This window comes from Epinephelus moara, chromosome 5 (assembly GCF_006386435.1).
Source record: "Epinephelus moara isolate mb chromosome 5, YSFRI_EMoa_1.0, whole genome shotgun sequence".
In the NCBI taxonomy this organism is placed as follows: domain Eukaryota; kingdom Metazoa; phylum Chordata; class Actinopteri; order Perciformes; family Serranidae; genus Epinephelus; species Epinephelus moara.
The window spans coordinates 29,771,276-29,843,364 of NC_065510.1; the positions used below are offsets into that span (position 1 = coordinate 29,771,276).

Sequence of the window (72,089 nt, forward strand, 5' to 3'; positions counted from 1 at the left end):
CAAGAGGGGAAATGTAAAAAAATAGACCTTGATAATGATGTCAGTGACTGATAGTCTATTTTTATTTGTGTCTCAATGGTATAATTTCACATCGCAGCAATACCACTCCGAGAAAAGAAGCAGAGAACTCTCCCTCGGTCTGATGGGTGTGGTCTGAATAACTTTGACGGTATGCTCACTCATTGTCTCTGTAATGAAATCTCTCAGTATAATTATGACATACTATATCTGTACCAACCTCTAACAAGGAACACTTTCTTAAGGCTTAAACTAATACATGTGTTATTGCTGCTTTTAAATCAGTAACACAATTGGGGTTGCCGGGTTGTGAAAAATTCCTTTGTCTGGTGTTTTTTCTTTTCTAGTATTACGTCCTCTGTCTTTGTAGCTTCTCTTTTCTGATGGCGTATCAGAAAAATACACACAAAACCTTAGTTAATGACATTCTAACACAACTGCAGACTTAATTGTTTAGTAATAACTTTTTGACTTATGAGTTCTTGCACCTTAAAACAAGTATCAATGTCACTAAGACATTAATAAAAGGATTCCTCCACTACAATAACACATACAAGTCTGCAATTGTGAATGTAATAAATGATTTATAAACAGATTTTGGTTCCAGTTGAATTCTCTAATCCTCAGGGATTAAAGCTGCCCTAAGTAATAGCCGCATTTAGTGTTTTTCAAAACAGTCTGCGTGTATCCCTGAGGTCTAGGAGACATGCTGAACGTGTTTCCTTACTCATAAATCACTCACAACACTAATTTTAACAATATTTTTAATTGTGAAATGTTTATGTTTTGTAAGAACTGGATACCTTACAGCACAACTCATTCTCACCTGCAATTTGTCAAATACAGATACTAGGTCATTGGCCCTACACGTCAAACTATGACACTATTGGTAGTTATAATAATTATTATAATAATAATTAGAATTTATTTATTTGTTATTATTATTATTATTATCATTATAGTAAAGATAATACACTTTGGTAATAATAACACACTTTATTTATATAGCAAATTTCAAAACACAGTTACAAAGTGCTGTGCAATAAAAATATTTCAAACACAAGGAGAATTAAACAAATAACATGTCATAAAATGTCACCAGTAAAAGATAACATAGGGAAGGCCTAAAACAAAATCAAGATAATAAATGGGAAATAAAATCACTAAGACAGACAAACGGACAGCTCAGACAAACTCAGGATATGCTTTTCGATAGAAGTACGTTATAAGGAGAGACTTATTTGAAGCCAGTGACTCAGACAACCTTATCTCCTCAGGCAGGTCATTCCAGAGCCTCGGGGCCCTGATTGCAAAAGCTCTGTCCCCTTTAGTCTTCAGCCTTGACTCTGGAACAAGCAGAAGACCTCTGCCCGAGGACCTCAAACTACGCATAGGTTCATAAAGGACTAACAGGTCTGACACGTAATCTGGAGCCAGGCCATGAGGAGCCTTAAAAGTAATCAATAAGATTTTAAAGTCAGTCCGAAAACAAACAGGGAGTCAATGTAAAGCGGCTAAAACTGGTGTGATGTGGTCGTATCACATGTGGTTCCCCTCCAGGGTCAGTTTTGGATGCTCAGGGGCTCTGTGTCAGTTTACGATTGTTACATGCAATTTTCCAAATAAACTCAGAATTTTTAGGCTTTAGGTTGACTTCCTTCGGTGTAGGCAACAAAAGCATGTGGTTAGGTTTAGAAAAAAACATTATGGTCTGGCATAAATAAGTGTGTTTGTTTGTCATATAATGTAACTTCAAGTGTCATGACATACGTAACATGAAGTATGTCATTAGTGTAGTGACATTACCTTGTCATTAAAATAAGTCAATTGACTTTTGGTTTCACACAGGACATGAACAGTGGTTTCCTGGGTGAAAGTCCTGAGTTTCTTGCTCTTTATACTACAGCAGATGCTTGGAGTATTAAAAAGATTACCATCGTCCAGTGCATCTCAAACCTCTGCTAAAAGGTGCCTCAGTGCATTGACGCCGAGTGCCACTGACCGAGCGTTGGTTTTTGACGATAAGAAAGTTAGACTTTGTTGTACTGTAAGACAACACCCTGCTATTTGAAGTAAAATCACTGAGCCAAGTACATGTGCTTTAGTGTTTTTGCTTCTGGCCCTGCCCGCGTTGCCCCACTTGCCCTGTAAACCTTTAATAGGCTCAAAATTTTTATTTTATCTCCATGATTTTAAAATCACAACAGAGTAATGATCAATCTTATTCACTGTTTAAGGTGTCCTGTAAACGTTTTAACAGACATCTCTTTTGCAATGCTTTTTTGGCTACTGGAGAACAAAAACATTGCTCCATAGCACGACTAGTGGTCAAGAAATCAAGTTAGAGCGAGACTGACACCATTCAAAGAGGTCTTTCACAACCTACGCAACCCAAGTGGTGCTAATAAGGCAGAACACTCACTGCAGACTAATGTGCCACAAAAAAAATAAATAAAGGAAAAAAGGAATGAATTCCCTTTGCCTTGTGCTCAACTTTAATTTGGCTTCTGCTGTTACAGCTGTGGATTTGTCCGGAGGGCTGAGGATCATCCTGGTGGGCAAGACTGGATCGGGCAAGAGTGCGTCAGGAAACACCATCCTTGGGAGAGCTGCCTTTAAAGAGGACCCGAGCCCCGTGTCTGTGACCAAACACTGTGAGACACAGAGCGGGGAAGTGGATGGGACTATAGTCCAGGTGATTGACACTCCAGGTCTGTTTGATACAGGCATCACAGAGGAAGAATTAAAAACCAGGATAGAGGAGTGTGTCAAGATGTCTGTGCCCGGCCCTCACGCCTTCCTACTGGTGATCAGGCTCGGAGTCAGGTTCACCGAAGAGGAGAGAAATGCTGTGAAGTGGATCCAGGATAACTTTGGAGACGATGCCTCCATGTACACTATCATGCTGTTTACATGCAAAGATCAGGCCAAAGCTGACAATGCTCTGAAGGAGTGCAAGGAGCTGCGGAGACTCTCTATTACATTTGGTCGCAGGTACCATTCCTTCAACAACAACGACGCAGACGACCAAGTACAGGTCAAAGAGCTGATCACCATGATAAAGGAAATGGTACAGGACAACGGGGGGAAACACTACACCAATGAGATGTATGAGAAAGCCCAGAGCAAGCTGAGAGAGGAGGAGGATCGGAAAAAACAAGAGGAGGAAGAGAAGAAAGAAGAGGAGAGGAAAATATGGGATGCAGAGAGGGAGAAGCAAGAGAAGGAGAGAGAAAAGGAGAAAAGGGTTAAAAGAAAGAATATACGAGTTGCCTCGGCTATTGCTATTGTGTTGGTGTTAGCAGGGGTGGTTATAGCAGTGGGAGCCAACACCCCAGTGGCTTTGGCACTAGGAGCTCCTGCGCTTGTCCTGGGGGTGTTATGTGGTGTAGCTGCCTTTTGCATATGGAAGGGCATTAGATGCAAAGGCAAAGCAAATGTTCCAGTATAACTAGGTGGAGGCTAGTGACAAGGATGTGTTGATCCATCTGCAGTATGTGACACTGAATATATAGTCATAGTACTACACACATTACTATTTACTGTTTAGAACTACTCAGTGAATGATGTTGTTTTGGCCTTTTCTGCATTCTGTCTCCAAACTTTTTAAGTTTTGACACAACACTGCAATAACAGCTGTGAATTTAATGCTGACAGTAAACAAACGGTATGAAATGCAATACTTTTCTACTTGGAGAGATACAGTTTGAATCCCCATAAAAAACAAAACCATTGCCAGAAAGAAAAGTTGGCACTGTACATTTTCTGCAAACAACAGGTGTGTTACATTTGCACGTTTTCATGAAGCGGATACGTTGAAACTTAACATAATGCGTGGTAAGGTATAGGCACAAAAAGCACTTGGTTAGTGTTAGGAAAATATCATGTTTGGGTTTAAGATAACCACTTTGGATGGCACAAATAAGGCCAGAGAGGGAGCAATGTCTCGGTAAAAAACAACTGCTTTTTGTGGCACTGTCCTGGCAGGAGAAGAAAAATGGCCGCTTTATGTATCACCATTCCAGCAGGAAAAGCAGTGATGTCTCGATAAAAAAAACAACCACTTTTCATGCCTAAGAAGCTGCTGGGAACACAGTAATGAAATCACAACCTTTTTTTGTTGTTGTTTGTTTGTTGGTCTCTAGCAGTGGTCTGCAGCTTGGCAGGCGTCTCGCCCAGGCATCACGCAACCCACCATCCCCTCCACCCCCAAATGATAAATTCAACAATGTGACGTCATTTTAGAAATGGTAATATGATATGAATGAAGTGTGCAAATGTAACATATTCATGGTTTGCAGACACATACAATGCCAACATTTTCTTCTGGTGACTGGGCTGTAAATAATGTTTGAATGTATTGACATATTGTGCTTCTTGTTTACACAATTTATACTCTCATAACTTATGCAATAACTGCTCAGATAAAATGTTCATGCAGGTTCATCACTGTGACGTGCAGTTTCCCTCGCTTTATTCTTAGCAACATTATGAGCTCACTTCCCTAAAGGAAATGAAAGACAATGGTAAACGTCCGGCTGCTGATCACATTTCACTAAGGAAGCATTCTTAACAGAGCAACCCCCTCACTATACTGCCGCCACATCCCTGCCGGAGCATTTCATCTACGGCAAAATGACCAAGAAAGGCCTAAAAATTGTGAACTGTGGGCCAGTCTGTGTCAGCCACATGTTGACTGGAGCAAGGGCACTGTAGCTTTTAAATGTAGCGATGAAGCTGAATCCTGTTTCCTCACAAACTGTTTGTACAATGAAAAAGCGATCACAGAGTTCCATTAGCTGCAGTAAAGTAGTCCAAACACTGATCCACTGATACTTCTGGGAGTATGAAATGGTTGTAAAGTGACATGTGGGTGTAGTTATCTCTGTTTCAGACATTTTGCAGGTCTGTCACATTAAGGCTTTATACACAAATGGAAAGAACAAATAAATTAATAAAAATGAATTCTTCTGAAGATTTACAGTTTCCACATAATTTCAAACTTTCCATTTTTGCTAGCCTCTTAACGCAGTGTATTTTCATTACATATGGAAAAGTAATTCTGATTTTTATCTTCTATATCTATTTCTTTGTCCAGTAGAAGAAAGCTTTGCGTGGTGTTTTTAATGACTCACTATCTGAATAAAATATTCAACACTGGCATTTCCTCTTCATATTAAAAAAATGTAACATTTAAATTATGTGACAGGCCATATTTCCCATTTGATGGCTTGATATTTATGTTTTATATTGGTTAGCACTGTCGCCTTACAGCAAGAGGGTTCCTGGTTTGCATGTTCTCCCCGTGTCAGCGTGGGTTTACTCCAGGTACTCCGGCTTCCTCCAACAGTCCACAGATATGCAGGTTAATTGGTGACCCTCCGTAGGTGTGAATGTGAGCATGAATGGTTGTCTGTCTCTATGTGTCAGCCCTGTGATAGTCTGGTGACCTGTCCAGGGTGTACCCTGCCTCTCGCCCAATGTCAGATGGGATAGGCTCCAGCAACAAATGCATCTCAAGGATTAATGCTGATCTTTGTTGTCATAATGCATCTCAAGGATTAATGCTGATCTTTGTTGTCATTCTACTGTTTTTTTGTTAGATTATTTTTTGTTTTGCCTTTAATTGATAGGACAGTTGAGTGTGAAGGGGGGGGAGAGAGAGGGAGTGCCACGCAGCAGGCTGGAGCGAACCTGGGCAACTGCAGCAAGGATGAAACTTTTGCACATGGGGCGCTCTATCCACTAAGCCGCCGACGCCCCATCATTGTACAAATTAGTAAGTGAACAAAATGCAAAGGCTAGATATATGAACTATTACAATTGCTCAAAAAAAAGTAAAGTCCTTTGTGAGTTCAGACAAAAAGCTGGGCTGGAGCCTATCCCAGCTGACATTGGACAAGTTGCCAGACTATCACAGGGCTAACACAGAAACAGACAACCATTCACACTCACATTCACACCTACGGACAATTTAGAGTCACCAATTAACCTGCATGTCTTTGGACTGTGGGAGGAAGCTGGAGTAGAAAACCCATGTTGACACAGGGAGATCATACAAGCTCTAACTTGGAATTTCATGTGATAAAAATTTTGGCACAACAACACAAGACTCTTTTTGAAGTTGTTGTCACATTGTTTCATTTTATTCTTAAAAATCAAACAGAACAATTACACAATTGTTTTGTTCTCCACACAAAACGATATTCAGGACCAGAGTGTGCAGCATCAGCATTTTAAAGATTTCTCACAAAAGGTTAATTTTGGCAAGCTGTGATTAATATATATGAATGTACATGAATGACATAAAGAAATACAATAAAGTTTTCACAAAAAACATTCAGTTCTGAATTTACACTCATGTATGAAAGCTTGTTACATTATTATTCATTATATTATATAGAGTGTGGACTGGTAGCTGGAAACTGCAAGGTGCTTCTGAGCAAGGCACCAAACCACCCGTCCATATATGGACAGGCCCCTTGCTTTGACATCTCTCCATTTAATGCATGTATAGGTTCTATGTGCATACACAGGCCCATGTGTGAAGAAAAAAAATTCCCTTGGGGATTGATAGTACTTCCTCATCACAAGCTTGCCTAAAGGATCGTGGATTGACATGACTCAGCTGTCTGTTGTCGGTTTCATCCATCGACTGATGGCTTTAGAAATTCCTGCACCTGCGACCATTAAAACTGGTCTTATGGATGTAGCTGCAGCAGCAGCAGCACCAGCTACAGGGGCATTAACTACAGCTGTGACTACTGCTGCCACAAACAACTGATTACCCACAGTGTTCATATAGCCTCCAAACCTGCTCCACAGTTCCTTTGAATTCTTCTTTCTCTGGGCCTCTTCGTACATGCTTCTGGTGTAATAGTTACCATTTAACTGCACTATCTCGTCTATCAGTTCAAACAGATCAGCCACCTGAGTGCGATTTTCCATGCATGTGTTGTCAAATACATGGTACCCAGCTGTACAGTCATCGATGAACTCCCTGAGTTCAGAACTTTGGTCTACATAATCCTGGATGGATTTCCCCTTGAGCTCATCTCCCCTAGTGAAAAGCACCAGCGTATATTTGGAGGCTTCCTCACCGAAGTTGTTCTTGATCCACTTTATTGCATTCTTCTCCTCTTCTGTGAACTGTACATCCAGTCTGATCACCAGCAGGAATATATGGGGTCCTGGGTCAGACAGCACGATACATGTCTCTATTTCACCTTTCAGCAGGCCATCCTTTATCGATGTGTCAAACACACCGGGGGTGTCGACCGCACTGACAGTTCTGTTATCAAAGTGGCCAGTTTCTTTCTCACATGTCTCTGTCACAGAAGACGGAGAAATCTCTGAGGTGAAAGCTTGTCGTCCCAGGATGGTGTTCCCTGTTGCGCTCTTTCCTGATCCAGTCTTCCCCAGCAGGACAATCCTCAGGTTGTTGACAACTGGAGAGCTGTGTGAGTCTGTGGACAAAAACACAAAGAGACAGTTCATTTGAACTCATGAGTTTTTGGCCAGCTCACATCACTAGCGTGAAAGTCCTGCATATATGCACACACAAGTAAAGACACTCACCTTCAGTTGAACTTAAACCCATGTTGTTGCAGAAAAAGAAATATCAGGAAACACTTGTCAAACCTGTCTTTGAACCACAAAATCTGTCTGTGTTTCTCAACACTTTCTTCCAGATCACAGTACATCCGTCCATCTGTGTGCTAGTTACTACCCCCGCCCCCCTTCCCTCCCTCTGTCTCTCTCTCTTTCTCAACCTCAGTGGTTTCCTGGAAAGTGAAACTACAACTTGCAGAAGGCCTACATGGAAACTTTGCTCATGCCAAAGGAGGTGACACCCTTATCTCAGCTTTGGCACACACTCTAAAAGGAGACTTGGCATCATAACTCATTTGCATTGCCGTTTTGTAGACAGAAACATTCCTCCCTCTCTCTCTCACTCCAACTTAGTGTTTCCAGTGAAGTGAAACTCTCCCTCCCTCTCTCTCTCTCTCTCTACCAACGGTTTCCTGGAAAGTGAAACTACATCTTTCAGAAAGCTGTTGACATGAGGCTCAAACCATTATTAAAATAATTCAGATGGACATTTCTTGCATGCTAAAGCAGGCAACCCCCAAACTTCAGCTTTGGCACAAACTCTTAAAGGAGTGTTGACATCATCTCTTTGTAGACAGAAAATAGAGATCTAGTTGAATAACTTCTCTATGGATATGCCACTTTATTCAATGATCAAGGTTCAAGGTTTATCTGTATTTGCATTACACAACACAGAACTGCACAATGAAATACAGCTGTTGCCGCTCCATGTTGCACACTGGGAAGTTGTATAAATTAAATTAAAATATGAAAAATAAGTAAAAAAAAAAAACAGAGGAAGGTAGAATAAAGACATAAGAAACACAACACAAGCTATTCTTCATCCATCAAGTATGCACACTTATATTTGTTTAGCCTCTTTTAGTGTCCTTGATTTGCATCTCTTTGTAGCCAGAATGCATCTTTTTTGTGGTTTTGAGTCTTTTTGAGGTAACTGTTGTAGTTATTTTGTGTGTCTGCAGTTCCTTTGAATTTCTTTGTGTTGATTTTTAATCTCTTCCTGATCAGCACGTGTTAATTTGAGTGACATTTCAAGTTCAACATTGAGCCCCTGTGCCCAGTATACCCGTTCAGTATTCCTGCCTTGATAGGGAAATGTGCCACGAAAACAATAAGTAATTATAACAGAACAACACAATGCAGATTCACAGATGCAATGTCTGTATGTTTATACATACTGCACCCTGTATTGAGTAGAAATAGACAATTAAACAATTGAAGAGCATTTTGGTGTCCTGTTTTTGTGTCTAATCATCATGTGCTGTCAGAAGTTTCCATTGAAATGTCTTACTACTGAAGAAATAGTCTGTACGAAAAGAGTAAAGTGTGAAGTCTTCTGATTATACTGACACTATGAACGTTAGACAGTGGTTGACAGGAAGGGACTTTTCTGAAGTGATGCTTGCCCTCCTGCAGAACCAGTTTTCCTGGTCACTTTGACATCTTTCAATAAGGTTGTGCTTCCGCTCTCTCTTTGTTGCACCTCTCTCGTTAAATGTCTTCATATACCAAGTACATTGAATGTAGGTGTTGTGGTTACCAGGATCAACTGCGATCAGTATGTTCTTTTCGCTTGAACCAAACTACAAATCATCATAAAGGCATTTTGGCAGCTTTAATATTTTCCATTGTGCAGAGAGCACCATGATGTTCAGGAAACTGTATGACCTTTTGTGTAAAACAAACCTGGTATTACAAGCATACTTGCTATGCTGTGTGAGTGTTGTTATATGACACTATAATATCTGCGTTCAAAGGCGTAGATTTCAGGAGGGAGGTGAAGCACATTTCCCCCTCAGTGTTTAGAACATGGGCATTTGCCCAGCCCACAGAGGTTAGCATTGTCATCTCACAGCAAGAGGGTTCCTGGTTTGACCCTGGGTATGGGGGAGCCCTTCTGTGCAGAGTTTGCATGTTCTCCCCATTACCCTTAGGTTTGAATGCGAAAATGAATGGTTGTTCATGTCTGAGTCAGCCCTGTGACAGTCTAGCAACCCATCCAGGATATACCCCCCCCCCCCCCCCCCCCCCTGCCCTTTCATTCATGTACTATACATGTACAATGACCTAAGACACTTTTTGAAGTTGTTGTCATATTTCTTTATTTTATTCTTACAAATCCAACACACAATATGATGTTCAGGATAAGAGTGTGCAGCATCAACATTTAAACATTTGTCATAAAAGGTTAATTTATGGTTCAAAGCAGACAAGCTGTGATTAATATGTAGGCTATGAATGTACATACATTTTTCATTAAATATTTACAAAAGGGCAAATATGAATGTAATGTGTGAAAAGGAAATCAATGGAATGACTTTACACAAAGTATCATGGTTTGACATGACTCAGCTGTCTGTTTTAGGTTTCACCCACCACCCCATGACCTTAGAGATTCCTCCACTTGCAGCCACTGAAATCACTCTCATGGATGTAGCTGCTGTAAACAAAGCACCAGCTACAGGGGCTGCTTCCTCTGCCATTACAGCTGCACCAGCTGCAGGGACAGCTGTGGCTGCTGCTGCCACAAACAACTGATTACCCACAGTGTTCATATAGCCTCCCACCCTTTTCCACCATTCCTTTGAATTCTTCTTTCTCTGGGCCTCTTCGTACATGCTTCTGGTGTAATAGTTACCATTTAACTGCACTATCTCGTCTATCAGTTCAAACAGATCAGCCACCTGAGTGCGATTTTCCATGCATGTGTTGTCAAATACATGGTACCCAGCTGTACAGTCATCGATGAACTCCCTGAGTTCAGAACTTTGGTCTATATAATCCTGGATGGATTTCCCCTTGAGCTCATCTCCCCTAGTGAAAAGCACCAGCGTATAATTGGAGGCTTCCTCACCGAAGTTGTTCTTGATCCACTTTATTGCATTCTTCTCCTCTTCTGTGAACCGTACATCCAGTCTGATCACCAGCAGGAATATATGGGGTCCTGGGTCAGACAGCACGATACATGTCTCTACTTCACCTTTCAGCTGGTCTTCATTTATCGATGTGTCAAACACACCGGGGGTGTCGACCACACTGACAGTTCTGTTATCAAAGTGGCCAGTTTCTTTTTTACACGTCACTGTCACAGAAGACGGAGAAATCTCTGAGGTAAAAGCTTCTCTTCCCAAGATGGTGTTCCCTGTTGCACTCTTTCCTGATCCAGTCCTGTCTTTGAACCACAAAATCTGTGTGTGTTTCTCAACCCTTTCTTCCAGATTACAGTACCTCTGTCCTTCTGTGTGCTAGTTATTCCTCCCTCCCCTCCTCCCTCTCTCTATATACCTCAGCGGTTTCCTGTAAAGTGAAACTACAACTTGCAGAAGGCCTGCATGTGAACTTCCCACATGCTAAAGGCGGTGACATTCGGCACGCTCTTAAAGGAGACTTGGCATCATAACTCATTGGCATTGCCTTGTTGCAGACAGAAACCAGAGATCTGAACTTTTCTATTGAACATGACTCGAGCATTGATAATTAAGTTTAATGTTCAGGGGTGCACAATGAAATGCAGTTGTGGCCACTTTCATGCTGCACACTGAGAATTGTATAAATGAGACACAGGCATTATATTACCATACAATTAAACCTGCATCAAATGATTTTCTGGACTCTTGGAGGGCACGGGAAACAAACATGGAATGCAAAAAATGTCAAGAGGTTTGGCCTTTCAGCCTGCATTGCAGCAATCAAAGCCAGATGCACTTTGATTCCAAACTTTCCTGCCAGGCCTCTTTCTGCAACAAATAATGAGCACGCTTTGCTCAAGCACCCGGAAGAGAGGATGTTGAAGCCCAGTAGGAGAATGGTGGCTGTCTAATGCCATCTAGTGGCTATGCAGAGCAACTTCACCCAGCATGCCATCAAAATGTCCAAAAATAGTCACTAAATTCAATATATTTTCATGCCTCTGTGCTGGCGATAGCTGTGCCAGTGCCATTATATTTTCAAGTTGTTCGTCCGTCCATCTGTAAGTCTGTATAGCCGTCCGTCCATCCCATCCTTGTGAACACGATATCTCAAGAAAGCCTCAAGGGAATTTTTTTCAAAGTAGGCACAAACGTTAACTTAGACTCAAGGATGAATTTATTAGATTTTGGTGGTCAAAGGTCAAGGTCACTGTGACCTTGCACCCATCTCATTCTTCTGAATGCAAAATCTCAAGAACAGCTTGAGGGAATTCCTTCAAATTTGGCTTAAATGTTCACTTGTACTCAACAATGAACTGAATGGATTTCAGTGGTCAAAGGTCAAGGTCAATGCGACCTTGCGTCTGTCTCATTGTCATGAATGCTATGTCCTAAGAACACCTTAAGAACATTTCTTTAAATTTGACTCAAAGATCCACTTGGACTGAAGAATAACCTGATTGCAATTTTGTGGTTGAAGGTCAAAGGTCAAGGTCAGTGTGACCTTGCAAAATATGTTTTTGGCCATAACTCAAGAATTCATGTACTAATTATGACATAACTTCACACAGATGTCTGATAAGATAAAATGATGATGTGATGACAGTTAATATCAAAAAGATCAAAGGTCAGGTTTGCTGTGACATCATAATATTCTGCATAAAACACTTTTCTGGCCATTATTCAACATTATATCTCAGGAACAGAAGGGGAGACATTTGGTCAGATGTTTAAGTGGTAACACTCATCTTGGGTGATTATGTGTTGCTGGGGGGAAGATTTGTGTGAAGCCTCCATGTTTCACAGACATGGATGTAAACTGTAACTGCAACTTGAGAGGAGCGCAGAGGCATAAAATCGCAGGGTGGTAATTCTTTTTTTTATCTTTTTCACCAAAAAAAGTTACAGCCTAAGAGACAATTTCCACTAGTTTTGGTAGATTTGCACTCCAGTATGACATAGAGGTTGTTTCATGCTGCGCTTGTCAGGTCTCCAGTCAGCTCTCTCCTCCTCGGCTCCATCCATTGCCTCATTATGGCCGCCCTAACTTCAAGAAATGACAACATGGTAGCAATCAACAACGTCTATAACAAAGTGTCCTTGTGCTGTCATTTTTTGCAAAACTAGCTATGTGTGTGTGTGTATTTAGTATGCAGTATTACACACTGCTGCCCTCCCACACCCCTGTGTATGAGTTTCAGAGAGACAAGCCGGCCAGTCATAACAGAAGAAAGACACCAACTACTCACATCACACGACTATACTGCCAAGAAACTCACTAAGGATCATCAACACGCCGTCTGTGGACATCTGGTTCTTTGATTACTAATTGAAAGGTGAGTTTTATTTTGCTGGGACTGTGAAAGTGAATGGATAGCTTGAACCAAAGAAAACATGTCCAGATGGAGTGAGTTTAATGCTCTCATTCTTGCTTACTTTACTATTATACTGCACAATTTCTGTATATGTTTTACTAATATTAAGTTCATTTAAATGTGCCTCTATAAAGTTACACTATCATCTTAACAGCGTTAAACAAGAAAGGATACCGAGGAGAAGAGGGGACTCCTCTCAGCAACTCAATCACTGGACTGAATGTCTGAGAATATACTCTGGGCAGCACTGGCTTTCATCTACTGAGTGCTCACTATCCTCCTCAGGAGAAAGACAAGGCAAAAACTGAGGTTTATCTGAGAGACATTTTTGTTGACCTTAAAGTTTCCTCAGCAACAATGGCATCAACTGGTCTTCAGCTGCTGGGCTTGGTCTTGGCTGTGCTGGGTTGGGTGTGCGGGGCGCTGGTGTGCGCGGCTCCTCTGTGGCGTGTGTCGGCCTTCGTGGGTGGAGAGCTGGTGATTGCTCAGGTGCTGTGGGAGGGACTGTGGATGAACTGCCTGTCTCAGACCACAGGCCAGATCCAGTGCAAGACCTATGACTCAACCCTGGCCCTGCCCATGTCTGCCCAAGCCGCCCGGGGCCTCACTGTTCTCTCCCTGCTCCTCTGCCTTCTGGCCCTCATGCTTGGGGTGGCCGGGGCCAAGTGCACTCACTGCATGGGTGACGGTAACCAGGCCTCCAAAGCTCGGCTGGCGAGGATAGCAGGGGTGCTCTTCCTCGTAGCTGGCTTGGCCTACATGATACCCATCTGTTGGACTGCCCATGCAATCATCAGGGACTTCTATGACCCGAACGTTGCGGCGCCTTTAAAGAGAGAGCTGGGGCCAGCGCTGTACCTGGGCTGGGGGGCCAGCTTGCTGCTCCTGGTGGGTGGCTCCCTCCTGCACGCAGGCTCCTCTCCACCAGGTGGAAGAACGCTGCCTATTTTGGGAGGAGCAGCCAAAGACAACCCACATACAGGGGCAGCAGGAGAGGTGAAGCAACAGGAAAAATCTTTTGTATGAGATGATTTTATTGGACATGTGAGGTACAAACAAGCACAGAGGTCACAATCTCATCAGAAAACCTTCTGGAAACTACAAAGTCACCATCGATTAGAGGATATTCAGCAGATATTGTGTTTTATATCTTTCAGACTTTGTATCTTTGTATATGCTTCTTCAAGTAATAATATGGATTTAATTACACTTTAATAATTTTTTTTTTAGATTTATTAATACATTTACATGATAAACTACATAGCAAAGGGTTTCTAATATAATTTATATCATTATCAGATTTCGAGCAGAGTGGGAGTTGACATGAACTGTGGGAGGATTTAAATGTTTAGAGGTTTAGTAATGTGTGTGACTTACATTTCTTAAATTCCACTCTGCCTCTGCTTCTGTTTGTGTGTGTGGGTGGTCTGTGTACAGAAGACCAGTGTGCATAGTATATCTTTGTGTGCTGGTGTGTTCACTGAAAACGCGTGGGCAGTCGGAGCGACGCTTGTTTATTTACTTTTTACAAATGTTTCTGAGTATTTGGGTTTTTTAGCAAATTTACTCTACATTTTATTTTTCCATTTGGATTTATTTATTCTTCTTCCTCTTGTTTATATTTATTTTTACTCTGCAATATGTATTTCTACTGTACCCTTTTATTGACATCAGCTCAAACACCCCTGTCCAAGTTTTAGAGCTTGTTTCTTTTGCCTAAATTATGAATTATGACTAATGTTTATGTAATATTATCATTTCTAGCATGAGTAGTTTTGTTATTTAATTTAACGACAACCATTTGTTGCTGATCTAAATAAAACTGCTTTAATTTTTGACCTATATGTTCTTTATGTGTGTAGTTTACACATTTTCAACATCACTGTATATTAACTGTGTGTCTTACATTACCTTGACATGTAGCAAGTCTTATGTTTTATCTAGCTTTTGCCACACTTGACTTAATAACACCATACAGCAGTGATACTCAACTTATGGCCCCTCATAGGGTGCAGGGTGTCACTGGGGAGATTAAATGATTCGCACTGGGATTTTTTTTGTGTACTTTTAATATACAATAAGCTGCCTTTACACCGCTGTACAGCAACCATCCTGGCAACCGCCTACCCACAAGAGCGTTTCCCCCCAAAACATAAGTGTTCTTAAAAGCAGCTGCTGCACTACAATCCAGGGCTGTGCTGACGAGGTGGTGCTTCAGTGAATGGCACCGACAGAAGTAGCATGGCGCCATGATTTCTACATATATGGACAATTTGCCAGCCATCTGAAGTTCGATGGAAGTGTTATTGCAAGCCCAGTTTTTCTTCTGGTTGTTCTTATAAGTTGCTAGTGCTGTGTTGTACAATGCCGCATATTCAGACACCATTATCAGCCCCTCCATCTTGTCATCTTCCTGCTTCTGTAACACTGGGCTCCTTCTATTTGATAGTCCAGAACTAAGTGTCTACTGCCAGAACTTTAACATGGTGAACTCTGCGTGGCACAGCAAAATCTATGCGCAGTCATGTCGGTGGCAACTGCTTCAAACCCCGAAACCCCCATGTTCGAAATCGCTTCCCCTCTGCTACCTTCCTCTCATTGAAATGACGAGGCTGAGAGTTACCGCAAGACTGTTAGAGCAGCTTAAGGTGCCAGAGTGCATAAAAAAGCATCAAAATAGAGCTTGTTCATGAAAAAAAGTGGCCATTGGACTATGCAGGTTGAGCATCCCTGTTGTATACATTAGTGTGACACGTGGCATCACATTTTCCACCTATAATCTTTTCTATTGTCTGACTTTTAACCACAATATGCACAATAAACATGTGTTTTCATTCCCCGACAACTGTTCTTCATTATTAGAAGTATGACCCATGTGCTGGGATGGGTCATGAGTTTATGTGCAGAATAAACACTGTGTCCCGTGTTACGTCTTTCACTTTACTCCAGTCTTTTTTCAGGACACTTCATGGTCACAGAGGAATGAGTCAGGAACAATAAATGAGCGTAATTATACACAGGTCAGTTGTGGGAGCAAGGCTACTGGATATCAGCAATGACTGTGCACTTACTTCACTTCATATCAGTGTTGGATCCCAAACCGTTAATTCTAACCACTATGAGTGGTGGCAGCAGAGATAGTACACTTGGGGGCAGTAAACACTCAGTAACTGATGCACTCTCTAGCATGAACTGTCACATGGCCCTGTGGCAAGGCTCTGTACAAGTAGCCTAAACATCTGTCTCTGACATGCCACACCAGCTGAAAAAAAACAGCCAAATTATTTCTTACCTTTCCTCAGTAGAGTTGCAGCCTCCTTATTATCTGGTCCAGTCCCTTAGAGAGACAGATCACTATAAATCAGCTTTGTAGCTTGTTGCAATCTACTCAATCTAATGAGTATGTGTTTGTATGTGTGTGTTTGTGTGTCTGTTACTGGTCGACCAGTTTCTCTTGCTCCTGGGTGTATTTGTGGTGTATTTGGCTTCCGGCATAACTCTTCTGCAAATATGACCTCGGGCTGCGGTAATTGCTCTGTAAACCTGGCCTGCTGGCTGGTGGTAAATGTGTATGGCAGGCTAATGTTTTATGGTGATGTTATATCTGTAACTAACATTACCATAAATGCACTCAGTCAATCTCTTCCTCTGCTGTTCGTTCCCTCTGTTGCTGAGTAGACTGCATATGTGTGTGCAGTGGCGTAAGGAAGCTACGACCGCCCCCAGTGCACACTATCATGACAGGCCCTGGTGCACGCTATCGTGCATATATTGTCTTGACACTAAGGGAGACTTGCAGCATCAACATACATATTACCCAGCAATCATCAATGCATATCTGACAAAGATATCAAAGTAAGAAATTAGTCATTTTAATTGAATAGTTGTTACAGTATATTATAGATTTTATAGTTGATGTAGAAAAAGCATATGATTTTGTGTTGTATAGCTACTGATAATTTAAAAAATAAAAACCATGACGCAAATCGGTTTGCCTTTTTGAGGACAATGTGTGGCAAATGGCAGGCTTCTAGAATTATTATTATTATTTTTTTTAAAGATATTTTTTGGGCATTTTTAAGCCTTGAATCAACAGGACAGATGAGCGCGAAGGGGGAGAGAGAGAGGGAGCGACATGCAGCAAAGGGCCACAGGCCGAAGCCGAACCCGGGCCGCCGCGGCAACAGCCCCGCACATGGGGCGCCCGCTCCACCACCAAGCCACCGACGCCCCGAATTATTATTTTTTCATCATTTCACTTTAAATATAAGTATATTTCCGGCGTGGCAATCTGAGTCACTTGCAAGTGCCCACTCTCTCTACGACCCCTCCAGCCCAGGGGCCCCAGTGCAATCACACAGCCTGCACTGTCTGTATTTACACCCCTGTGTGTGTGCATGAGAGTTTAGACATTGAAATAGAATCCTGTTGGCGCTACTGTTATGTTTTACACTGGACGTTCGTTCACTGAGAAGTCAAAACCTTTTGTTTATGCTGCAATGGCCCGAACGTCGTGCACTAAGTGCCTCATTCTGCACTGCTCCCTCAATCTCAAAACAGCCTCCCATGTAGGAGATAAAATCACGTAGGTAGGAGATAAACTCTGTTTCGCCTCGCTTCTCAGGGCTTCTGTCGGAATGACATCTGCCTTAGACACAATCATAAAACAACCGGTGTAATAAATCTGTTTTATTCTTAAACAAGACAAAATACTCAAAAATGGAATATCCTATTCTGGATTTACTTGACCTTATACTTCATTCTACTTAACTTCGACCTATTGTCCTCATTTGTGGACACTTTTCTGTGCCATCTAGTGGTTGTAAAAGCACAATACACTAATCCATGTAAAAACAAGATGGCAGCCATCTCTGCCAAGTCAGTCTGCAGCCGATCCCGACACAAATGTGGACAAGGTACAAAACCTGATCACATTTTAGGGTTGAAAGTGGTTTATTTTACTGTTGTCCCGCTAGAGGACATTGGGACTTAATTATTGTTAACAAGATTTCGTTTTTTTTAATAATTATCGGGTCCTACTGATCCCACATAGTTAGGAGCTTGGTCTGTTTTACACCTCTTTTATTTTGTCTCGTGTTTTATCTCCTCTTTGATCATCATTTCCAAGTGACACAGTTGTTTGATCAGATACAAAAACCTTGGTGTCCCATGTTTGTTGATTGCCTTACAGACTTGATTATCCTCAACCATTTCTACACTCACTTTAAAAAAAAAAAAATAAAAATGCTTTAGGGCTCGTGGATGGCACTGAACTGAGCTCCATCACATGTAGACACATGTTACAAATAATCTCACCAGCACAGGGGATTTTGGACTATAGTCTCTGCTTGTCTGAGGATGACAGCTAACGTTACTCCACGAGTCCTCTTAAAGAGACAGAGTGTATTTCCACTGCGTACAGCTGCAGAAAGGATGCGTACCACTTTAAAGCCCGCATGACAGTCTGTAAGGGGTGAAAGTGGGCTGTGAGTGTGTGAGTCGGTGCAGTTCGGGGTTTTAGCATTCTCATACCCCGCAGTCGACCTTTGGATTTCGGACCCCGGGGCGAGTAGGCAGCTCCGCCGTTCACGGTGCCAATTGGCTGCTCTCCTCTCCGTAGCTGCTTCCTCCTCCTGCATGTTGTGGCCCTACACAGCCCCACGCGCACGTTATGTGGCACGAGTGTGCGCGATGCTGCTGGAGCCCAAAGTCCCCTCGGTCCGTAGCGCAGTCACTTATCGGAATGTTTGAAGATTAACGAGGTTATCCGTGTCCTGTAGACCACAAGCTACTGCCAGCTGCAGGCGAGGAAGCCGACAGAGCAGAGAGGGCGGGCAGCGTGTCGAAGGCGGACCGACAGGACGGAAGTCACCGCGGTAGCTGCATCAGACAACGGCACATCACGGGACCATGACCGAGAAACGGATGTCGCGGTGGTATTTCGGTGGGCTGGCGTCATGCGGTGCTGCCTGCTGCACGCATCCTCTGGACCTGCTGAAGGTGAGCGGAAGGGGAGCTGGACAGTGTGTAACCCTCCGCCTGTGTGCAGAGGAGAGCAGGCCTGAACACCAGGCTACAGCTGTTTCCAGCAGCAGTCCCCCAAAACAAGCATGGTTACTGTTATTCGCTGACATCTCGGCATTAGGCAACCCCTCTGCGTGCTGTGGCTGCAGTTAGCTTTTAGTGGGCATGCCATGCCATGCTCTGAGGTATCACATGTCTGCTATGGCATCACTGCAATGTCTGTTAGGATGTGCAAGGCTGTTGAAATATAGGGCACAGGTTAGGACGAGTTAAAGCTGGTCAACTGCTTATGATGAAGGAAAAATAACTGAAAATAGTTGCTGGAGTCATTGCAGAATAAACAGAATGACCCAATGTAGCTTTAACTCTACATTTAATTATGTTTTTTTTTAATTTTTTTGAGAGTATGGTAACTGTAAGATCACACTGACTATAGGGAATATATGCTTTCCCCAGCCTGTCATCGCCTGACAGCAGATGTGAGTCTGCCAGTGGGGTCATGCATGTTCACTCTTGTAAATGTTTGCCTGGCTGTGCTGCACAGAAGAGTAAACCAATATTACATCTCTACCTGATGTCAAAATCCTTCCTCGCCTTACTTGCACCTCTCTTATGTTTGCACTGAAGACAGCAGCACATGACCTTGAGAACACTAAGTTGCAGTCATGGGGTGTGTAATTATGTAGGCAAAGCCAGTAATCAGGAGTGCTTCATTTGGGCCCTACCTTGCTTGGTAGCTGGTGATGCCATATAAAATTATAGACCTGGTAGTGGAAAACTAAGGAATTCAACTTTGAATCCTGTGATTCTTTTGCTTCAATTCTCTTAAAGTCCTTAAAGTAATTCAACTTTTCCATTTTCTACAGACATTATTTTGTCTACACGTGTAGTAATACTGCTGTACTTGTACTATTGAGAATATCCTTACTGATAAAACTGGATCCCAGCCTGGCCATAGAGACCAGCAGACATGGGCAGACCCGGTGGCCTCTAGAAGACTGGTTTTATCAGCTGTGTCCTCAGAGGCAGATGGAGACAGAGCAACATTTCCTGCTACAATTTGGCATGTATAACGACAGCAGAACAAAGTTATTTACAAGATTTTAATTCACTCTTAGATCAGATTAAAATGCAGCATCTACTTGGTGAACTTAGTGTCAGCGCCACAGATGCAGCAAAATGTGTCAGTGCATGTCACCAACACATCAGCATGTACAGACAGATCACACTCTGCCTTTTTATTTACTTATTCACCTAATATTTTTTCTTTAAAATGTATGCCTGTGATTTTGTATCAGTACATTGTTTTTAATTGTTTCTATAATGATTTAATTACCTATTATATTCCAACACAGTTCATAGAATTCACTGTCTTAAATTGTAGTTGTGCTGTGGCAACACATGAAATGTCAAAGAAGCTTACTGAATTGAACTGACATGTTTTCACATATGACCTCTGCCAAAAAACATACAAACTAGGGCCGTAACGGTACATGTATTTGTGTCGAACCGTTCGGTACGCGACTTTCGGTTCGGCGCGACTTTCGGTTCGGCACGACCATGTACCGAATTATTGGGCGCAGGATATTATTTTATTTTATTTTGTTTTATTTTAATCTGGTGCAAACTACGATATCGTCGTCGTTTAAAAAGAAAGAGCGTTTCCCTGACCATCGCGCTAAAGAAATAACCAACACCATTGGAGTTGAGTAAAATTGTTTAAGCTGCACTTTAGATATTGAAGAATGTTTTGTTTACTGCACTTTAACAAAGTGGGAAAGCTAAGTAAGTTCCTAGTAAAACTGAATCTGAGCAGGCTTTAAAGCTGACCAGCTGCACTATACTTTTTATTTTAATTGAGTAAAACTGTTAAAACAGAAATGTATATTTATATTTTTCATTCAAAAAATGTGTTAAAAAAAACAGCAGGATTTTATTTTTCACTTTTATATTTCTATTTTCATTCAAACAATGTGAAAAAGCAGGATTTTACATATATATTTATTTCATTCAAAAATTGTGTAAAAAGAGTTAACTGCTGTGGTGGTTTGTTTTAATAAGGTTACCAATAAGTAAAAGATATTTAATAGTTGTCTATTTTTTTCATTACTGTACCCAAAAAAAACCGAACCATGACTTGTGTACCGAGGTACGTACCGAACCGAGATTTTTGTGTACCGTTACACCCCTAATACAAACTATGAAAAAGAAAAACTAATCTCATGTACAACGCAGTTAACAAAAGTGTGTTTCTGTATATGTATGTCAGTATTCAAAGAGGAAGAGAGGCCTGTTTTGTGACTGTTAGGAATATTAATTTCACCAAGACTTATTTTCAAAGTCAATTTTCATCTTCAGTGTTTTTGCTTTGTCAGGACTAAAACTAAAGTGAGGTTAACCATCAAAAGACCTAATGACCCAACATGTTCTCATTGGTTTAGGACTAGATTGAGTGCACATGATGTGGGTCAACATGTGAGAGTTCTTTAAAAGTCTAGTTGTTTTTCATGGGAAACCTTAGAGTGAATGTGAGACTCGTCATTAATCTACAAAACCACAAAATGTGATACTCTCTGCCAGTCCCAGACACAGTAGATGTGTACTTGCTGGAGTTTTGATCAAATCTATTGAAACAAAACAAGCAGAATCTCTTGGGGAGATATCAGCATGAAGGCATGCCTCACTGAGAACTTCATAAATACTGGTGTTGTGAACTTGTCTGAGGACATTCCCATCACCTGATATTAGGGCTGGGACGATATGCTTTTCTCCCGATTCGATTCTTTCACGATTTTTTGGGTGCCGATTCGATTTAAATTGTGATTCTTCGATATTGCAGATTTTTGCGATTTTTAGTTTGCTTTTTTAACACCAGACCATGGAAAAAAGTTGAATGATGATGATGACGTCTACAGACTATATCATGGACCATATTTCCCCAAAAAATGCACATCACATGCGAGTCAGATTTTAAGATTTATTCAGCAGCAACATATTTGAACCATTTTAAGGTAGACTGCTACATTCAGCTGTTTGAACTTAAACTCTCTTTTCAAAAGCCTCGATGCATATAAAAGAGGAAATAGTATAGAAAAAATAGATACTTTTGTGAAGGTTATAATTTCCACATCTGAAACCTTTCTAACAGAATGAATGAAAAATATAGACTTTCTGAAGTAAACTGTTACATTTATCTGCATATAACACAAATATGAGCCTTTCAATTAACATATTAAAGTGAACTTAAACTTTCTTTTCAAAGCCTGGACTGCATGTAAAAGAGGTAAACAAATGTATAATATAAAAAGAATACTTTGAGTATTTATTTAGCTGCATATTTGAACCATTTTAAGGTAGACTGCTACATTTAGCTGTTTGGACTTCAACTCTCTTTTCAAAAGCCTCAATGCATATAAAAGAGGAAATAGTATAGAAAAAATATATACTGTCTGAAGGTTATACTTTCCACATCTGAAACCTTTCTAACAGAATGAATGAAAAATGTAGATTTTCTGAAGTAAACTCTGCATGTAAAGGGGTAAACATAAACAAATGTACAATATAAAAAAGAATACTTTAAGTATTTATTTAGCTTATTTAGCTGTTCCTGCTCAGTGCTACAAGAAAACAAATGTCAGGCCAAAATAAATAGAGCCCCTGAAAACTCAAATGTGAGCCTTTAACTTAAATTTAAATCCTGGACTTCAGAAGTAGTAAATAAAATGTACAATAAAATGAACAAAAATATATACTTTTTCAAGTACCCTGGGAACTGCTACATTTAGCTATCCTCTTCATCAAGCTAGTGCTTGGGAATGTCAAGATTCTTGTGCAAAAACAAGAGCTGGTCAACGTGCTCTGTGGTGAGGCTGCTCCTCTGAGCGGTGACAATGTCCCCAGCTGTAGAGAAGACACGTTCAGCACAGACGCTTGTCCCTGGTACACATAAGTACCGCTTGGCTAGTTTGGCCAAGAGAGGGTACTCACGATGATGGTCTTTCCACCAGTCTAACGGGCTTTCAGACAGTGGCAAAGGAGCAGCTCTATTGTACTCTTTCACCTCCTCCGCAGCTGAAGCTAGATTAAGTGTGGCCTTCTCCACTTCGGACGTGTACCTCTTACTAAGGTCTTGGTGAACGGCTTCTTTCAGGTCTCTGACAAACGGAGAATCTCCGAGGGTTTCTTGGGTGGCTTGCAGGAGCTGCGCGTGGAGTGGGGCTATGACAGAGACTGTCGGGTTTTTCTCATCTGACATAACACATGTAGCCACCTTCATGGGCTTCAGGGCCTGGATGAACTCCTCCGCATTAGATATGTCCGACTCAGTGAATGTGCTGATGTCTTTCTCTCTTTTTCTCACATCGGGGGAAAGCAGTGCAGCTGTGACTGCTGGCTGTTGCTCCAGAAAACGCTCAACCATATCATACGCACTGTTCCATCTAGTTGATACGTCAGTTATCAGTTTGTGCGCGGGGAGCTCCAGCAACTTCTGGCTTTGCTCCAAAACATGAAGTGATGTGGCACTTCTATGGAAAAATCCAGTCACACGCCGTTACATGGAGAAAGCCGGCTAACTGTGCGGCAACAACCATATTAGCCGCATTATCTGTGACTAAAGCAGGGTCTTTCTCTGTGATGCCCCATTCAGTCGCCACATTACTTAGCAGCTCTGCTACATTTGAGCCAGTATGACACTCATGCATGACCCTGGTCTGGAGGACGTGGGAGGACAGAGACCAATCTTCAGCGATGTGATGCGCTGTAATGGTGACATAGGACTGGGTTGCCCGTGAAGTCCATGCGTCGCAGGTGAGAGCAACACGCTCTGCTCTGCTGAGTTTTTCTTTTACCTTCTCCTTAATCTCCTCGTAAATCTGAGGCACTGCTGTTTCGGAGAAATACTTTCTGGAAGGTATAACGTACCTCGGCTCCAGCGTGTACAGCATGTTCCTGAATTCCGTATTCTCCACAACACTATAAGGCAGCAGGTCTTTGCAAATAAAGTCAGTAATTGACCTACTTATGCGCTTTGCTTTTTCAGAACAATGTTGCTTTAAGTGTCTGCTGGCTTGCTGCTGTGGGTCGTTTGGCTAATAACTCTAAATTTACCTCAGGGTGGTGTCTTGTGAGGTGGGCGGTAACGTTAGTCGTGTTTCCGCAGTACGCGACTTGTGCATTGCAGAGTTTACAAATAGCTTTCGACATGTCCAGCTCTGCTTTTCCCCTCGAAGCAAGAAATCCAAAATGTGTCCACACTTTTGATTTAAAATGTGATGGTAAAGGTCGTAACTCCGGGCATTTTTGTACGTTGTCCGCCATTTTCCGCTTTCTGTTTCTGCTGTTCCCCGCAAACGGATATGACACGTTACTAGATAGTCGAAGAAAAACAATTCGCTCTCTGCTGGAGAAGAGTGGTAACTTTTTTCCAACTCGGCTTATAAACATAGACTAAAATGAAGCATTTTAATTAGGAAAATATCGATTTTTTTAATAAAAAAATCGATTTAAAAATCGTAAAACAAAATTTTTAATAAAAAAATCGATTTAAAAATCGTAAAACAAAAAATTGCGATACTGACGTGAACCGATTTTTTTCTCCCACCCCTACCTGATATACAGTAACAAATGCCACCCCAATGTCAGCAGCCTGATGGAGTGACCTTGCTGTTTTCCTTCAGTCATTGGATCTTGATTTCAACTAGTCAGTTTGTCTCTGCTGAATAGGGACAGAGGATTGAATAAACCAGTGTCATTATGGATCCTGCTTATTGGTCTGATTCTTTATCTATTCACTTATTCATTTTGTGTGTGGGAAAAAGTTTACCTACAGGTTTTTAGGGTAAAAGCAACTGTTACATTTTCCCCCTAGGCTACACACAGTGTAGACAAACAGCATCCAGTGACTCGGGTGTGCAAAAGAGCCAGTGTTTATTGGCTGTTTAATTTGGAACCAGTTTTCAGCTGTAACTGGTCAAAAATCTGCTAAGCTTGCCTGCGAGGCACTAATGTTAGTGTAACATAAGCTATTTACCCTCGGTAATGGACGGTTTGCTCAGATGGGAGGCAGTGGCACTAGTGTTTAGAGTTTTAAATACACTGCACTTCTGGAATTTAACTCCATGTTTTTAGCGTACTGCTGGTGTTTTCACCCTTGGTTACAGACATTACAAGCAGCACTGTCGTCATCTGTGTATGTGAAATGAAGCCACACTCCAGACCGTTTCTTCCTCTCTGCCATGACTCGTGCTAGTTGCAAATTTCCATCAGCATAGGCGCACGAGTTTCACATTATTGTTTTGCAATGTGCAACTGTCAGAAGAGCACGCCAGCAGGCCTGGAATTTCAGAATTTTAGGGGCAAGGCCACTTGGCCTGCTGTGGAGCAATTTTTTTGAGGGCACAAAGGCCACATGCAAGGACATCAAGGCCTTGAGTAGGGGGAGTCGAGTCTATAAGGATATGTGTGTGAAAGACATATACACTGTATGTACTTTACATACTTTGTCAGACTTATGTATCGTATTGTTCTGTTATATTTAATAACATTCCGAATTAAACAACGGAGTTGATGATGGAGGGAGCTTAGCGAGCCATTGTGCTTCCTGTTGGGAGTTGCACATGGGCAGTACCGATCGGGCAGGGTGTGTGGATCGGGTAGCAATCGAACTGTCACTTTTCCCAGTCCTGTCACGTGTTGATCATGTTACCATAACCAATCAAGTACATGTAGAGTGAAGAGTGGGGTACCAAGGCCACAGTGACTGATGGGCATACAATTTTCAAAAGGACATCAAAGCCAGCTGGTGAAACTCCCGCCCTGCATGCCGGTGTCAATGAAAGGAATTGATATGTTCGGAGGCATAAAATTCTGATGGATTAAACAATTCTGAATTGGTTCCTAACTGGAACTCATTTACCATCCCTACTGGTGAATGGTTTCTATCCTTGGGTGGGTAAAAACTACTTTAAAGAATTGTAGAATGAATGTTTTCATCTCTATCACTGAGGACGTCCTTTAGACAGACTCAGATTGACTTACAGAAAAGGTTAGCATTGAGACAACTGCAGCTTGAGCTGTGAATTGTTTTCTTCCAGTCCCAGAAAGAAAAAGCGAAAATGCTGCTGTAACTTGAGGCCTCTTTTTTTTGCCTATACCTGCCAAATTGGCACCAGTAAAGGTATGCGGACCTACCTTTTAGCAGTTCCTCATTGCAGTGCATCCATGTCTTTACAGACAACTATCACTGGATTACTCTGATACTGAGGAAAATCTTAAAATGTAATGTTTCTCAGGCATGTTCAGGAGTTTTAACAAGCAGCTTTTTTTGGTACACATTGTGGCACACAGGCTCAAAATGTTTTAAGGTACCTCACTTGCCTTCATGAGCCATGTGTCACAGCCTCTGCTGCAGCTCTAACTGATGACCATGTTGCTAAGTGGGTCAAATCTGTATTCCAAACTACAATAACTAACTGCCCCATCTTTTCAGAACAACATCATGCACCTGTGCCCTTCACCTTACGGAGATTCCTAAAACTGAGAGTCAGTATTTGAACCTCAAAGTCATTCAGGTCCATTGTGTTGGAGTACAGAGGCAGCAGAACAAAAGAATGCGTCACTGTCCAAATACTCACATACTATGCCGTGTGTAGCTATGTGGCTTTACACCAATCAAACTGCTAAAGTGGCAGACAGGTGAGGCGTGTTACTGGTGTTGGATGAAGGTGAAACCATATGTGGTCAACTATCAGGACTGGTGCTTTCATAAGGAGGTGCTCAAGCTTTTTTCTCATAAGATTCTCTAAAGTGTTGTTGATTAAAAAAGTGCTCTAAAAATCTCAGAGAATTGGAGAATATGTTAAAGAACACAATAAAATGTTTTTAGAAATCCTTCATACATGCTGGAACTGAATCATTATGGATATGGGTGTGAGAGCCCTGTTTGGCCCATATTTAGTGAGATCAGCTGCAGCACAGTGAACATACGAACTGTTGACACTGCAGTGATAACACTGTGTTAGTTATGGATAATTTCATGACTTTCAAGGACAGCTAATGTTACAAATGATTAAGAATGTGATGAAAACTGCAGGTGATGCTGTCTTTATCACTCTCATCTACTGCTGCATTTTGGATTGGCGCTTACATGGTGAACATTGGTCACTTTTGCGAATCATTAAGTGAATTTGAACAGCTATTGCACCCTTTTCTCTGTGCTGCAAGCTTGGTCTGCGTGAGGACTGGGCTGTATATCAATATCATATCAATATTGTGATATGAAACTAGATATTGTTATTGATTTTGGGTTTCATGTTGTCTTTTCCTGGTTTCAAAGCTGCATTACAGTGAGGGGATGTAATTTTCTGAACTAACTAGACTGTTGCAGCTGCTCTATTGTTGGCCTTTACCCACTTAGTCATTGTATCCACATTACTGATGATTGTCACAAATTTTATTGTGTAAATATTTTGTTAAAGTACCAGTAGTCAACCCTACAATATCGTCGCAATATCGATATCAAGGTATTTGTTCGAAAATGTCATGATATTTGATTTTCTCCTTATCGCCCGGCCCTACTTACGTTGCAGTGTCTCCCATCACAGCAACAAAAGCTTGAATGGTACGCAAAATAAATGGAGGTAAATGGCAACAATAATTGCTTGTTTTTGTGTGCTGTGATACGGTAGAAGTATTCTCACAATAGTAACAAGGATTTTTTTGGGAAGGCAAGGCACAAGGCAAAGGTATGAAAAATCCCTTGGAAAATAATTTCATCTGATCTGTGCTGCACTGTAATGTAGGCTACTACATGAGACCAAGCTTTTCATATGTTTAAAACAAAGACTTCAGTAACTCATTTTGTTAATTTGTAATTAGACCTACATGTTGCGTAGAATCATTTATTCGGGAAACAGAGATTTGTTAAATGATAACATGTCAAGATTGCTCAACACCAGATGAGTCTGCAGAAAGTTGTTCAACAGTAAATATCAAATGATTGACCCAGTTTTATTGTGCAGCCTGAGTAGCACATTTGTATTTTACTCTTGCATAATTTAACCCTGGATGGTCTGAAATGCTAGCCTGACATCACCACACTAAATTGTAAATGTAAATAAGTCTGGAACCTCTAAGTTCATTTTTTTGTTTCTAACAAGTTATCAAAAGATCATGTGCTGGCGATGAGGTCTGCCTGTTTTAGACAGCCAGTCACAGCATAGTAGTTAGTATGCGAACAGGCTACAGCATGCAGATATGAGCTGTTACATTATGAGTTGGTAGATAAAACTTCTGCGAAACACTTTTGGAAGTACTCCAAACACATCTTTCTTTTCAAGGAAACTTAAAGCGCAGTTGATTGTTCATCTTTTAGCGACTATACACCACCCAGTTTGCTCAATACTAAAGTTCCACATCAGCCTCAACAGCATTGGTTTTTCGAAAATGTCAGAGCAGTGCACCTCTTCGTCTCAAACACACCCCATATGAGATAAGCTGTTGTGATCGGCCTGGCACGTCTCAGGCTGCTGGGAGTCTGCCCAAAGTGGCGGCGGACCAGACACATCTGCCAGAGCAGATGCACCAGTTGAATAATGCTATTGCAACATTTTGTTGTGATTGCCCTGAGAGCTACCATTGCAGAATGAAATTAAACTAGCAAACGGTCCACCTCCAAGCTGAGCTGCTCCAGATGATGAATATCCCTCCTTACTCATAAAGCACTTTTAAAAACTTTTCTTTTTACCAACATAGCATATAAAACACACACACACGTGAACCCAAAGTTTGCTCTGTTCTGTCAGCACATTGTTGATTTTGTTGCAACAGCTTACACAGCTTAAAAAGTGAATGGCCTCATAATGCTGCACACTCAGCAGAGCATCTAAATTTAGGACTGAAGTGTAATTTAGAGTAGAGAATATGTGAATGTGTTTTTGAGCAGGGAAGTAGGGTTTAAGCAAACACACATATCACATGAGCAAAGATTGCCTAGTCATGTTACATTGATTTCCTCTTTGGTGTTAACCCAAGACATCCATTATATCAACAGATAGACTGCTCTATTGTCCCAAACAGGATTTACCTGACCTCACCCTAAAAGACTTTGTCAGCCAGACACTTATCAACTTATCTGGGTTTAATATTTCACCATGTTGTGTGTGTACTTGTGTGCAAGGGTGTTTCTGTGCACATTAGCTTGCTGATGGCTCAACACACATTTGCACAACACTCTGTGGTTCACTTTATCAGAGCTGTAAGGAAAATACCAGAGTTACGTCTAGATTAAATTCCCTTAAGTAATTGTGCAAGTGTTTTGATTTTTCCCCCACACTATGACCCTGGCTCAAAAGTAGACTGTGTAGTGTTATCAAAGACAGTTTTTGAAAGAGTTAAGTTTGTAAGATTTTCTACGTCATGTTAGGTCCCTGGCTCTATAGATGCCAATGCTTATGGTCGGTCCACCACTTTGGACGCGCGATAAGTCGTCTAAACAATTAAATGTCCACCTCCTCGCTAGTCGGCACCAGAAATATTAGTCGGTTAAACCAATCAGCGTTTTATTCATGTACAAGGCCACTCAACTGTCATGCAGCCGCCCACCACTAGTGGGTGCTACAGAGCTGTCAGACAGCAGTTCCCATCCCCGCGGTAATGCTCGAGTAGACTATAGTTTTAAAACAGCACAGTGGGAAATCCAAGAGATGTCCTCTCAGCGCCGTTTGGCAGTACTTTGGTCTAGAAAATGAAAACAGTGGAGGCTGTGTCAGAAAAAACTGGCATATAATCAATCGACTGGAGCAATGTGCAATGTTAGCATGCTAATATGATAAACATGGTAAACGTCACCTTGTAAAAACTGGCATGTTAGCGTTGTCATTGTGAGCATGTTAGCATGCGGATGTTAGCATTTAGTTGAAAGCACTGCTGTTGACTCTTGGTCTTGTTTTCATTCTGTCTTGTGATGACGGCACCGTGAGCACTGGTATAACATGGCAGAAAATGTAAGAGAAATTTTAAAGAAGAAATTGGTAGTTTAGGCCAATGTCTCGTCACCTGAGGCATCATTTTATGCTAGGTTTGTAATACATATACAAACATGTTAAAAGTTATGAAAAGGTAATAAATACAAATATCTAATGACCTATGACCTGCAGTAAATGAGGGTATAATTTATGTAAATTTAATAAAGGATAGTAAAATGTGTTTGCAGCGCTTAGTAGCCTTGAAACTCAAATACTGATTAGAACAGAGGACAAAGGCCATGTTGTAGAGCTGCTGATGACCTCTGACAGGGACAACACACACACACACACACACACACACACACACACACACACACACACACACACACACACACACTCCTCCTCCTCTTTACTCATTGTGGTCAGTATTACTCAGCTTGTGAAAACAGTTGCATGACTTTCTCTGTAACTTGGGAAACTTTTTCAGATCTGAGAAACTAACCCAGATGATGTCATAGTAATGACATGAAGTGCAGGATCCAGTATTTTTGGAGTTTGACCTACAGTAAAGACTAAAATTAAGGATATCTCACCCTCTCCTGACTAGATTTTGACAACTGGTCTTACAGCTTTATGGAAGTGCAATAAAGTGGTTCAGGGATGACTTGGGTTTTTTTTTTTTTTTTAATTCCAACCCGGAAGTTAACATCGCCCTGGTACCCTACCCCCCTTGGATTTTGGATCATTGCAGACAATAAACTTTGTGGCAAACAAAAGTTTATGATACTTACACATTTTGTTGAGCAAGATAATCTTCACAAGTGAACACCACTTTTATGATTTCTGAAGCCGAAATGGCTATAAACGAACTACACAGCAGTCACATGACTTCATCGTCTCTACTATGACAAGGCTGTAAAACTGTGTTCAGCATGATGTTGCTCTTAAGGCTCATTTAGCTACTTGTTAGCAACTGCCGTTTTTTATGACAGGTAAATATGTCAAAATTCACAAGGGGGGTATTTACAGATGTATTTTATGCCGTAGAACAAAATGTGAGAATATCTTATCCTTTCAGGCATGCTAATCAAAGCCCATTTTTTTTAAAAAAAAAAACATCGTCTTCAAGACAAGCAAACCAGAAGAGCAAAAATCTAACTAATTTCTGGGTTTTAAAACTAATTGCTGCACAACCCTTCAGCCTACTGTACCACTTAAGTACCCCTTGACACATGTAGCTCTTTGACACATTTAGTTGCCCTTATATGTAAACTTGTGTCTAAATTGCCCCACAAAAGAAGTTGTTGCATCTGTGTTCTGTCAAATGTTTTCTTTATCGTGTTGTTGAGTGCTAATTCATGACGGTCTCTCCAGGTACACCTGCAGACACAGCAGGAGGTGAAGAAGAGGATGGTTGGGATGGCCATTCATGTGGTGAGGAGCGATGGTGTGCTGGCTCTTTACAATGGCCTCTCTGCCTCCCTCTGCAGACAGGTATGTCTCTCTGTGTGCATGCACAAGACTGTTCTTGAGCCTTTGTATGTTGTTGTGTTTATTAGTTTGTACTTTCTGTTTGTTTGTTTGATTTTTTTTTTTAACCTGTAACCGGTAAGTCACATTTAGAGTGGAAAGCTAGCTAAGATGATAGCAATAAAATGTTGGTAAAAGACAGGTAAAACTATACTGAAACAGACAGTAATGCTAAAATAAGGCTAAAGGTGGGTGAAGAACAAACACAATTACCACAGAGTTTATAACAGTCTTGACTTCGAGCAGAAACATTGAATTTTTTAAGCTTTCATCAGAACTATATGAAACAGCTTGTCACTGTTTACATTTGAATTTGACCCTTTTCTTTATAATTATCCCATCTTTTTAAAATAATAATAATGATGAACTCTATTTATACAGCACTTAAAGCTTCAAGCTTTTCAATACTGCAATAAAAACAAGCAGACAAGTGAAAATAAGTTAAGAATACATTTGAGTAAAGCATCCACCAATAATGACAGATGTGTTTGAAATAAATCTGTAATAATAGCATTAATAAAAGGTTATCTTCAAAAGAAAAGTTTAGAGAAATTATTTTATACTACCGCTCTGCTTTCTTTTGTGTACATGTAAAGTCCAAAAAAAAAAAAGAGTGTATTTTTCTCAGTTGTTTCTCTAAACATGATGTACTTATTAAGCATGTTTCTGGTTAGAGAAGAGAGAGTATGGCAGACAACATTAGAACAGTTTATAGGTAACTTAACTGTGACAGGTCTATTCTAATGAGATTCAAATACATTCATTCATTCATAAATATTGCATCCTGTTTACTTTTAATAATAAAACTGGTAGATTTGCCAAAGGCTCCTCCTAGTGGTTGAAAGAAATAAAATGTTAGATAGTGAGGACAGTTGAGGATACTCATCCTTTTTACCTCTCCTCTGCTCTCAGATGTCCTATTCCCTCACCAGATTTGCCATCTATGAGACAGTGAGGGACATGATGGGGAGCACAAGCCAGGGCCCCATGCCCTTTTACCAGAAGGTCCTGCTGGGAGCCTTCGGAGGTGGGAACACACACACACACACACACACACACATCCTGCTTCTTTTCTCCTTTCTTTATCTACACAAACACACACACACATTCCTGTAATTCTGTCTTTGTGAGGACCCTCATTGACATAATGCATTCCCTCGCCCCTCACCCTGACCTTAACCATCACAACCAAATGCCTATCCCTAACCCTGACCTAAACCTAATTCTATCCTAAACCATAAAACCAAGTCTTAACCCTCAAAGATACCTTTGAAAAAGTGAGGACCAGCCCAAATGTCCTCACTTTGTAAAAATGTCCTCACTAAAATTCATTTTGTTGGTCCTCACTGTGTAGCATGTACAAGTAAACATGCACACACGCACGCACGCACACATAAAATTCAAGCAATATTCAAGGTGGTAAATTTCTATGGCAATTAATAGAAATTTATGGGAATTATCGGAAAATAATGAGAATAAAGCTCATGCTGGCTTTAAAATCTAACATTTTACACCATCATAAGCGGGCATAATCTACTCATTTGCCAAATAAATCCCATGTATTTGTCAAAAAAATAGCCACAGTGTGAAATGTGCCATGTGGTGAGTTAGCTAGCTAGAAACGCAAATTTGCGTGACGGAATGACTCGTAACTAACACAGAAAGATACTGTGAAAATCTGAGCGCACAGTGTAGGCTGTGTGCAAACTTTAAAGTCAACAACTAATTTATAAAAAAATATTTTGGCATAAAGAATGAATAAACACAGTCTACACTCATCAAGTAACGTGCTAAGTTAAGCTACATTCAACAGGGTGACAGCTAGCTCGCAAAAGCTAAAAGAGGGTGTTATAAAGTGAACTTTGCTTTAGACTACTGTGTGTTGGTTGACTGAAATATCAGAGTTTAATTTCCCTTGAAAGTCTTAGAAAATTTACTGGACAATCTTCCACAATTTTTTGGAACTGTAAGTGTCACCTGTTCAAAATTGTGTGCCAACAAGATTTCTCTGCTCACAGGTTTCACTGGTGGGTTTGTTGGCACGCCGGCCGACATGGTGAATGTCAGGTAACATGCTGTGATGTCTCATTAATCTCATAAATATGAACACATTTAAAATCATTCCAAACAAGCAAACCAGTCTTAACCCCTTTAATTACCTCCAGGATGCAGAATGACATGAAACTACCACCAGAACAGAGGAGAAAGTGAGTGTTGTAACTTTCTGTAGCTAAACTTTTTCAGTTTAGACGCTCTAAGTCTCTCATTGTAATTTAATTTTTCTTTCTTGCAGCTACAAACACGCCGTTGATGGGCTCTTTAGAGTCTTCAGAGAAGGTAAATCATAGTGGATGTAACTTCATGTGAAGCACATAGCGGCATCATGTTTGACCTCTGACCTGTGTCCTGTCCCCCAGAGGGTGTGAGGAAACTGTTCTCAGGAGCCACCATGGCCTCCAGCAGAGGAGCGATGGTCACTGTGGGACAGGCAAGTCACAGATATAAAATCTGTAACTTTAAAAACGTCCTTTGAAATGTTTACACCAGTTAAGAGCAACGTCTGTTTCTTTATCTTTGTATTGCACTTTATTCCACCTGAGCTAACACAATCACAATTTAATTAATTCTTTCTCTTCAATACATTAAGAGGGTATTTGTTAATAATGTGAAATGGTATGTCAAGTTCAGAATCCATTAAGTCCTTTTAATAAGATAATGGAGTTAAATTGAGTTAAATTAAAGGTACATTCATTTATCAGTGCTGAATCAATCTTGGAGATTACATTGCAGCTTGTTCAGATGGTTCCATTTAAATGATGCATTATACATTAATCCATATAACCTCAGCCTCAGTTAACTTTCTAGAGTCTGTGTTGGCAAGCATATCCAGGAACCTCAGACTGTAGCGCTAACACAACTGAGCCCAAAAATGCCCACGTTTTTTCTCTAAACCAAGCGCATAGTTTTTTCATCCAGGCCGAAGGAAGTAAACCTGAAACAAAGCCTTTCACCTACATACTAAGTTTATTTTGAAAAGAGACTTCATGCATTTAATGAGTTAAAACTCTACATTTCCTGTGACAGCAGGAAGAAAGAAAGTCACAATGCATGTAACACACATACATTAACATGCCGTCCCTGAGCGTACAAAAGTGACATCGCAGTTTGACGTGTAGGGCCACTAACCAAGTATCAGTATTTGATGAGATGGGAGTGAGAACGTGTCAATTGATCCTGCATGTATTTGTGAACCACTTAAAGGCCAACATCAGTCGCATTCACCCATTCACACACACATTCACACACTGGTGGCCGAGGCTGCCATACAAGTTGCCACCTGCTACTCAGTTATTAACACACTCACACACCAATGGAACAGGCATCAGGAGCAATTTGGGGTTCAGTGTCTTGTAGGGTTGGGTCGGTATGAGAAAAAAAAAACGGTCCGGTTTTTGTAAAAAACCGCATCAAATCGGTAATACCGGATTTTCGCCACTTGGGGGCGCAATTGACTCATTTAAAATAAAAAACGACCTTAGGACAACAGAGTGACAGTAACAAGTTGTTTCTTTTATTCCTTACAAATAAATTTTGCAGCTTACTCAATCAGTGCAAACAAGGGTTGCCTCCTTCGTCTGGCTCAAAGCCAGAGTGTTGCTATAGTGGCGCATTCTTTGATTTCGTCGAGACTAAATTGTCCGCCATTATCACTCCCCGTCACTATTAAACAAACTCCAGGCTACAGTAGAGGCGCATGCACACTCGCACCTCCTAGCTCAGTCCCCGCCCCACCCCCCTCTCTGTCCTGCTTGCTGTGCGCTTGGTGAAGAGGCAGACACAGGTGCTCACAGACTCGGGCGTACTATAAGCGGAGCGGACTACGTGTAAAAATGTCCGTGAAAAATCCCTGCGATGTGAAAAATACATGCCAAACAGTCTTTTGTTTGACACTGGTGCGCGGAGCAGAGTCCGTGCGGTTGTGCTTTGCACGCACAGGGCTTGCGGACGTCCACTTTTACCAGGCAGACCTCTGCGGCGTCCGCTCCGCGTACGTTCTGCCTGAGTATGCGGTCCGGTCGGTCTCAAAAAATAAAACCCGGTCCAAGATGGAGTACCGGACCGAACTGGTATTACCGAGAACCGACCCAACCCTAGTGTCTTGCTCAAGGATATTTCGACATGCAGACTGGAGGAGCCGGGGATCGAACCGCTGATCTTCCAATTAGTGAACAACCCGCTCTCCCTCCTGATCCACAGCTCAGTCACAGCCAGTGATCCCAGTATGTACAAGATTTTGGTGGATTCCAAAAGCCATGGGTGAAGGTGAAGGAGTGGAGGACTGTGGATATTTGAGCCTTTGTTAATAATCATGACACAGGGGTGGAACACAGTGAGGTGATTTCATTCATTCTCAGAGCTTATCCCATGTCTAACATGTGGCCAGTTGCTTTATTATCTGTGGCTCATTACTCAGTTATATAAGTTGTATTGAGAATGACTGATGGGGTTTCGATCAGGAGAAAAGAGATGCATCAGCAAATTGATCCTTGAAATGACACAAGTTTTTCTTCTCTTACTTTCCCCACCTTTAGCTGGCCTGTTACGACCAGGCCAAGCAGCTCGTGCTGGGAACAGGCATGATGGGAGATAACATATTCACACACTTTCTCTCCAGCTTTATTGCTGTAAGTATCAGGTTTTATTTGTGTGCGAGTCAGTGTGAAGTCTAAAGGGCTGTTACGTAAACTGATGGTCTGCTGCTCTGCAGGGAGGCTGTGCTACATTCTTGTGTCAACCTCTGGATGTACTAAAGACGAGGCTGATGAACTCAAAGGGAGAGTACACAGTGAGTGCCCACTCCCCTCCTCTTCCCTATTCGTTTTCTTTTCTAATCCTGTCATTGCTTTGTTTCTCTCTGTCCATCTTCTTCATTCCTCAGTGTCCATTGTAACCCAGTGTGTCCTTCTCTCCTCAGGGGGTGATGCATTGCTTAAGAGAAACTGCCAGGCTCGGTCCGCTGGCATTTTACAAGGTAAAAAACAGCTTTACACATGATACATTAACAACACTGTGGTTATTTAGTATCACTTCTTATTTTTGATAAATGTATTTATTCATTTAACAGGTACAGTTGAATATAATGAACATGGAGGACTCATCCCACATAAAATTTCTATGACTGCAATTAAAAAGATAAAAAAAGTCATAATTGAATGAATGTGTTGTACAGCTGTATATTTTCAAACAGGAATAAAATCCCTGTTTTTGCTTTTTATTTTGATCAGTCTGTTTTTCATAGAACATACCGAGATATATATCATGTATCGCCAGTCAGCCTGTAAACACAGAGATATTAATTTTGTCCATATTGCTCAGCCCTACTCTCAAGTTGAACTAATTTTTCTCCAGTTTTAAAAACATAATGAGATGTTTGAGCCAAAATGGCAACTTCCACTCCCATAATATTCTTCTATGTGCTAATAAAGATGCAAAGGCAATACTGTTCTTTGGTTTCCTCCATTTAGTGCTGCTTCTAATCAGATCTTTAAAAAACATGTTATCGGAACAGTATAAATAAATCTTATAGAATATGCCCAAACATGCTATTGCATACTGCAATTGTCCAAAATCTAAAAGATATTGACAGACAAATTCTGGTCTGAACAGAATGTCTCCCTTTTATCTACATGCATGGACACACGTCTCTTCTTTTGCAGGCTCTATAGCCGGTCAGCTGTTCCACTTTTAGCAGTTTCAAAACATACCTGCCATCGTCATGATATTTTGTGAAGCTAAATGGTGTGGTCCTTTTACTCCAGGACCAATGCTAACTGCCTGCCCATGGCTTGTAAGCTACAGTCAGCAGTGCAACTTTATTTACATTGTCCCACAATGCCTCTGCTAGCTCAGCTGCTAATCCAGCACATGAACAGTAGAGACCCGCCCACTCAGAGGCATGAAGGAGCATCTCTCTGATGTAGCACCAAATAATTCTATTCTAAAATCAAACCATGAAAAAGTATTAAAAATCTGTCAAATTACTTCATCATGATGTTGGACAGCAGAAGTTTTAGTTGACATTTAAAGGCACGCTGGCCGCACGTCAAGTGTGATAAATTACCTGCATTTACAGCCACTGGCAATCCATCTTAATGATGAAGTACCTGTTTTATACTAAAGTACTTTTTAGGCACAGTAGCTTTAAATTGATTGATGTAGTGGCAGAAAACCACAAATAGTAATCTCATGCCAATTTCTGTTGCAGGGTCTTGTCCCCGCAGGGATCCGCTTGGTTCCTCACACAGTGCTCACCTTCATCTTCCTTGAGCAGCTCAAGAAAAACTTCGGCATACGCATCATCTCCTGAGAACGCTGTTCAATCCCCCCCCCCCCCCCCCCCGACACTGCCACCACACTTCACCTTGTCATCACTCTACTTTTGGCATTTACAAGAAAACAAGGGAAGAAAGGGACTCATGTACAGTGTATTATGGACCTGTACATGTTTTCCTTCTCCTTTTTGTTCTACCTCTATCTCACGGCTAGTAATGATGATTATTTTGAGCACAGACTTTTATCAGGCAATTTATTCTATCAGCATAGATTATCAATATGATGTTAAGAAAGAGCATGCTTCATATAAAAGTGCTTCAAATTGAATGTTTAGGAAGGGGACTGCCCATTGTTTCAACGTCCCAAAATTCCAAATCCCCATTAGTCTGAAAAATGTCCCAGTGGACAGAAAGCCCATTTCTTCGACAGCCCGTTATCCCACAAACAAACGGCCATTGCTCCGAAGTCTCGTTTGTCCGAAATGACACACTCCCTGTAGTAAAACAACCCAATCGCCAGAAAAAGTTTTCATTGTATGTTTCTGTAAATCACAGATATTTGTGAACAACGCTGTGGATATTGTGGACATCGGTTTTGGTGCAAAAACCATGTGGATGTGGTTTGGAAAGGATCATGTTTTGGCTCAATATAACCACATTTGATGGCACAAAAGTTGCTGGAAAAGCAAGGACGGATTGATGATCAACACCATGAATCAGTCGCTCACGCTGCTGAGAAACACAGCGAAGACTTGGTAAAAACATGGGATTGGTGGCTCAAACACCGCTGGGAAATGTGGCGAAGGACTGATAAAAACACCCAGGCTCAGTGGCTCAAATGTAGCTGGGAAACACTGCAAAGGGTTTGTAAAAACATTTGGGATTGGTCGCTCAAACATTGCTGGAAAACTGAAAACTGTCTGCAGGGAGTGTGTATTTTTGGGGAAACTGGATTTTGGAGCCATTGGCATTTTTCGGATAACAGGCTGTCGTAGAAAAGGATTTCAGTCCAATGGGACATTTTTCGGACTAATTGGGCTTCGGAATTTGGTGCCAAAACAATGGCATGGCACCCATTGGAATGACCTGCCAAATATAGAGAGAGGATTAAAGTTAGCTGTAGCAGATAGTTAATGTAGTTGTCCAGTGTAATTTCAGGTGGGGTTGGTTACGTGACCGGCTGAGACTAATTGAGATTAAGTGTTAATTTTTGAGCAATTGATCTGTCATGTTGACAGACCAAATGTTGACTTTAAACTTTATCTAATTCCAGGTCAGATTTTGTGATCTATGTTTTATTTTCAGCAATACTTTAAACCCGTTTCTCCAGTGGTGTGCAGCAGCACCTTCAGAGCTCACACCAGTGTGTAACCATCAAGGCCCAAAAAGTTAGTGCCAGGAATGTGTTTCCTATTAGTCCTCTGCAAGACGTGTCACATTAGGCCAGGACAGAGTTTGTGATATAATAGGAGTGCAAAATGCAAACAAACACAGCGTAGCCTTGTCATCAGTGCCATTCTTTCCAATCTATACCATTTCCTAGGAGCCATCGCTAAAACATGACTGAACACAACTGTTATGTAATTACACAGTAATCATTCCCAACAGCGGTGACCAAATGTGATGCACCCTGGATTTAACAGTTCGTTTGTTTGCTTTTTCTTCATGACGTCAATGTTTTATGACTGGAAATCAACCACTTGCAGGTTAACGTGGTTAACTTTGACCCGATTCTCCTTTAATTCATTCCTCTGCCATTGTTTCACTCTTAAATCTCTCAAAGGAGAAGGGGACCAAGTTTTGTCTCGTGTTTTTAAGTAAGAAAATGAGTTTGTGGGCAGGCTGCTGAAACCACAATGAAGGTGGCTTTTTTTAGTTCTAGTTCTTCTAGTCTCAGTGAAATTCTGTGTGACCACTTGATTTCTTAAAAGTTCTTACTGTTAGAACAGAGATGCCTGTAGAGAACTGCTGGATTGTACAAGTGTACATGTAGCATTTCTGTCCGTATTGTTACTGTTTCTTTTAGGACTCAGGATGCTACTCTGTTTTATGAGGCACTTTATTTCCTGGACTCATACTGACTAACCTGCTGCGTAGAAACACACATGCTGCATACTGTAACATGTTCTAAAAGTAAAAATGTTTCCAGATGTTTTGAATTTACAATGTTAATGGTTCCAGTTGAGGTCAACTTGTTGCGTGTTTCGTGACTCTTGACAGTTGTTGGTTCAGCGACATAATACACTCTGTGCTGTGCCTGCTCTGATGACTGAGACCTTGTCAAGTTATGTTGCCTTACAATATATGTCCTCCAGGGGGCAGTATAGTAATGTGTGAGTGATATAGATGCCATCTCTTGGGCATCCTGTGGAGCCCAGGACCTTCATTCAAGAATGCATATAAAGAATAGTAGCCAGATAACCACTGTAGATCTGCATGTTGTAATGCTCTAGTGTCCCTCAACAATGTGAGGTACTGTAGATCAGCCATAGTGAGTAATGTAAACCCCAGCTTTATTTAAAATGCACAGGAATGAAACTGGAGGGACCCACAGTTCTGAGAGTTGTGAATTTATATTTTGTAGATTACTAACTAATGAATTTTGGAATTAAAATACTAATGGAAAATATGTGTTGTGTTGTTTCACCATCTACTTTAAAACAGCATCTCAGGCTATTAACTTTTATCTTGGTCATAAATCAGATTTGCTGTAAGTCACACCACATTTCCTTGGCCATTTCATAAATTAGCTGCAGGCCCTGTGGTTAGTGTTATTTAAACCTATGTCATAAAGCAAACAGGGTGATCATTAGGCACATAGGATGCTGGCTGCGATTGTGAATCAAGCTTCACCCTCTGGGGATCTGCCCTCATCAGAACAAGGACATATTTTAATGAGAGCTCCGCTGGTCTTGCACACCAGCCCACAGAGCTAAGATCATTTCTTATTTTGCAGAATTATGGCCTCCCAGCCTGCACCACGTGGCAGCACCATCTACAATTAAGTAATGATATTCACCTGTCATGATGAATGGTGTCAGTGCGACTCTGTTCCTGCACCTAAATGAACATTGCTGTCTAATGCATTATTAACACTATCCATCACATGCAAAGCATTAATGACCGTGAGTACTCACCTCTACCATTACATGCATGTGTGGGAATTTGTGAGCTTTGTGCCTCTGTATGTACCGCTATTTTCACACAGCCGAGGCATACATTGACTGCATGAAAAGGATAATCAGGCTGTAGGCCTGCGCATTGTGATGATCTTATTTCAGAAATGTGCTTTGATTTCAGGAGGAACCATCATCCTATCAACCACACTCACTGACAATAAAGCAATTCAGGTTCTGTTTCTATAAATATCTGACGCTTTTCATAAACAATAAGCAGAAATTATGATCATTACAGTATGAACACGAACTTAAGATTCAATTTAAGACAGCTCGGGTTCGGTTCATTTTTGCTATTTTATTCTATGTTATTTTTGCACTAAATGTCAGCAACATTCAGAGATACATCTACTGCTGACGACTGTCTTCAGTTTCTTCTTGGCCAAAAACAAAGAATTCTTTGGTCCTATCTATTTTTCCATTTAATGAACACTGACATTTTTCTGAAGAATTCTGTATATTGAAAATACCAACACTAATTTGTGTTCTGTGTTTTCTAACTGAATTTCCTCACGTCATGGCTGTGTTATAACTACACCTGCGCAATCTGCTTTTAGCAGGTAACAGAAAGCAGTTTTTTACCTGCTGCATGGAAGTTAGTTGTGTTCGTAAGCAGCATTTCATCCATTCATGTTGATAGAAAGTAAAGCTACAGTAAGACGCAACATTGATAAACAGAGATGCAAGTTCTTTACGTCTTTATATTTCTCTTCAGCATGTTTGTGTGAGTGGGTGTAAAAATGTGAAAGAGTGCTGATGAGAGCAGTTGTGAAGGTGTTTTGTAACGTTTTCAGGGTAAGCCCCTTCTAGCAGGAGGCAAAACAAACTAAACAAAATTTGCCAATAGACCGCTTCAAACTTGACAACACACAGTGTGCGGCCCTGGCACAGTTGGTGCCCCAGGTGCACTCCTCTCTCAGTAGTGTAGTTGAGTGGGCACCAGAGAGCTTTTGTTGTTTGACATGTGACGTTGGAGAACTCGCCCATCTCCCCCAGAGAGCAGGTAAAGTATAACAAGCTGGGGTGGGGGGCCTGCGGGCGACAGGAACCCAGAAAAAAGGACCTTTCTATTATTTAGAAGGCTTTGCTATGTAGTTATGTTGTTGTGGCCTTATGAAATATTTTAAAATATAAGTGTTAATAGTATTAGTAAAAATAGTAAAAGATAAACATTTTGATTTTATTTTTCTTCCCCCATTTATTGCGCCCCCTATGAATGATGATGCTGTGAGCATTCGCCTGTAGCCTACTGCCTATGCCACTGGCCAGCACTGACAACATGAACACTCCAAATGTGTATTTCCTGTTGGAATATTTGTTAATGCAGTAGCTGAAGAGGAATCTATATGATGTTATAGGTTCCTTAGTAGCTGACAGACATAAACAGGGACCAGCGCTGTTCCCCTTTTAACAGAATAATGAAATGGTCTACACCAAACATGTGTGGCAGAAATAAAGTGTAGCATTTGTTCAGGGGAGGCAGTGAGGTCATGCCTGTATTCACTGATTAGTGTTTCCAATATGCTTCATAATCACTGATTCATTCACAACTGTGTGGCTAGCAACATTAGCTATATCTGTGGACATCAACATGCTAGCATTGCTACACGTATATTATCATGCTGTGCCTAAGTACAGTCTCTCAGAAGTAGCAGCCAAATCTAACTGTATGACCATTTGCTATTAAAATGGTTAATTCCTTGACATAGTGTCTGCAACTGAGAGTTAACTGATATTTGATTAAAGTCCACATTCGGATTACAGTTTTGTTTCCTTGGATACAATAGGTACATAAAGTGAAGTATTTTCTGGGATATTTAGCCTACAACCAAAAATGACTTCCAAGTAATGCTAATATTGCTCAGTGTCTTCTGGATGTGTAAATATGCAACTGATATCCATTACAACTTTATAAGACAAAATGTCAGGCTGAAATTAATGCAGCTACAAATTTTACTGTAATTATAATAATAACATAATAATGATAATTTTATTTGTATAGCCCTTATCTAAACAAGGTGCTTCACAAAGTGCATGACAATAAGACAGCAATAACAATACAATATTTTTAAAAAAATTTAAGAGCTGGGAAAATTGTGTGTACAGAGACAAAAATAGGACAAAAGGAAATAAAACACAAACGTACAAATTTAAAAAAAGTACAAATTCAGCATCAAAAGGGAGAGCTTTCCAATAAAAATATGTTTTAAGCTATAATAGGTAATGTGTTAAGGCCAAAACACACCGGCGGCGTCATTGACGCGAGTGAAGTGCCACCCCCAGCACACACAAAAAGCGTCGCGCTGCGGGGCGTCAACCGGATTTCTATTGCACACTCCAGTCCACTAGGCTGGGAAGTACAAAATAGCGCTTTTTCAAGGGCGGCGACGCTGGAAAAATAGGACAATAGCGTAAAGTGCTGCGGTGCGGCACGTCGATGCGCGTTGAGCCGCCGCCGGTGTGGGTTTGTTAATAGCAAATAATGGGGGCGGCTGTTTTGATGCGCGTCGTACGGCGCCAGTGTGTTTTGGCCTTTGGCCAGCCTAATCTTCTCAGGTAGAGAATTTCAGAGCCTCGGGGCCTTGATGGCAAAGGCCCAGTCACCTTTAGTTACCAACCTCGATCTAGGGATGACTAGCGAGGGTAGGCTTGAGGATCTCAGGTCAGGACCTGGAGCACAGGTAGTCTGAAGCTGTGCTATATAACTGGGGGCTAAACCATGTTGAGTCTTAAAAGTTAATAACAGAATCTTAAAATCATTTCTGAAGTCAACTGGCAACCAGTGGAGGGAGGCAAGAATTGAGGTGACATGTGACCTACAATTTGTCCCAGTTAAAATATGAGCTGCAGCATTCTGCACTAGTTGAAGCCGAGCTACTGGAGATTTACTGACGCATGTCAGCAGTGCAATACAATAGTCAAGGCGCAAGAATATAAAAGCATGGATACGCTTTTCTAGGTCAGGAAAAGACACATCTGATTTAATTTTGGTAATATTTCGTAGGTAGAGGTAGCAGGATGTAATGAGATTATTGATATGTGGTTCAAAATCCAATGGAGATTCAAAGGTGATGCCCAAATTTCTCCCTGTAGATTTTATATTAGTTGCCAGAGGTACAATAAACAGTAATTTTCTTGCCAGGTGACCAGGACCAAAGACTATTACATCTGTGTTGTCTGAGTGTAGCTGCAGAAAATAACAAATCATCCACTTCCTAATAACAGTGAAGCACCTCATCAAAGTGCTCAACAGCTAACATTACCAGGCTTAAATGACAGGTAGATTTGGGTGTCATCAGCCTAACAGTGGTAGGATACCCCATTAAAATGGCTGATTACACATCCTAAGGGAAACATATAAAGTGAAACCAAATAGGACCAAGAATAGATCCCTGTGGCACCCCACATGTCAGTGGAGCTGAAGGTGAAACAAAATTACCAATGAACCCAAAAGCGAGAGATATGATTCAAACCATTTAAGAGCAGCTCCAGATATACCTACACACCAATTTAGTCTATTGATGAGAATGGAATGATTGCCAGTATCGAACACAGCACTGAGGTCAAGAAGCAGTAAAGTAGAACACTCCCCAGCATCAGCACCCATCAGTAAATCGTTAGTGATCCCTAGGAGAGCAGTTTCAGTGCAATGTCGTCGCCGGAAAACAATGCGTTATCTCTGGTCTGCTGCCATCTCCACAGTTTGGTAGTATTATGTACAGCCGTGCCCGCCAGTTAAATATGTGGCTTAACAAATAAGAGTAATAACATCCATTCACTCTGCTCTGTAAAGGTTTTGGGTGGGTTTGTTTTCACTCAGAAATGTCATCTGCCTAAGAGAGAGCATTGATAGTACTGGATGGAGTAGGCATAATAAAGAAATTCCTCACTTCAGTGGCCAGTATGTGATTCTAAAGGCCAGCTACAGTTCAGTTTAATCTGAGCACGGTCGAGGGCTCAGAGAAAAGTGATTGTGGGCTTTGAGCTGAAGCTGATGGAGAAACAGCATGTTATCTCAAAGGCCACAGTGAAACCCTGGAGACAGTGAAGGTGGGCTAAGGATAAAGTTTTCTGCCTGTTGCTAAGCATATGGTAACTGGGCTGTAAACAGACAAATATGCAATATGATTTACAATTGATTTAATTATTACCTAAAGTGAAATGATTCCCTCTCATTTGTGCACACACTTAATCTATACTTTTATATTAACACTGGATCAAATGACTGTATGTAATGTGACAGGGGTCACAGCACTCCTGTTGACAAACCCACAGGGAATAATTTGACATTCCCTGGTGCTTTTTAAAGAAACATTTGTTGTAGAAAGGTCAGTGGAGTTCAGTCAGGAGGGCAGAGGTAATCATTTGCCTTTTCATGCCAGCCTGCTTCCGAATTGATTTAATTCATCAAGATGTTTGAGGTCACCAGCGAGAGTAAGCTACCAGCAGGAGCTAACTGACATCAGACTGGTAACTGAACTAGCTGACAAACTCCGGAGAGATATAAAAAACTGTTGGATACTTTTGCTAGCTATTATATCACATGCAGATATGCATAATGAAGTGATTATCCCTCTCCGACTCACTCCTTGTTCCCAGCTTTGCTTTGCTTCACAGGGAATTAGCACCCAAGTCTGCAGCTCCCCTCAACTCTATGGAGCTTCTATATACCCAGCAAACACTGACACATTGAATGACCACTGTTAGTGTTAGTGTCAAGACGGCCCGTTCAGAAATTTAGTTCCAAAATGAAAGTTGTACCAACGTCCGAGACGTTACATGGCCATCAGCTGGATGTCCTTTCCTGGGTATCCTAGCAATGTCGATATATGACATAAACACAAATGGGTCTATTCAGCTATTCTGCTAAAGGTTATGTACATGGTGTGCATTCAGCAGCTTTGTACATCCTTTAAATTAATGCTTGACCCATGCATCCACCATAACTCCCTCCCTACACGTGACATTTTGGCAGATAGCCCCGAAGGCTTTTCCCATGTGTGAGCAAATACAGCTTGGATAAAGACTTTTGGCTCTTACAAACACGACAGGCTTAGGACAGACAGTAATGACAGTAGCTTACAACAACATTAATTTAAATAATAATTATATAATTATAATAATAATAATAATAATTAATTATGTGGTACAATATGTTGTAGGTAGCCTATATATTAATATATGATATTCTATGTATGTGACAATAATCATATGTATTATATATAATAACAGTACCAGTATGACTAATAATAACAGCAGTAGTAGGAGGCATCAGGCAGGACCACGGCAGCAGCACAACCACGACACACGATCCAGGCACAGCTGCGATACGAGGTAGCCAGACAGTGGAGCACAAAGGCTCCGGAGAAGAAGCCGAGTTAGTGATATGCAGTAGAGCCGCATATCACACACGCATTTGCTTTTTTCATGACAATAATATGATCAATATTTCCTGGTTTGTAGGAGAGGCCCTGACTGGACCATTATTGAAAGTGGAAATAACGCCACCATCTGGCTATCTGCAACATATTTACTTTGCTTTTGGCACCCGACTAGGACCATTTTTGGCCACAGACATGATGTCACTATCCAGACAATGTTTGCTGAGTTGCTTTTGTTTGTTAGCTGTTTTATTTTTCCAGGCCACAACTGTTCTGTTCGATTCACTTGCACTTGGGGCTGCTCCTGACTGCGAATTTTCCGAGTTGTCATATAGTCGTCATTTAGTCGACTAGTCGCCCGCATGTTTATGATATTAATTTAATTATTAAATTATATTTTGGGCGGGGCAACACAATGGTTTGAGTTCAAGGTGTGAGAAAGAATAGTATCAGTAACATTGTTAACACTGTGCTACATTACAGAGAAACACAAAACCGTACTAATGAACCTTCATTAATATAGGCCTATATTTTATCTACAAGTGCACGTCACACACTGAGCGAGCCGCCTCTTAATGATGCTGTCAGCAAAGCAGTAATGATTGTGCTAAGTGGCTAATGGGCATGTAGCTACTTCCATGTTTCAGATGATATGTCATGTTTGTTGTCGACCAATGAAGATGAGTTTACATATCACCTTGGGTTTGTCCTTCACCTTCTCATAATGATCCCACACTTTGGATTTCCTGCCCGACATGTTATTAACTAGCCTGTGTGATAGCTGCAGGTACCAGCCCTGGAAATTAATGTGACTCCTGTCTGACTAATGAGCATGTCCACTTCTTGTGTCTTTCCTTTCAAATTAAATTCCCACATGGTGCAGTCACATAGGTTTTGATTTATTTTGACAAGGCGCAGCTCTTAATAGAGTTTCATGTTTGTTTTTATTGCTTTTTTTCTGTGACTAAGTGACCAAAGAAATCTTGCCAACTAGTGAGCTTTCTGGTCAACGTTTGGTTGACTGGTTGGGTGCAGCTCTACTTGCATTGCTCTCATAGCATTGCTTTGCGTCACTGTAGGCAGCTGTTTTTGGCTAAAAATCTCTACTAACTCACTTTACACTACCTGTCCAGCAAACAGACAAAAGTTAATGACTATCTGGCAAACACAGTGGAGCATTTAGCAACTAAAGAGACACTTATTTCCCCTCAGGATTATGTGGAGCCTAAAAACAGCTAAAAAGAGAGAAAACATTGGAATTAACTTCATCAGATCATGAAAAAAGTGATGAATGCTAATTTTCCTCGGTGATTACTGGATGTGTAAATAGGAAACTGTTTGCTAACAGCTGTATCAACGTAAAAGGTGATGATATGTCAGTTTTGTGTTCACAGCTTGTTGCACTGCCCAAAGTGGCCAAAAAAAGTGAAAAAATCTTTTGTAGGTGTGGGGATGCAGGTGTAGAGGGTTAGAAAAAAAGAGTCACATGTGATAATGAGGCATAAAGAGGAAATACTTTCATAACTAAAGACAAGGATCAAGAGAACAAATGAAATAAGATAAAAATATTAGTGCTGAACAGACACCAATGAGAGATAAGTTCCCCGCTGACAACTTTTATCCAAAGAACATTTAATCAGACATTTTCTCGTCTTTCTCTCACGCACTGAGACCGTCTCCACGGTTACCATGTAATGGTTATTCTCATCACAATCAAACCAAATCTTTTTAAGTCTGCAAAGACTGTCGTTTTAATTATCTCCGCCAAATGTAAGCCAGGGGGAGATCATGTGTTTGGTCATGTGTGTGCATGCATTTGTATGAGTGTGTGTGTCCCTCTGTCCACAGCTAGTCTCACAAACTACTAGACCAATCAACGTAATATTTTGTGTGCACATTCATGACTGTATATGCTTGACGACCTCCTGCGGCTACGGTGACTCGCAATTGTTGAATTACCTGTTTTATAATCTGTTTTATATCATCGGGTGCCAGCTCCTCACTCCTCTTACCAGCAGGTAGGGGTTGCAAGTTTTACAGAAACTGGCTCAGCTGAAAAACAACAAGCTTACTGAGTCCGTTATAGGCCACATTTTGACCTTTTGCGTGGCTTAAAACTGACATCCATAGAAAAGTTTGGTCTTATTTTGTACTGGAGCACATGATGCACTAAATGCAGTCACAAAACAAGATGAATAAATCCTGGCTGCCATGCGAACTGTTTTTGTTTTGCTTGCTCTGCCACGTCTGCTGGAAGTGGCTGTAATCAGACTGGATGGCTGCTTCGCTGACTGGTGGAGATCTGCAGTCTTCTGAGTGCACTTTTCTAGTTTAGTCTAGTATTCATGTATCACTTGTGTTCACCAGATTGTCTGTAACACTTCAAATATGGCGAGCCTGATTTTTTCCCGCTGTCAGTCATCACTCAAAGTCAATAACAACCAGGTGTTGGTTTCAATGTGGTCTGATTGAAAGACTCACTTGCATTAGTTCTCATCCGGAGATAAAGTGGACTCGGGAGAGTAAGGAGCTCAAAATGTTTTCTTTTTTCTTTTTAATCGCGTCACTGTATACTGTGTACACTACACACTCAAAAACAAACTAACCATTTTGCATTTTTGCACAGGAGAGAGGCAGAACAACACATCGGGGCTGGACTCAGACCTGAGCTGCTGCAGTAAGGTCTCAGCCTTAATGGTATACCATGTGAGCTGCCACTGCACCCCAATGTTATTGGTTATTTTAACTTATATACATTACATACTTCGCATCATGTTGTTAAGTTAAGCACTTAACATCACAATGTGATGTAATGTTACATAAAAAACATACTTATTTGAACCCAAACTATGATTCTTTTATTAAATAATAATAATAATATAAAGCACTTAGTTGCCTTTGTATATTAAATGTGGTATTCAAATAAACAGCTGTAGCAAGAAGAATGTTGTTATTGAACACAAATGTAACCTGTTTTATTTTGTTTCACATAAAAATATTAAATATAATGCTGATCATGTTCACTGTGGCTCCAAATGTCACATCCAGCATTTTCAGTTTATTATTTTAGTTCATCAAAAGAAATAAATCAATGTCCTGTTTTATGTCACACTCTCTCACTCTATTTGACTCAGCTGCCTACCACACACCATAATATCACCCACCCACACACACCCACATGAATCCCAAAGACACTTGTGAAGACAAACAGAGTTGAGCACCTGCTGTCAGTTCACATTCTGCACTCATTATTCTGCTCACGAGGTCATGACCTCGCCACCACAAAGAGTGTGCAGGCATAAGTGATCAATAGACTACATGACATGAGAGATGTTACGTCTCTTTGGCCGGATTTCCTGTCTTAACAGTAAGATGGTTGATGAGGTCGCTTTGTACGTGCAGGCGAGCAGTCACATCAGTCACCACGAAATGTTTTGCAGCCAGATAGGAGCAGTCAGGTCCTTGCAGTTTGCTGCTAAGAGCAATGTTGAGACAACCAGCAATTTGAAAAGAGGATATAAAACTTTAATGCAGTTTTAATCATGGCAATTGTTGAAGCGCTGCCCAAAAAAATACAACATATTGCAGCCTTTTATATATGTTTTAGATAGAGGGCTGAAATACAGCACTCACAAAACTGAAATCACACATCACCTTCATGTGTGACCCTCAGTGATTAGGAAGGAGGAGGATCAGAAAGGTATACATGTAGAAGACGATAAAAACAACGTGCTCCACCAAACACAGACAGCGTCCCGTAAGATTCTGAAGCCAAACCCTGTTGTTTTTCCTAAACATAACCAGGGGCCTGTATCACGAGGCAGGATTAATGTCTTAGCGAGGTAACTTCAGGGTTAACCCTGGGTTTTCGGTCTCACAAAGCTGGTTCAGTTCTTATCGGGGTAGATCACCATGGTAACTTATTCTGAACGGCTGTTCTGCTCCGGAGCAGGGTAAATTCAGGGTTGAATCTGATCCTATAAAAAGCACCACCCACTGGCCAATCAGCTATTCATACCATGTGTGTTTGTTGCCTAAACCCAACCATGTGTTTTTGTTGCCTAAACCCAACCATGTGCTTTTGTTGCCTAAACCCAACTTGTGTGTTTGTTGCCTAAACCCAACCATGTGTTTTTGTTGCCTAAACCAAACCATGTGTGTTTGTTGCCTAAACCCAACATGTGTGTTTGTTGCCTAAACCTAACCATGTGTTTTTGTTGCCTAAACCCAACCATGTGCTTTTGTTGCCTAAACCCAACCTTGTGTTTTTGTTGCCTAAACCCAACTTGTGTGTTTGTTGCCTAAACCCAACCATGTGTTTTTGTTGCCTAAACCCAACTTGTGTGTTTTTGTTGCCTTAACCCAACCATGTGTTTTTGTTGCCTAAACCCAACATGTGTGTTTGTTGCCTAAACCCAACCATGTGTTTTTGTTGCCTAAACCCAACTTGTGTGTTTGTTGCCTAAACCCAACTTGTGTTTTTGTTGCCTAAACCCAACCATGTGTGTTTGTTGCCTAAACCCAACTTGTGTGTTTTTGTTGCCTAAACCCAACCATGTGTGTTTGTTGCCTAAACCCAACCATGTGTGTTTGTTGCCTGAACCCAACCATGTGTTTTTGTTGCCTAAACCCAACCACGTGTTTGTTGCCTAAACCCAACCATGTGTTTTTGTTGCCTAAACCCAACTTGTGTGTTTGTTGCCTAAACCCAACCACGTGTTTTTGTTGCCTAAACCCAACCATGTGTTTTTGTTGCCTAAACCCAACCATGTGTTTTTGTTGTTGATGGAAAAAAAAACATCAATTTGCAGTGTTGTACCAATGTAGTGTGTTCTTTTTTAAAGAGACTGTATGTAAACGTTAAATNCTAAACCCAACCACGTGTTTTTGTTGCCTAAACCCAACCACGTGTTTTTGTTGCCTAAACCCAACCATGTGTTTTTGTTGTTGATGGAAAAAAAACATCAATTTGCAGTGTCGTACCAATGTAGTGTGTTCTTTTTTAAAGAGACTGTATGTAAACGTTAAATTTCCTGTGAAAACTGAGGCGTATTTTGAAAGAAGACAATGCATGTTACAGGCAGAACTTGACACAGTGTCCCAGAACGTAAACAACCAACACACCCAGGGTACCTTGCACGACGTATGTGGATGTGGAAAGTCCATGACCAAAACAATATGTGACAAGGTCGGAGTGAGAATGTGTTATATCAAAACACCCACGTCTGGTGCCTAAAGAGCTGCTGGAACCACAGCGTCAGGTGGCTAAATCATGACTGGATTTATTGTTTGTTGGTCTGCAGCTTGGCAGGAATCCCAGTGACATCTCCTAATGACAAAGTCCGATCACACTAAGTCACCTTAGAAATGTTGTTGTGGTACATATAAAATGTGATATGATGTAATATAATCATGGTTTGCAGAAACGTACAAAGCCAACATGTTCCTCCTGCTACAGGGCTGCAAAAACACAACTGTGCTGGGGTCTGTATCAGAGGTATTTATTGTTAGAGAAGGGTATAAGAGATGCCAGAGGGCTGTGTGTAACTGAGTTGTTTCTCTCCCTCTCTCTCTCATGCACACAAACCAGAACACATATGTCACCTCACACTTTCATGACTTCATCACAACCGATTCGACCGATGCCTCGAGCCGAAAAACAGTGTTATAAATTGGGTGTACACCAAGAAGAGAGTTCTCTCTCTGACACACTCACATTACATTTCTGCTGGGAGGAATCTGTGAATGATCATAACTCACCCTCTGACAAACTGTGGGACAAACAGAGGGAGCTGCAGATGTTTGCCGCCGGCGTTAAGAGTGTGTTGTTGTGTGAGTGTGTATGCAGGCAGGGTGTGTGGTCGTTAGCGTGGATCAGAATGAGTTCTCCTCTGATCAGTGGCATTAAGAAAAATATCAGGCTTCGTGGTTTATGACCTGGGAGATAATCCCCCTTGACCCACAGCCTCACACACAGACTTATCGCTCTCCTGTCACCAAATCAAAAACAACTGACAAGGGGGCTTAGAGACAAATAGTATCTGTGTGGTGTAATTACCTAGTTTCTCTTGTGTGACACGTATAACTCAGTGTGGGTGTGTTGTAGATTTGGGTGAGTGAGTGTTGAGAAGGATTAGAGGGATTGGGAGAAAAGACGAATAAAGCAAATTTATGTCTTTGTGGGTGTGATGTATGTATGTGCACACATGTCTGTAGCTGTGTGAAAGGATACCCAGGCCTGATCTATGAACGCAAGCTGACTTCAATTAGATTTCCGTTTTAAGTGTAATTGCAGTGATGTGTGTCTGTGAAACTCCCATTAATAACTTCATGATGTTGTTTTCCTTTCCCTTCCTGCTCCATTTTACTCACATTTTCTTTATCTTTACATTTCCACTCATGCGTCACGATTATTTTCTTTTTATTGTCTGTGTGACAGTAATGTGAGGCGCATTTGGGGAAATGTGGACTTGGAGATTGTTGCCACATTGTCTCACAGGGCATTAAAGCATTACAGGAAAGAGCTATTAAAACCATATTTCTTAGAAATGTGAGGAGAGGGGAAAAATAAATGCCAGTTGGAAAAAGACAAGAAGGCACAGATCATTTGCATATGTGCATAATGATTCCCATTCATGTCTGTTTTGTTTCAGATTCAGATGCTTTACATTCAAGGCAAAAATAATCAATTGGAACTGTGTTAAACTACATGGCAACAGCCTGAAATGATGGTTTAAAAGCACTGTTTGAGTCCTCAGATGTGTGAGGCATGATTTTTTTTAAAGCTTTACTCAGGAATATTCATTTATCTATCCAGCGCCGGCCTGTTTACTCACTCCCACTTCTGTGACCACATTCAGTGGTGCAGCACATACATCTGGGTTCTGTATATTTGCAGTCTCACTTGGCCCTCTACCTCCTATATTTACAATAGTCACTGTCATGTACAAATGACTGAATCAACAAGTACACACATCTGTAGTGGTTTCTACTGTAGTAATTAAGTGTTTATAATGCATTTAAGGTCTGCATAACCTGAAATCTCTGCATGTTTCAACCCTTTTCTCAACATACTGCTACAAAGTTTATTACATTATTTCCATCATGTTTTTTTAGGTCTTCATCACACCCTGAGCATAAGACAAAGGTGGAAAGCCGCCTCACTTTGGCTGCTACACTGAGAGAGGATTTCTGTGTAAAGTACCCTGACTGACGCCATGTTTACACAAAAACGATCCGCTGAAAAGGGAATCATTTCTCATTTTCATTTTGGAAAAAGTTCTGCATTCAGACGACAACTTTTGATAACAATTGCCGTGCACACAGATCGCAAAAATGACCAAAAACGCTGTAGTATACATGCCAGGCCAGTAGTTGGCAGTGTGACTTTGTGATGAAACAACACGTGGGGAAACATTGATAAATTCAAAAGGGTGAGCAGCACAAACAGAGCTCGGGAGTCCGCCATTGTTGTTGTGATGGTCGACTTTCTCACACATGCCTAGTGACCGGAACGGTAATGCACGTGTGGAAATTCTCTGCGTAATGCATATTGGAAGTTTAGACGGTGCTGTTTCCAAAAAATATCACTCTGAAACCCGTTTTCAAAATATTGCGTTTTCAGGCATGTTGTGTAAACGATCAGCCAAAACGCAACTTAAAGCCCCTACAAGGAACTTTCATTTTGAGGTGATTTTGGNCATGTGTTTGTTTTGGGGATGAATGAAACAACAAGACGGGAAAACTTTGCCCCCGCTCCTATCGGGGATCCCAGCTCACCTCTGCCGCGCCCCAGCTCCACCTCTCCAGCATAAGCGCCACTGCCGCCGGGGTAAAAACAGCAGTCGGCTGGTAAGGCTGAAGGCCTGTTTGGCGAGCACCTCCACGGCTTCTTGGACTGAGTATGGAGCGGTGCCTCGCCTCTTTATTTCTTGGCACTCGCTGGACCCTGTCGACACCTGGCTGGTACCTGTCGTCAGCCCGGATGAGGTGTTCCAGCCCCGCGGTATGAATCTGCGCAACCTGCGGCCTCTGTGTGTGGCTCCCTGGACAGCTAACGCCGTGGACCCGCCGGCTCCTGCCAGAATTGGGCTGGTAAATGCTAGATCGCTAGCGAACAAAACGTTTATCCTGAAGGATTTCCTGACTTCCCGAGGATTGGATTTTCTCTGTGTGACTGAGACATGGCTGACTGTTGGTGAGTCCAGTGCTTTCACAGAAGTTTTACCCGATCATTGCTGCTATTTTAATTCCCCGCGGACGTCGGGTCGAGGAGGAGGAATAGCGACTATTTATAAGGGTCACTATAAATGTAAGCAGCTAGGTAAGATGACGTGTGCCGTCTGAGTGCTGTAAATCGTTTCGTCCTGGAAGCGACCTGGGGCGGACCCGGAGACAGTTTCCTAAAGGTATGGATATACACTATATAGAAATAGCTTATCTTCACACAGGAACAGCATTAACATATAAGCGAAATGAACCACAACATTACCGCATGCGTGTAATTCTGAACCTGAAACGTAACCCTCAATTTCAGCTCTACAGAAAAAAATAGACATACTTTGCTCAAGTGCAATACCTGTTTATATGGTAAGTTTAGTTACCTTCATGAGTCAGATAGAGTGCATGAGACATTTGCATTCAAATAACCACACATAAAGAGCATACATGAACAAGAGCAACTATCATGCTACAAATAGAATGAATGAAAATGACTGTAAGAGTCATAAGTAGTAAAATCTTCAAGGTGAACAAAAGAGAAGGTTTGAGGGCAGTTTGCAGTTCATTCCATTTAAACAGTGCATGGTACTTGAAACTCTTCCGAGGTTAGTGTATATTGGATATATAAGGTTAAGTAGTTAATAGACTGTGTATGAACTACAAAGTGAAAATATTACACAAAAAGACATCAACACATGAATAATCACACAAAAACAATAATTATAATGTTCAGGGCCATAGCTGGCCATATGGGTGCCTTAAGACCATTGCTTTGTGGTGCCTTAGTGGTGTGATATATTTTCTGTATCAATGTTACAAATAAAACCAGTACCGGTATAAACTGTATATCTCATTACAGGATCAAGTGAAGGACACACACTGCAATGCACTTAAACTAAAACCTTCTAGTCTACTGACCACTCAAGTGCTTTTCCACTACGAGTCACAGTCGTCTATTCACACACACATTCACACACTGCCGGCCGAGGCTACCATACATGGTGCCCCCTGCTACTCGGTAAACATTCACACGCACTCACACACTGATGGAACAGCCATCAGGAGCGATTTAGGATTCAGTATCTTGCCCAAGGATACTTAGACATGTGGATTGTACCGCCTGGGATCGGACCGCCAATCTTTCAATTAGTGAACAACCTACTCTACCTCCTGAGTCGCAGCCGCCCCTGGTCTCTACAGTCTCACTTGCTGATAAGGTTGATGCCTTTGCCAGTGTCTGAATGAAGTGGAGGAGAGAAAGAAATAACACGTCACTTGAGCCTTGCTTGTTTTTCCTTGTTTTAACACAACTCTTGACCCAGTTTCTTTTCTTTTTTTCTTTTTTTCATTGCAGCAATCCACAGAATAATGACATAGGAGTGAAGTTTGGGTCAATGAAGGAGAGACATGGAGAGTGAGAGAGCTGCATGGCATGAGGACAAAGAGACAAAACGATCTGATTTTTTTTTTCTTAATGGCCCTGACGCACAATTCATTTTATTTCAAGCAATTATGTTTATTATATGGCCTTAGATCTTAAATTTAAATAGTTCATCATTATGATTATGATTGATGATCATTAGCTGTTTTGGTGCGCCCTCCAGCACTTGATGCCCTATGCACAGTGCATGATGGCAGCAGCACTGATAATATGCTTAATCCCAATAATGACCATAATCATATTAATGATGACTTCAGATCATCCACGAGGAGGTGAGCTCTAAATGTGGAGATGGTCTATAGCTGGAGAAAGCATCACTGTAATAAATCATTTTTGAAGGCCAAACTGAAAACAGCACTTCAAGATTCCAGCTGTGGACTTAGCACAGAGAGGTTATAAGGACTGAGTAGAATGAATGAATTTGTAAGGGCAAACATTTTTTTTTTTTAAATTTTTATTCATATTAAGTTGGAGAAGGTTTGAGGACATTTAGCATTAAATAATGAACAGACAACTCCAGGCTTACTGATATTGTTGAATGTCATCAGCATAGAAGTGTCAATGAGTTTTATGACAGGGGAAATACATCATTTTGGTCTGCTTGATAGTATTGGTCCTGGTGGAGACAAAAAATCAGAAGTGCTGAGGAAGAAAAGCCAGCAGGGTGTGGCTGATAATGACCATTTAGGATGATTTAATGTTTTCCATTTCTCCAGTATAATGAACCAGGAATCTTTTACAGTGTAACCTTTAGATTGCCACTGGTTTGAGGGGGAGTATAGATCCTACATTTTAGAGCTGCTCTATCAATAGTTTTGTGTTGACAATGGATAAAATGACCATGTGTAATGCAAAAGGTGACTCTCACTGACACTTCAGTCCTTCAGCTTTATATCATTTACTTTAGCGTATTTCAGAACCAGAAATTAGTTGGTGGAGACCAAGCAGGGTCTACATTAGACTTTTATTTGTCAGGTGGCTGGAAACACAAGTCCAGATGAACACTTGTGTTAAATCACAAGTCTCCACCCCACCTGCATCACCTGCGCTCCTGACTATACCACTCCCCCAAGATTATAAAACTCCACCCTTCAGACCTGTGACTCTCCCTTTTCCTTCCAAACATGCTAGGTGGAACAAAAAGAGGACTGATGTGAGTGCATATGGACTTTTTACTTTTATAATGTTTTACTTTGTTAATCCTGTATGTATTATTTAAAGTAAGAAGATTGTTTGTGTTACTGTTCTAAGATTCCTAAGTTTAAACTGTTATTAAAAGAACAAGAAAGAGTAGCACCATAGTGGACGCATCTATGACATAGGTTAAATGATACCTAATTTACTAATATTATTTTCATTATTATTATTGTTTTACATTATGCAGATCAGTAACATTTCCTTTTAATATTCCTTGTTAAAGAAACAAATCATCTGACAACCACTGTTCAACTACCGGCTTCCTGGATCCTGTGTGTTTGAATGTGCACCCCATCATCAGATGTTTTGTGAGCCAGTGGCAGCAACTATATAGTCTTTTCAACTAGTGTTGAACTGTATTTGCTGGATGTGTGTAAGTTCACCATTAAAATTTAAATTTGTAAATTTGCTTCTTTTCTGAATTAGGTATTTTCTTTTTAACGCTTTTGTTTGTGTGTGATGGGTTTTGAATGACACTTCCAGTTAGAGAGTTTTGAAACTGTTTTCAGAGCAAAATTTGTATTTGCCAGATAGTTTTGTTCAACTTGCTGTTTTCTAATTATGTTTTGAAGTTTTAATTTAAGAAGCATGACTGGGACTTTGACTAAGATGACAGTGTCTTTTTTACCCATCTCTCCCCCTTTCTCACACACATTCACAGAATAAAAGAGACAAAATATAAAGGAAGATTTGTCTCAATTCTTCAGGGAAATTAGAAATAAACTAATCGAATGGAGCAGATGGTAACAAATAGTCTTGTTATTATGAAGATCTGCAGTTGCCATCTGCACAATGTTTACAAATTAATTGCCCAGATAAATCTTTATGAACTCAAATCATTACTGCCAACTTCAGATCACAGCTGTCAGTCTGTTCAGAGCAGGAGAAAAGATCAACTTAGGGATTTACAGTGATCACTTTAACAAATTAGCAACAAATGATTTAAAGGTTGGGCGGAAAAATGTTACTTTTATTCTTGTGAAGTTGTCACAAGAGTGTTTGACTGTAATGTGCAGTTTTAGTTTTTGAGACGGAAGCTTTGATGTCAATGGGCCTTTTTTTCAATGAGCTCTTAAAATATGTCAGTGTTAAATTTCTTTTTTAATTATATCATACAGTAATTAATAATAATAATTTAGTAAGTGTGTGTGTGTGTGTGTGTGTGTGAGAGAGAGAGAGAGAGAGAGAGACAGAGAGAGAGATTGGACTAATTCAATTATTTCTTTGTTCATTCAACAAAATTCTGTCAGCTGACTGGAAAAATTTGAAGACATTCTCAGAGTCTTCCTGCTTTCAGCTCTTTCTGAACTTTGAAATTTAATCTGATTTTACTTATCTGTGGTGTGGTGTGTGTGTGTGTGTGTGTGTGTGTTTGTACATCTGTGTGTATACCTAAATGATGGCAGACATGTGAATGTTGTTGCTGTGTTTCCGTGCCGTACTGTGTGTGCTGTATAGTCTGTGTCAGAAGATCATTCTTTAAAGCCTCTGGTCTGTGTTAAGCACATACGAGGCTGCGTCAGCTCAAGTTCAGAGGCCACTCTGATATTGAATTGCATTTTTCATAAAGACCACTGGCAATATGACAGAGAGTGTGGCAGAGGCTATACGACAATAATGCCGCGCACAGAGACCATTCAGCATCTGACCTGAGATCAGATTTCATCTGAGAATGTTCCACTAGGCTGCAGATTAATGGAGTCGCATTTACATTTCCAGGTTCCGGCAAAAATGATATATAAAGAATCCTGAAGCTTTTTTTGATTCTCGTTCTCAGACTGTGGCAAATATGATGGCCTCATTGATATATAGTCCTGGTAAATCCAAAAATGCCTCACTAGTCACACCCTTTCCACAAAAAGGATTATGGTGCTCCCTTAAAAAAAAATGTTTCTTTTTTTAGATGTTATTTTTACTAAGGCCTGGCCCTCTTTGGATCTGATCAAGACTGATCAGGATCTCCCCAAACATAAAATAAACTCCTAAAAAGAAGACTGTGGGTTTTTACAACACATTCTCACTCTGACCTAGTCACATATTGCCTGTTACATGCATTGTCTTCTTTCAAGATACACCTAATGTTTCCACAGGAAATTTAACATTTACCTACAGTCAGAACCACTTATGTGGAGGTGAAAACACAGCCAAAATGTGCATTATAGTCATGTGTTGCACTGGAAAACTTTGTACTTTCAAAACTAACATGATATTAAGTGGAACCCGAAAGGCAAATCTGTAAAACGTCAATAGATAATTCATGTACACCTTTACATAATAATTGTATTTTAAAATGATGTTTTCTGAGGGCTCACTCAGGCGGACTGTTTCATTCACTCTCCCTTTCTGCTTCATTCATCACTCCAGTCAAGCTGTGCCTCGTGGCTCTTATCCATTCATATTTTACATCCTTTAATCTATCCCATCACTTTCTCCTGGTCAGTGAGGTTATGCTGCTAATGACGGGGCACTGACCCTGAATTAAATCTGTCTGAGCGATGATGAATCACTTTGTCTGGTTAATAATGCCAAGTAGCATAATAATGGAAAATCGCATGGTACAGTGCTGTTTCGTAAATATTTAAAGAACTCAGCTCCTCCATCAAAATATAAACCAACAAGAGAATGACAAATGGCATTGGGCTGTGCTCTCTTATATTTATATCCTTTAAAAAAAAATATATATATATATATATATGTGCAGATAAATGCAAGGTACACTGATTACAGGGTTAATATCAGGGCACTAAGATAATTGTCATCCGTGCTGTAATTTGGTCAAACTTAAATTTTGTCTGTAGTTTTATTGTAGTTTTTTTTTTTTTTTTTTTTGCACAAAAATGTCAGGTTCATCTTCTGCTTGACTGAGTGATTTCAATTTAATCTTGGCATTCCTTAACCCCCATATATAATGACCTTATTTTACTTTTTCTATTGGCTGAGCATCTTATGATACTAAGATGTGCAGCCAGTTTACAGAGCTGAAAGTCATGGGACTGTAGACAGAGAATAGATAACAAACTAACAAGGTCTCATTGCTTTATCTGCATGTGTGTCACAGATGTGTACAAGGCAATAAGACTGAGGACCCAAATGAGTACAATGAGGCAGAACAGGTAGAAGAAAAAGGTCCTTACTAAACCAGTGTTCAAATTAAAAGTCAAGCACGAGAAAGCAGTCCAAACAAGCAAACAAAACCAGTGGAGCAGGGCAGCCAGCAGGTCTAAACATGGGAAGGAAAATCAGGAACAGGGAAAACAGGAATAGTGCACAGCCGTGACTAGACGTACATGCACACCAGTATTTCATTGTCATTCTCATTTATTTAATATTCTGAATTTGATGTGGGTCATATAAACAACATACTCCATTTAGAAATTCTGGATAAAACCTAATTTTCAATGTAGCATTTTCTGGTTAAAGGCCCAGACACAGCAAACTGATTTCAGAGAAATAGCTGCAACAAAGGCCCCCTGCAGCGTCACTTGACATTGCAGTGTCTCAGCCAAAACATTGCTGATGAACACACTGCAAACACTACAGCCGACGGGCAACCAGCACATATGTTCTGTGCCTGCGTGAGAGGAAATAACCTTCCATAGTAGCAGACGATGGTAGTCTGTATTCATCACTAAAAAGGGAAGCTGGAAGACTGTTTTTACACTAGTTAGCCAGTTAGCACATTAACAGCAGAATGTTGAAAGAACAGAGCATATTTACTGTGCACCAGTGAACAATAACACAAACCATCCCAAAATGTTTCTGCTTAAAAGCTCAATGGCTAAATAAAAATAATCGTACCTTATATAACAAGTTTGTTTTGGTCTCACTCCCTCTTGACTTTAGCTGTTTGTTTACTTTCCTCACTTCTGTTTCTCTTCTCGTGCCCTGAGCTAAACTGCCAACAAGGGTGATTTCATTCACCAACAGTCTCTGCTACCATCATTGCCTTTTCTGATTCAATGGTCCAACAAAAAGAAAGGGCCAACAAAAAGAAAGCCAATGAGGGCCGATACACACTGCACCGACTTGGGTGACAGACAATCAACGACAGCCCAACACTGACCAATGGCTGATCGTACGTTTGATGTTTGATGCTGGTATTTGTCCGCTCTTAGGAAAAGAAGAAGAAGAAGCAAAATGGCACAAGTGGCTTCAGCTGTTCCACTTTTTTACATTTTGATGTGATAAACGATGTTAAAACAACTACGGGAATATGAGTGATATATTAATTTTCATTAGTGTAAACAGCCTCGTAGGAATATTGTCTTTTTCAGAATAAGGGAAAAAAATAAGCTGGTCTCACTCTGGAGTCGTCGAAATGTGACCCTTGGGCAGTGACTTATGGCGTCCGAGGCTGATCAAAAAAGTCCTTTAATGTCGGCATGATATGCCTCTGGTTGCAATTATAGTTTAATGGTGTTAAGCAATGTTGGGGAAAGGCGGTGGGACAAGATTGAAAGTTTAGACGGCCCAAGTCCGAGTGGGGCAGGTGGAAGCAGTGGTGGATGGGTCCCACAAACACCGTCCCACACCTGGGAGGGCGGTGTTTGTGTCCTGTAAGAATCTAAAGCCAAACCTTGTTCTTTTTTCCTAAACCTAACCATGTGTTTTTGTTGCCTGAACCCAACCATGTGCATTAGTTGTCAGAGAAAAAAAACATGTCTTTATTTTGAAAGAAACTGTATATAAAGTTAAATTTCCTGTGAAAACATATGAGTATTTTGAAAGAAGACAATGCATGTAACAGAACTTGACACGGTGTCCCAGAACGTCAACAACCAACACAACCAGGGACCTTGCACATCACATCTGGACGTGGAAAGTCCATGACTAAATGTCGATAATGAGAATATGTTGGCAAAAAATGCAACATTTTGTGCATGTAAGTGTAGTCATTGACAACATGACAGACTAATAACCTGGTGAGACAGTGAACAACTAATGAGATAATGTGAGACAGGCCTGTCAACAGGTGAGGATGATTTGGGAATGTGAACAGATGGGCAGGTGGATCTGAGAGTCAGGTGACCAGGACTGGTGGAAGGTCACCTTGTGTACAGGTGGAAAAGCACAGGTCTGGAAAGTTTCTCATAAGTTCCTGGGCCTGGGGGAGAGAGAAGATGCTGGAGGCAGGGACAGCAGACTGATCAAAACATAAAGAACTTAGGCAGCTACCTGCTGTCATACTTCAGCAGTCTCTCCAGCACACAGCAAAATATTTGACCTCACACTGCAGTACTGGGGAAATTGTTTTGGAAATGAAACCAAAAATACTATATTTACTTATGGACTTATGGAATTTTTTTTAGACAATTATTCTGCCTACCTTTTTCTGACTGCAGCCAACACCTGGCTGAGAGTAACCTTCAATTCCTTCTGCTCTTCATCTCTCCTCTGCATCCTTTTCTACACAGACACTATGGTGTCCTTACTCATCACGGAGCAGTCTGTTTCTTCATAACGCCAAGAATGATCCAAAATAAAAGCCTACACTTATCACTTCCTATAAAATTCCTTTGGACTCATAGGAGGCCAGCACTGTTTTCCATTAGTCAGTGAGGAAAATTATTCAGTGACTGGTTGGGACAGAACAGACCTGGATAATGCTGACTGCATTTAGGGATAATCTCACTGGAAGTCAGAAGAGTGGTATTTCAAAATAAAGGCATTAAAGCAAGATGACACAAAAGACGAATCAACACAGTGATGAAGACAACTGGGTGTTTTAGTCCTCCGAGACTGTTTAAGGGCTAAGAATGATACAGATAGTCGAGACAACAACTCTCAAGACCAGTTTCACAGATGAGCTGCATCTGACATCTAACCTGCATCCAATCATGCTGCAACATTCACAGTATAGAAGGGAAACCTGACCTCTTTAGAGTGAACTGATGATGATTTGAACAAATAAACCTCTGCCTCATCTCTCCGAGACTCAACAGCAAACATCAGCTCACAAAGTCAAAGGTGCTTGTGAGGGATTTGTACATTGCTGTGCTCTGGACTAATCTGTTCTGCATTTGTTTGCTCTCTTCCTGGTTTGTTCTCAAACATCAGGATTGCTTTATATCTTATTACTATTTTCCTCATTCATTAGGCTAAAATATTAACTATAACAAAGATTGTATTGTGCCTCCATTTTTGGTGTTTTTTAAATCAACTAAACAAACAGACTGTAGCTTTTAAAATGAAATGACAATACACATTATGGCCCTCTGCAGATCAGTTTATGTGCATTATTGCATTACTTTGAGGCTAGGCCTCGATCATATTTCACATTTTTTACAGTTATGACATATTCTCATCATATGTATGAAGGCACTCTATCTGAATCATCTGATTGAATGATAATTTTTACTTACATAACACAATATCTCTCTCTGATGCTACATTCAAAGTGAAGTCAGTTTTACTTAAATTATATGAGCCTCAATCACAAAAATAGTCACCTACCTATACGCCATGTTTTCTGATTATTTCAGGCCATTTATCACCAGGGAGCAATAAAAGCTTAAATTTTCATTAATTCATTAATTCATTAATTCATTAATTCATTCATCTTCTAACCGCTTCATCCTCTTGAGGGTCGCGGGGGGCTGGAGCCTATCCCAGCTGACATCGGGTGAGAGGCAGGGTACACCCTGGACAGGTCGCCAGACTATCGCAGGGCTGACACATAGAGACAAACAACCACTCACGCTCACATTCACACCTACGGACAATTTAGAGTCACCAATTAACCTGCATGTCTTTGGACTGTGGGAGGAAGCCGGAGTGCCCGGAGAGGGCCCATGCTGACACGGGGAGAGCATGCAGTGCTAACCACCACACCACCGTGCCGCCCAGCTTAAATTTTAATAGAAATAATAATAACAAACTTTATTTATATATCACCTCTCATACAAGAAATGCAGCACAAAGTTCTTTACAATAAGGGTCGTATAAGTACTGAGTGCTTCACATAAAACAGACAAGGCAATTCAATATAACAGGACATTTAAAACAGTTTAAAACATGGATTAACAGATTCATGAAATCATAGAGTTGTAAAACTATAAATCATAAAATCAAGTAATTTGTGATGATTTTAAAAGAGTTGCAGCAGCATGAAGGGTAAATAGAAAGTAAAAGCGTGACTCCTTTAGAGTGAACATGTTGATGATGATGATGATGATGATGACTGAACAAATTTACCCCTGCCTTATTTTATTGCCTTGGTATTCTTTATATGGCAGGTCAGACCTATGTGATCAAAAGTGAGACATTTCATGACGCAAGCACACGCACACACTCGTTGTGGTTATATTGTGAAACTTTCCACCGGAAGTCATCTTGTATAGTCTGAGAGGTATGACAGAAATCGGGAGCTGTGAGCGCCAACAGCGGATCATCCAGCCTCGTTCAGTCCGACGCACTTCAGTCCGCTGCAACAAGGGCGCGATTCCATCTAGAAAAGTGATTTATAGACACAGAGAAAGTAAAGTGAGCCTGGACAGAAACCTAACCGGACAAGGGAAAGGTTAAAAGTCCAGTCTTTTTTTTTTTATTCCTTTATTTGCATCCTCAGCGCCCTTGTTTTATTTGTCTCTACCTCTGGACACGGTGATGCGCGCTGGCTTTGCTCTCTGGACTGTACCTGCGGTGATGGGCCGGGCCGGGAGATGAGCAGCGGGCGGACTGGGGGAGCCAGGGGCGCACGAGGAGGTCTGGACGCATAGGTAAAAACTGGTTTTAGTGATCTTTGCTCTGGTCATCTTTACTCTGTCCTGTGTTTCTATTCTCTAGAAGCTTTAGAGGAGCAGGGTGTAGGTCTGCTCCAACTTTCTGATGTAACTCAAATGAGAAGTTGACTCTTCTTTTTCTTCTCCCTGCGGTCCAAACATTGTTTTATTCTGGAGGAGAGCGCAGCTTCAACTTTTGGAGGTGCTTCGTGTGTGGTGTGTGTGTGTGTGTGTGTGTGTGTGTGTGTATGTGTGCGTGCGCGCTCTTTGGTTACGTGAGCGCGATCGTGCCATACGACGAGAACTTTGATAAAATAATCTGTTTCCTTTTTCTGCTATCAACAGGTCAACAGGCGTACTCTAAATAAACAGCACACCAAGTTCACTGTGATTTTTATTCATTATATGCTTGCCCTCATCAGGTGATTCATAACTCATTACACACGATTCATAATGTCATACAGTGTGTATAATATAGCCTGCAGTATGCAGACCCACTGGTTATCCTGTCTCACTGTTGAGTTTCTCATTTACTGTCTCATTGTTTCTTTGAAATAATCTATTTTACATACTTTTTCCCCTGCTTGTTAGTTGGACCAAGCCTCTGATTGTGAATGTGGCAAATAAACATAACTTGATTTGATCATTTTGCTTGCTGATGCGTAGTTGCAGCCGTTTGAGACATCAGATGAGGTGATAAGACAGACACAGCATGGATACTGTATTGCTTGTCACAGCCTGTTTACTCATGGTGAATGAGCGGCATATGATCACTTGAAATTAAATTATGAAAAGTCTGGAGTAAGATGAATATCTCCTCTTTTTGCCTGCTCTGTCTTTCTCTCTCGCCAGCAGGTTTTCATTTTCCTGCAAAGCCATAAATACGCGGTTGCAGATGCTTGTTAATATTGCTGTACCACATTGGGTATTTTTGTGGCTCCACAAAGATGCGGGTTGTGTGATGTGAAGTGCAGCTGAAAGCTGGCTGCATGATGATTTAGTTTGAATCTCATGTGATTGCTGAATGATTATTGTGTGATGATAACACAACAAGCACTGTTTTCATCTGAAATTGGACTGAATAATTTGTAATCTCAACAAACTTCATTTCCTTTCTGTAACCCCTGAATGTTGTTATCACTGCGTAAAGACCTACTGGATTGTGCTGGGTAATCATCCAGAATAAGCAGACATTATAACCTCTGACAGTTATTTTTCTGCCTTCATTTGACATTTGCACAGCCTAATGCAGCTGCAACCAGAGTCTCTGTAATATGCCTTTAGGGGCCGAGAGTGGCCCTGCAGTCATCAACTGTTAGTTTACAGTAGCCTATAGAGGCCACATTAGACATAAATCAATGTTGTATCCCTACATATGAGACTAATTGTGCGCATGTGGTGGTTGCTGTAATAAGGAAAATCCTATTACATCAAGATCATAGAATTATTTTTCTGTGATCACAGAGCTGCATCAGATACTCAATTAATCAATAAACTGATTGGCAGAAATTTAACTGCAACTTTTCTGATAATTTATTTTTCAAGCCAAAGATGTCAAGTGTTTACTGGTCTTAACGTCACAAATGTTCTGATTTGCTGCTTTTCTTTGTAAATAATTATAGTTAACTCTATTTTTCACATTTGGACTGATGGTCAAATAAAACAAGCAATCTGAACACATCACCTGGGGCTGTGAGAAACAACTAATGAAGGCAACAATCAGCCGATTAATGAAACCTGGGTGAAAAGAGTTACTTGAAGCCCTCTGTGAAAACAAAATGGAAACTGTTAAACACATGCCCTCTGGCTTTCTGTTAGTTCAGGTGGTGTATTCAGGGTAGTCATATTTTTAATTTGTGTATTTGTGCCTCGACACTTGCCTCACTGACAGGTTTCTCCTCAGACGAGTTCACCTTGACTCTCCTCCCGGGCCATTTGAAAATTGTTTTCTGCTTTAAAAGTGGATGAGAGGTGCTGATGTGATTGGCCATTAGTGAAGCCTGTCCCATGAACAGTTCATTTATCCTGTCTGTCTTGATTTCCAGTACGGCTCCACGATACGAGGAAAATATGCAATATGCCATACAGCTGTCAAATATTGCAATCACAGTATTACTTATGATAGATAAACAGAAAGTGTACTTTTTTTCTGTAAGTTTACCGCTAAAATACAATAAACTGTTTGCTGAATTACAAAACTTAAAAAGGATGTATCCAAAATTCTTTTGCTGAACAAACTGATTACTGAACAGAACACAAAGGTGCCAATAAAAACGAATGATAGTTACATTTTAAATTGCTTTTTTAACTAACACTCCCTCAGCTGACTCAGTTCAATGTGTTTATCGTGCAAGTTGACATTTCACTGATAATTAAAAAACAATATTTTCTGTAGCCCCAATTTCCACTTTTTTTTAAGGTTTTGCTCCAACTTGGCTCTGTGCTTGTGTTTCCACCAGAGCCCTTCCTCTCCCTCTGCGTCCTTTCGCCCCCTTCTGCGTTTTCACTCTCCAAGTATAGCAAGTAATATCCTAAGTTGTCCTGCCTGAGGGCTCCGTGGTTTCCTCAGACATCAGACCACTCTTTTGTAATGGTATGATGGCTGGAGATTTGATTTGCTTGGTCAGGATGGGTCGGCGCACATACAGGGAACATTTACTAAGGACAGATATTGATTCACAGACGTTGGTCTTCAAACATGAAAGCAGACCAAGTAAGCTAATGTCTTTTTTCCATTAACTTCGTCCTGACACGAACACTATTGTCAAAAGCTTTGAGTTTTCACTGGCTTAACTTTTTTCCAATCAATACACAGACAAAGAGAGAGGGCTGTTTTTAAAACAAGACTGGGCAAGTCTCATTCAGCAGGACTGCAGACGGAGCCTGTGGGGGCCATTGTTGGAAGAAAGTGATTGCTTTGACCCGTGACCTTTTGTCCATTAATATATTGGACTGTCTTTTACTTGTAGAAGATACTTCCCGCCCAATGAGACATTTTCAGAGCGTGACATAAAGTGAGACTTGAATCTACACACCGGCAGACTTCACACTGTTTAAGGTTACTACATGTGCTAGTAAGTGATGAAGTATCACACCCTGTTCCCTCCTGGCTCTTCTTGTATTGATTATATGACAGTTTCAAGCTAAAATTTCAAAGGTCAACACACAATGAAGGCTGGTGCACATCAGCCTGTTGGGATATGCCATTGTCATATTTTCTAGCGTTGATGCTGTCAACTCTCTGGAGAGGCAGCAAGTTTTTCACACTTGCTCCCTGGAATAACACAACACTGTACCCTTATATCTTCCTTTTTCCTCTGTCTGCATGACGCATGTAATGTGTGTTATGGGCATCAGTGACACATGTTAAATGGTGTGATGCTTGGGGATGCAGCCGGTGTGTCTCACTGATTTGGTCCTTGTAATTTTCTTAGTGAAAATGACAGCACAGCGACACTATGTTTGAGACTTTTTTGATTGCAACCTTGTTGTTATTTCTTTGACTTAGAGATTGAGGCAATGGATGGAGCCAAGGAAGACGAACTGATTAGAGCCTGGTGAATGTCAGAGATTAGACAAGCACAACATGTCATTTTGTAATGCAGTAGAAAAAAATGCCATAAGAGTTGGGAACTGATTCTTTTATAACACTGATACAGCAGAGCTTTGACCTAAATGCTCTAAATGCTATAGTGCTGATGTCAGTGAAGATTCTCAGTCATCCAGGTCATGGTAATCGTAAGTGCTGTATCGTAGGCAACTGGACTTGCTTGCGTTTCTTGAAGACGTTTCACCTCATCCAAGAAGCTTCATAGCCTGCAACTTCGTACCAGTCATTTAGAACTGAAGAAGCTTCTTGGATGAGAGGTGAAATGTCTTCAAGAAACGCAAGCAAGTCCAGTTGCCTACGATATAGCACTTACGACTATCGTGCTGATGTTTAGCAGGTATGTATACCATGTTCAGCATCTTAGATTAGTTCCTTAGCATGCTAACATTTGTTAATTGGCACTAATTAAGAAGTACAGGTGTGAGCATACACTGTATAAAAAAATGGACATAGCTGCTGTGTCAACCCGGTCTCACTCAGAGGTCATCGAAATCCGGCTTTTAGGCAGTGACTTGCGGCATCAGACACTGACAAAAAAAGCCGTCCTTTAACATCTGCATTAAACGTGCCTGGTCGCTGTTATAGTTTAATGGTGCTCGGTGGCATCAGGGGGAAATGTGGCGGGATGAGAACAAAAGTTATGGCGGAAAAAATCTGAGTACGACAGGAGGGAGGGGTGGACTGGTCCAACAAACACCAACTTTCACTCGGGGGAGTGGTGTTTGTGTCCTGTAAGACTCTAAAGCCAAACCGTGTTCTTTTTTCCTAAACCTAACTTTTGTTGCCTAACCCCAACCACATGCGTTTGTTTTTGGAGGAAAAGAAACGTCAATTTACAACACTTGTGGTACTGACGTAGTGTGTTTATTTTGAAAGAGACTGTATGTAAACAGTAAATTTCTTGTGAAAATTGAAGTGTATTTTGAAAGAAGACAATGCATGTAACAGGCAGAACTTGACACGGTGTCCCAGAATGTCAACAACCAACACACCCAGGGTGCCTTCCACATCGTATGTGGACGTGAAAGGTCCATGACCAAACGTCAATATGTGACGAGGTCGGAGTGAGAATGTGTTGGCTGCGTCATCACCCATTGGTTCGAGGACTACCATTTTGAAGCCTTGGGTTCACCACTTTGGCCAATCGCCATCTTGGGATATTAGAGCCAGAAGTGACCGTATTTGGACAAGCATTTGGACTCTTAATTATGCATAACTTTAAGCCTTAATAAAATTAAAACGGGTAAGTCATGAAAAAATTCACCCCCTGTACAATTGTCATGAATGTTGAAATTAGCCACAGAGACCAAAACCCTTTTTGTACCCAGCGGTAAACACATTTTTTTTTTTTTGCTGTGAAGTTGAGAATTTTAACATGGAGGTCTATGGAGACTGACTGGAGCCACTCGTGCATTGGTTCATTTTCAGCCGTAGAGGTTGCTCTCTGAGTGTGAGTCTGACAGGAGTTTACTTTGCAGATATTTAGTCATAAACTCAAGCATCTGACACATTTTAACCTCATGATGGAGAACATCAAACTATTCACCAAAGTAATTAAAATCAATCCTGAGGGGACCTTGAATGTCTGCACAAAATTTCATGGTAATCCATCCAATAGCTGTTGAGATATTTCAGTCTGGGTTGTAATTTCAGTGTCAGTTTATTGAAAGGAGTGTCTGATCACTAGCAGCACTGTGGATCAGTGGTTTTACCTCAAATCAGAAGGAAAACTGGGACAATTTGTCACACTTCCCAGCCAGATCACAGAAGCACATATTTTGTGTGCGGAACCTCTCAGCCGGAGAGAATTACACATACAAAACACTGCTGATAGTACAGCTTATGCTTTTACACACTCAGAGAGGGAAGGGGGTTTATGTAAAAGCAAGTCTTGCATATTTCATGCACTGTATATTTTCTTTTGTAGACTCCTCTATTTGATCTCTCTGTTATTTATTCATTAGGGTGGGTCAAGGCACTGGGTGAGTGACTACACAAGGAACCTCACATTAGTCTTTCTCTGCTGCACACCACATTAGATCACTAAGATAATCACGTGCATGAACATACAGTCATTGTGCACGGATACATTCAGTGGCAGCTGCAAATGTTATTTATATATCTGCAAAGATACCCTCCCTGTTAGAGTAATTGCATCCAAAGTGCTGGGTCAGGCCCCCGAATCTTTGAATTTCCTCCCTTTTCACTGTTGATGTGAAACTCAACATGGACTAGGAGTTTCTAAACTTCAACAGGGAGCTGGGAGGAAATCTGGGGAGTGCGTACATCATTTTACATTATTGCTTTCCTTTCTCAGAATTGATTTTGTGTGTGTGTGTGTGTGTGTGTGGAGTTGTTTTGTGAATTTTTATGCCTCTGTGCCAGCGATAGCCGTAGCCAGAGGCATTATGTTTTCGGCTTGTCCGTCCGTAGGTATGTCCATCCGTCCCGTTCTTGTGAATATCTCAAAAACACCTTGAGGGAGTGTTTTTTCCAAATTTGGCACACAAAGATGAACTGATTAGATTTTGGTGGTCAAAGGTCAAAGGTCGAGATCAATGTGACCTTGCATTCATCTCATATTCGTGAATGTGATATCTTAAGAACACCTGAAGGGAATGGCACATACATTCACTTGGACTCAAAGATGACCTGATTAGATTTTGGTGGCCATAGGTCAAAGGTCAAAGGTCAGGGTCAGCGTGACCTCACAAAACATATTTTTGGCTGTAACTCAAGAATTCATATGCTAATTATGACAAAACTTTATACAAATGTCTGATAAGATAAAATAATTAAGTAGTGACATTTTATATCCAAAAGGTCAAAGGTCAGCTTCACTGTGACATCATAACATTCTGCATAAAACACTTTTTTTTTTGTTCGTAGTAAAAAAATCTCAGTCAGTTGATCCACTAACTTTATTCCACTGTCTCTTTGTCATCAATGACAAAAACAAAGTGGTGTAAGAGCATAGGGTGTGCCTCGTCTGTGTGTGTGTGTTTTTTGTGCATGCGTGTTAAGACGGTCTGCTTTATAAACACAGTTGTTTATTTAATCAACATTGACCCAGACTGGTTTCTGACGCATGCTGTGTTCACACACACATATGTATCAACACACACAAACATATTCAGAGCACATTAGGAGCAAATTGCCCTTGCCTGGTTAAACAGAGACATTTTATGTGTCAGCAAAAATCATTATCTTTAATCTCTGATGCTGATGTCATCAATGTGAGATGCCCCTGTGGCTAATTAATCCAGGGAATGACCGCATGACAATGGGACACGAGGTTGCACTTCTTACAGAAGCTTTCAATTGCTGAGATTTCTCTATGGGTATGGTAGAGATGAGGATGAGGCCAGGTTCAGTTTCACGCTCTTAAATGAGTAAAACAGGAAGGTGTTGTCATTGTGGCTGACGAAATGCAGTTAACGCAAACATTCACACATGCACACATCTGATAAAAAGATTATCACCATGTTTTCATACTAACATGGTGATAATCCCCGTTCAGGTGTTAGGAGAGAGGTAAAAACACAGATATGAATGCCTTCTGCAAAAACCCAGATTAAGT

At 40.9% G+C, this 72,089-nt stretch overlaps 6 protein-coding genes across 7 annotated transcripts in view; 4 read left to right on the forward strand and 2 right to left on the reverse strand.

The window, feature by feature from the left end:
• Positions 1 to 5,177, forward strand: part of LOC126390994 (GTPase IMAP family member 4-like) — a 5,607-nt gene extending 430 nt beyond the window's left edge. Inside the window, exons 2-3 of the mRNA XM_050045557.1 lie at positions 98 to 169; positions 2,538 to 5,177. Of these exons, the coding sequence (XP_049901514.1) occupies positions 98 to 169; positions 2,538 to 3,469 (1,004 nt within the window). The 3' untranslated portion in view covers positions 3,470 to 5,177. The remainder of the gene's footprint in view (positions 1 to 97; positions 170 to 2,537) is intronic.
• Positions 5,178 to 5,607: 430 nt separating this feature from the next.
• On the reverse strand, positions 5,608 to 7,755 carry LOC126391000 (GTPase IMAP family member 7-like). Its single transcript, XM_050045563.1, has 2 exons — positions 7,597 to 7,755; positions 5,608 to 7,484 (listed from the first exon to the last, which is right to left on the reverse strand). Exons 1-2 carry the CDS (start codon positions 7,616 to 7,618, stop codon positions 6,643 to 6,645), a joined length of 864 nt encoding a protein of 287 aa, XP_049901520.1. The 5' UTR covers positions 7,619 to 7,755; the 3' UTR covers positions 5,608 to 6,642.
• A 1,950-nt stretch (positions 7,756 to 9,705) lies between these two features.
• LOC126390824 (GTPase IMAP family member 7-like) lies at positions 9,706 to 10,871 on the reverse strand (the record flags this gene model as incomplete). Its single annotated transcript, XM_050045297.1, has 1 exon — positions 9,706 to 10,871. A coding segment is annotated over one exon (894 nt), but the record flags the coding sequence as incomplete, so codon positions are not given.
• Positions 10,872 to 11,497: 626 nt separating this feature from the next.
• On the forward strand, positions 11,498 to 17,807 carry LOC126391003 (claudin-9). Its single transcript, XM_050045565.1, has 2 exons — positions 11,498 to 12,874; positions 13,068 to 17,807. Exon 2 carries the CDS (start codon positions 13,271 to 13,273, stop codon positions 13,937 to 13,939), a length of 669 nt encoding a protein of 222 aa, XP_049901522.1. The 5' UTR covers positions 11,498 to 12,874; positions 13,068 to 13,270; the 3' UTR covers positions 13,940 to 17,807.
• A 633-nt stretch (positions 17,808 to 18,440) lies between these two features.
• slc25a10b (solute carrier family 25 member 10b) lies at positions 18,441 to 40,392 on the forward strand. The gene is made up of 11 exons (XM_050045564.1): positions 18,441 to 18,913; positions 31,276 to 31,395; positions 32,344 to 32,458; positions 33,450 to 33,498; positions 33,597 to 33,638; positions 33,725 to 33,768; positions 33,849 to 33,919; positions 36,024 to 36,116; positions 36,200 to 36,277; positions 36,407 to 36,463; positions 37,697 to 40,392. Exons 1-11 carry the CDS (start codon positions 18,824 to 18,826, stop codon positions 37,796 to 37,798), a joined length of 861 nt encoding a protein of 286 aa, XP_049901521.1. The 5' UTR covers positions 18,441 to 18,823; the 3' UTR covers positions 37,799 to 40,392.
• A 24,202-nt stretch (positions 40,393 to 64,594) lies between these two features.
• gcgrb (glucagon receptor b) overlaps positions 64,595 to 72,089 on the forward strand; it is a 74,296-nt gene continuing 66,801 nt past the window's right edge. For both annotated transcript variants that reach the window (XM_050045548.1, XM_050045549.1), the window contains exon 1: positions 64,595 to 64,896. The gene's annotated coding sequence lies outside the window, so the exon portion shown is untranslated. The remainder of the gene's footprint in view (positions 64,897 to 72,089) is intronic.

Bases quoted from the DNA above. Each gene is read 5' to 3' on its own strand.
- LOC126391000 (XM_050045563.1), bottom strand. From the start codon at position 7,618: ATGGGTTTAAGTTCAACTGAAG. The intron at 7,485-7,596 runs GTGAGTGTCTTT...TTTTGTCCACAG, and splicing joins GGGTTTAAGTTCAACTGAAG to ACTCACACAGCTCTCCAGTT.
- LOC126391003 (XM_050045565.1), top strand. From the start codon at position 13,271: ATGGCATCAACTGGTCTTCAGCTGCTGGGCTTGGTCTTGGCTGTGCTG.
- slc25a10b (XM_050045564.1), top strand. From the start codon at position 18,824: ATGACCGAGAAACGGATGTCGCGGTGGTATTTCGGTGGGCTGGCGTCA. The intron at 36,278-36,406 runs GTGAGTGCCCAC...TTCTCTCCTCAG, and splicing joins ACTCAAAGGGAGAGTACACA to GGGGTGATGCATTGCTTAAG. The intron at 36,464-37,696 runs GTAAAAAACAGC...TTTCTGTTGCAG, and splicing joins GTCCGCTGGCATTTTACAAG to GGTCTTGTCCCCGCAGGGAT.